A 72,089-nucleotide genomic window follows, 5' to 3' on the forward strand; every position below is an offset into this window, starting at 1 on the left:
TAATGAGCCACCACAAACATCAGGTTGTATACAGCATTTGACATGCACCATCCAAGCTGCAGCAAAGACTCATGGTGAGGATATCAGACTGATAATGTTGTGCACCTTATGTGTGCTAAGGAAACACACCTTTTGTGCAGAGCCAACAGTTTATGAGAGGGGGGTGAAATGGGGTCCTGGTCCCTGGGCAGGGTGGGGGGATTTCCAGGGGTCTGGGCAGGGACACTCAGGGATGGCAGAGTCCTCAGGACCCTGACATTTTTTCAGGGAAAAGGGTCCATGAGGATGGCAACAAGTGATCAGCATCCCTGATCCCAGATCCTTGGCAGGATGAGGATTGTTGAAGGGAGGTGTTAAATTCTCTTTATACTTTAGTCTGCTGGGTCTACTTTTTGTATGTTTTCTAACACTGTCGACTTACTTGCTCTTTATACATTAGATTAACAATATAGTGATTGAATCCGATATAACTAAGCTTTATGTTGTATGTTAAATTCTATCTAAGTTTGTCCTGGGTTTGAGTGAGTGGTGTTTTTTTTTTTCTCCTTGGTAGCAGGGGAGAGGGGTATAGGGGCAGCCCTCTGTGAGAAGCTTCTCAAAGCTCCCCCAGCTCCAAGTCCACTCCACCTCTGCACCAAAGCCGAGACAATCACCTGTGCCTCTGTGAAAATTTAAGAAAGAACATGGTGAGGAGGAGTCGGACTTGTGAAGAGGAGTTGTGGCAGCTGCGTGAACACCAAGGTCAGTGGAGGAATGGAGGAAGAAAGGAGGGGGGAGGTGTGCCAGAACAGAGACCCCCCTGTATTCTGTGGTGAGACGGCAGGGCCGCCCCCCCCCTCACCCATGAAGATCTACGGTGGAGCAGACACTGATTTATGGCCTGTGAGGTGTTTCACCTGGATGACCAAGGTGACTGTGCCTGAAGAAGGCTGGGATCTTGTGGGGAAGGTAGCTCCCGCTGTTGTAGTTCAGTGCTGGGAGGATTTCAGCACGTGGGGGTGTCCCACGCTGGAGCAGTGCGGGAAGGGCTGCAGCCCATGGAAGGGGGCAGTTCTCCAATTGGAGAAAGTTGGTGACCCACAATGGAGAAGTGTGGGGAAACGCTGCAGCCCATGGGAAGGACTCATGTTGGAGAGGGTTTGTGTCACCTGTGAGAGGGTGACCATGCTGGAGAAAGGGGAATAAGTTCCAGAAGCATCTCCCACTGAAGATAGAAGTGGCAGCACTGACTGCACCACTCATTCCCTGCCCCCTGTGCCATTCGGAGGAGGAGGGAGAGATATCAGGAGCAGAGCTGAGCCCAGGAAGAAGGGAGGGGTGGGGGGAAGGTTTTCTTAAGATGTGGCAATACTTCTCACTGTCCTATTCTGTTTTGTGTTGTTATTGTCTGTAATAAATCTATGTTTGTTTGGTTGGTTTTTTTCCTTCCCCTAACTAGTCTGCCTTTTGCTTGTGACCATAAAGGGTGATTTTTCCCTATCCCAGTCCTATCTCTAACCCCAAGCCTGGCTCTGTGTCCCTTCTTATTGCTGGAAGAGAAGGGGGAGAGAGAGACTGCATGGTGGTTGTGTGCTGACCAGGCTCAAACCACAGCAGTTTTACAGAATTTTTTTTTAGAAATTATCTGCTATAGAAGAAGTGGTCTTATTTTTACTATATCCCTCCGTGCCAGGATTTCTCTTATGTAGGACTATAATACTTCCCAGAATGACAAGAACAAAGTATTTTAGGAAAAACAATAGTTATATTCAATAGGGATCTTCTGCAAAACCCACTGATGTCACTAAAAAGACTGTTATGCCACCAGGCATTGGATCAGTCACAGGAGACGTCTATGTGTATATACTGTAAAGATTTAAAGAAATAAAACAAACTACAATTAACAGATAATTAATATGTCAAGAATAAGTACAGGTGGCATGTAGACAACCAGGGTTCTAGCTGATATTCTAGTTTAGTCTGTTTGGCTCAATAAACATTTTATTCAAATTGAAACAACTCCATTAGAAGAGAGTGAGCCAGTAAAAAAATTACCCTACAATGCAGTGATTAGTACACACAGATTACTGAAAGATGTGAAAGTTTGTCAGCCTGAATATATTTCCTTGCAGCAAGGTGATGAAAACTATCCTTGTAGTTGCAGAATGAATGGGATTTTACAGCACGTAAGGAAGAATATTATGTGAAGTAACATTATTTTTTAAAAAGTCTCTCTGCTAAAATTATCAACAAAAATGAATGCTAAATCGTGCTGGAATCCCTATGAAATTCCATGCATATCACATAAAAATCAAATAAATCATCATGAATAATGTCAGTGTTGAACAAGAAGAAACAAAATAATTTTAAATAATAATTAGCCTGATGCTGTAGCAAGCTCCTTTAGTGTTTTGTTAAATTGAGTAGTAAGTTTATACTCCATTTGGCAAATGCACATTGCAAACTAAGAATAATACTGTGTTTCAGAATCCTGATATTAATGTAGCCTGACTTAGCCTGCACAGTGCATATAGTACTAGGCTGTGCCTCTCCTGTTATTACCTTATTTTTTTTGCAACTTTTATGTAAAGGGTACAGTAAGTTACTTTGCCTGCTGCCATCGTCTGTGCAGGTAATGAGAAAGTGGTACATTAAACTAATATAATATAGCCTGAAAACTGAAAGTGGACATTTCAATGACAGCGGGGCAGCAAACTTCAAAGCTCCTAGTTTGAATCAGTTCATTCTTTCATTGACATATGGACTATTCCAATGTGCCTGCTTCCACTAGGTAAAGCTTGTTTTGTTGTAGAAGGCATCTACTTTGTGTTGATCACAGCAAAGTAGATAAAAATGTCCTTTAAACTAGCCTGTTCTCTTTTCTTCTGCCCCTGCCCCTGGAATTTCTTTTTTTTTTTCTTGTGTTACTGTTCTCTGTTTCTAAGCATTCTTTTTTTTATGACCCAGAACTACTGTAAGTGGATAATACTTTTTTTCTTTATAAAATGCCTCTTTTTGGGGCTGCACATCTCTGAGGGACATCATGGTTGTTGTAAAATTTACACGTAATAGCTTTGAGGTTTGGAGGCAATAAGAAAGCTAGAGAGCTTCAGGTCAGAGCTCAGAGTAAATTAATTAATTCCATTTTTAACAGAAAGCACATAAAAAATTAATGAATTGGGCCTGCTGAGCTTAGTTTGCTATATAGTGCAGTAAACAATTTTTTTTTTTTTTTTTTGGCAGGGATTACTTGCAGCTTTACATTTTTAATCTGCAGACAAAGATGGGGAGAGAGGGAGAAGGAAGAATAACATCAAGGGAGTAAACTTATCCCACATCTATTTTGCTATATGCTGCAGTTACTGCTGTCCTAGAAAGAGATTATCTTAATATCCAAAAACTTCAGTCAGTACAAATGGACATATTAAATGACATACACACAGATTTATATATAGCTAAGAGGATGTAGGGGATGTTCACACTGAAGTCTACTTAAGTGCAATGGTTTGGCATAAATTAATGTTGGAATACAGATACACAGAAAGTAATCCCACATTGACGTGTTGGTGGGTAGGTTGGTACAATGTATTCAGTTTATTACTCATCCTTTTATCTCCCCCAAGGCAATTGTGTACACATTTATTAGTACCAGCTGCTGTGGCAAGCACAGCAGTGTCTTGTAACGAGGTTAGCCAATATACCTGTATTTGGTCTACTGCTGTTTTCAGGATACAGTGCGAAGATACCCCAATGTTTTGACAAGAAATCTAGCCACATTCATGAGGAACTGCAACCAAGCCTTATTAACTTCAAGGTGGCATTTTGCCATGTTGATTAACTGACTTAAGTTAGTGCCAGGTGCGTGATTTTTATGCCTCAGTCACCTGAAGAATGTAGACATACCCTAAGGACAGATGGAAAAATATGATAAAAACTATAATGAACACTAAATGTTTATTTAAACAATTAATTAGAGCTTATCAAATGCTAAGTTAGTGCATTTTAGACACAGTTTCTTTCGGTTCTTTAACAATTATAAATACTTGTAGAATGAATATAACCAGTACTGTGTAATGTGTTTAATGGTACTATGCAGTGGAAAATCAACTAAAATTAAAAGTTGGCTTCAGGATATTTAACTTACAATGGAAGGAAAAACCTTAGCACTGCAGGTAAATATCCTCAAATTGGAAAAGACTAATATTTCTTAAAAATACATGTATCATAAAAATAATCTGAAACATTCAGAAGACATCAAAGCACACATAAAAAAGGAATTAAACATGCTTTAAGGGTGATATACAAAATAATGTGGAAAATTAAAACATTTTTATAGTTAAGGGGAGGAATATTTTACTGATGTTATGATAGATTTCTAGGTTAGGTTTTTCTGTGTAATTTTTTTTACATGCACATACACTCAGATATAAGCACATCACACAGTACTAAGAAAATCTGTGAAATAAGATGATTTTGTTGTGAAAAAACAAACAAACAAAACTAACAAAAGTGAACTTTGCTACTTAAGTTTACATTCCAGGAAGAAAACAAAAAGCTAACACTTCCTATTGGAAAAAAAAAAAAAAATTGATAAAGTCATTAATACTTTAAAAGGCATGGCAAGTAAATTATGAGCATTATGATTAACTGTTTAATTAGTGCTTTTTAACATCCTAGTCTCTAGTCTTTTATACCACAGTGTCTCTAGTCTTTTAGTGCTAGTAATAAATGATGTTCCATATTAGAGATTATTACAGATGGCAAGAAGTCTTCCTTGAGAGACATAGCTATCTTATAGGAGAAAGCTCATGGTCACTTTAGCTATTTCTGAAGACTGAGTGTGAGCCCAAGTCCATAGTTGGTCCAAACGCATGTAATAGCTATAGTATCTGGAGACAAAACATCAGACATAGATTCCAGAGTGGGACAAGAGAGCTACAGCACAGTCCTGCCTGCTGAGTAGATGACTGAATCTGGTCTTCCTTAACAATAAATATTACACATTCAGGCAAAAACAAGCAGTAAGCACTATGGACAGTTGGCAAATGTAAGGACACTCATTTATAGCAACAATAACCATTGTCTTCTGTGAATGTCTGGATTTGGAGAATGAGGAGGCAGAAAAGTTGTTTCTGAAAGAAATATGTGCATGAGAGGGAAGGAATGTGGGAATTTAATCTTGTCCCTGAAAAAGTTAACAGATGACTGCATATTAATCCAGTTGTTTAGGATGATCTGGTTTTGTCATTCATTCCCTGAACCCATTTGAGGTATGTATATTTGAGACAAACTTAGTGCCATGTATAGTGTCTTTTGACTTTGAAACAACATCTTAATATTTGGGGGGATATGTTAATAACTTTAATGGAATTCAATTAGACTGCAGATGTTCAGAATGTCTGAAAATCAGCAAGCAATTTAATATGATTAAACATGGATTTCAGTGCTTTGTGTTACATATCAGTTACTGAATATAACCTTCAGTAAATTCATTTGGAGTGGTATAACTCGATCCTTTTCTGTAGTGTTGTGTATTTTTATGTTCCATTTACACATTACTGCTCCAAAAACATGCTTATAAACCAATGTGAATTTCTCTATATTAGAGCCAAAGAGAGCATTAAAACACAAACAGGGAATGTACAGACAGGATATTCAAGAACTGGTACACAAAAGTGAAGACATGAAAAAGATGGATTTCTCAAATTATTATTTTTTATTATATTCTATAATATTTGCAGTCTTTGTCAGCCAATAGTCAGAATCAGATCTGATAAATTATGTTGTTCAAAAAATAATTATTTTTCCTAACAGAGGAAAAAAAATGTTCTCTCATTCAAAATTGTTTTTATTTAAGATTAAAAGAAGGAATATACAGTAGCTAGAGATTCTAATAAGAAAGCAAAATGAGTTTTGATCACTTATTACACACATGTAAGGAGAAGACAGGAGAACAAGACGAAGTTTTAACAAAATTTTGTAATATGATGAATTGTCAAAACAGAAATTGTGCTGAAATCCTTGAAGAAAAATGAATACAGTGTCTATTGTTAAGGGATGTTAAGAACAGCAGCCACCTCCAGTGCTCCAGGCCAGGACCCTCTGTCCTGGCCACTGGAGTCCAGCCTGGTGCCTGGGGACCCATGGTCACTGCCCAGCCTGAGGGACATGGCTGCTGCCTTCCCGTTTGCAGGTTCAACCAGTAGCGAAGCTGCACATTTGTCCCAGAGTCACAGACACACACACAGAGGACACCGACATGGCTGGTCACACAGGCTGCCACAGACAAGGCGCTGCCTTCAGCAGCACCTACATACAGGACCCACATGAAACGCAAGCCCAGACAGCCAAGACCTTTCCTCCTCTTCAGCTGGTAGAAGCTGATGTGAAGGCACACACACATGACATTCTCTAGATTCAAAGCCACTAGCAATGTCCTGAATACTGGCATGACCCCTTTGTCAGTTCAACACCGCTAAACAGATCCTGGGCCTTCTTACTTGTTCCACAGATCTCCCACTTGCTGTCTGGTCCAGATTGGTGCTCACTAACAAACAAACATGCACTCACACACTCATTTCAAAGGCACCCTGCACTCTCAGGTCTCCCTGAACACCAGCCTGGCCTTCTCCCTGACTGACCCAGACCCAGGGTCTCATACTCGCTGGCTGGTTGTGCTTGAGGTTTACTAGCGAATACACATGAACACACCATGCACACCTGGTTTGGAGGAGATACACACCAGGAGCGGTGTCCCTCTAACAACCAGCACTGAGATCCTCACTCACCTCACTCACATCGGTCCCTCCCAGTAGATGGTTTTTCAGGATACACATCATTCCTACACCAGTGGCTGGCAGCCATTCGCTCTAGTAGCTGGAACTGGGATCCCCACTGCAGCAGATAACACCATAATCCAGGGGTGCTTGCACCCCTTGTCTGGCTCCTGTAGCTGGCCCCAAGCCCACTTACGCCCGTCCCCCCCAATAGCTGACACCTAGTCCTTGCAGCACTGACACACACAGAGGACAGGGAGTGAGATTACAGAGAGACATAGTTAAAAAAGGAATTTAATAAGAAGATAGAACAGACTGTAATGATCAGGCACAGGCTCTGTCAGACAAGTGTGCTGACTGGCCCCATTTTACACCTTGACTGATCCCTTTTATAACTCTTTCTCTTTGTTCTCCATTTGCTTTGCCCCTGCGCATTCCCTCATCAGTTTGCACAGTTCCACCTACCCCCTGCAACATTCTGGACCCTCACCTTTGCAGCCTTATCAGTTATAAAGTCCTGGTTTCTTTGTGTTTTTTTGATAGAACATCAATTACTGTGTCTGACAAGGTTTGTTTCTTGTCTTTGTCTCCTTTATGTTTCCCTGTCACATATATGTACAGTATACTTTGTATATACAAAATACACACAAGTTTCTGTATATTTTGTTTCTGGATTCTCCCTTTTCCTTAATAACCCATTTAACAAAGTCCATGATATGATAATCTTACACAAATAAACATTACCACTTTCCACATACATTTACCACTAAATTCGACTGACCACGTTTGTCTCTCCTTTCTGCCTCCCTTATGATCTGTTGGCCAGGTTTACGTCTCTCTATATTCTTTCTCATGGATTCCTTCTTTTCTCATTATCCTCTTTGGAGTTTAAAAGGTCATTGTCCAGATACCATGAAGAAGCTCCTTCCACATACCCTTATACCTATATTTAAGAAATAAGGAAAAAGTCTTGTTTGGGAGTTTGGTTAATAATGGCATGCTAAGATACAATATTCCTTAGGAAAAGATAATTAAAATATGAAGTTATAGGAAAAAGGATATACTGGATTGGTTTTAATTATAGATGGAGTGGAAAACTATGAAGAAAAAACAGGTTTTTGTAGTGCTGTTGATTTCTTCCACTTCCACCACTGGAGAGCTTTAACAAATGTGTCCGGCATGCTGGTCCTTCTTCTTTTGTGGCTTCACTGAGTAAGGGATCCTACCAAAATTTGGAGTTCTTATTCCTGACAAAAAGTAGCGGAAAGTGAAGAATCCCACATAGAGTGAAGTGGAAAAGCACTCTATGCTGGAGGATTTGTAGGAGAAGACTATTGTGGGCATACTTGAAATAGAATAGAAGTGGGACCTTGTTGTGCTTTAAGCCTGGTAGGCAGCTCAACACCACACAGCCACTTGCTCACTCCCTCACAGCAAAAAGGGGGAGAGAATCAGAAGGGTAAAAGTGAGAAAACTCGTGGGTTGAGACAAAGACATTTTAATATGGCAAAAGCTGCACACACAAGTAAAGCAAAATAATTAATTCAATACTACCCAGCAGCAGGCAGGTGCTTAGCTATCTCCACGAAGGCAGGGTTCCATCACACATTATGGCTACTTGGGAAGACAATGCCATATATTCAAATGCGCTCCCCTTCCTTCTTCTTCCTCTAGTTTTATATGCTGAGCACGATGTCATATGGTATGGGTCAATTAGGATCATCTGTCCCCTCCCAACTTCTTGTGCACCCACAGCTCACACACTGGTGGGGTGGTCAGAGAAGCAGAAGAAGCCTTGCCTGTGTGTAGTCACCACTCAGCAACAACTAAAACATCCCTGAATTACTAACACTATTTCCAGCACAAATCCAAAATATAGCCCTATAGTGAAGAAATTTAGCTCTATGTCCTGGGTTCAACTAGGATAGGGTTAGTTTTCACAAGAAGATGGAAGGGCGCGCAGCCAGGACAGATGACCCACCAGCCACAGGGGTATTTAACACCATGATGACGTGCTTGGTATGTAACTGGAGCCAGGGGTATATGTGGGGGTGATCTTGGCTCAGAAAGAGGCTAAGCATGGGGTACCAGCTGGTGAGAAATTGTGTTGTGCATCACTTGTTTCAAGATTAGTTTTATTAGTATTGTTGTTGTTATAGTTTTATTCTGTTCTTGTGTTGTTCTGTTAAACTGTCCTTATCTCAACCTATGGAGTTTTATATTTTTTTTCCCTTCCAATTCTCCTCCCCACCCCACTGTGAGGGGAGGAGTGAGCAAGAGGCCATGCGGTGCTTTCGTTGCCAGCTGGGCTCAAATCATGACATTCTATCCCAGCCAAAACCAGTACAGACTGAAATGATAAAGTGTGGGTCCTGTACTCTGGAAGGGTGGATGGAGGAGGAAGGTGGAATTACAGGTCAGAAGCAGAGTTTGACTGGTGTCATGGTTTGAGCTCAGAGGGCAACTGAGCACCATGTAGCCACTCACTCCCCTCTTCCCCCCTAGCAATGAGAAGGGACAAATAAGCCAGGTTTGGGATTTGAGATAGGCTCATGAGGAGCAAATCACCCATTATGGTCATGGGCAAAAGGCAAACTCATTAGGGGAAGAAAAAAAGAGCATAGATTTATTACAGAAGCTAACAACACTTAACAGAGTAGGATAATGAGAAACATTGCCACATCTTGAGAACAGCTTCCCCCCCACCCCTCCCTTCTTCTCAGGCTCATCTTTGCTCCTGATATCTCTACCTCTTCTGCCCAGAAGCACAGGGGACAGGGAATGGGGGGTGCAGTCAGTGCTGCTGCTTCTTCTATCTTCAGTGGGGGGAGCTTCTGGAACTTCTTCCTCCTGATCCAGCATGGTCCCCATCTGAAACAAAAAGGGGCCCAAACAATAGGCCTCAAACCAAAGTTGACTTCTGAGTGAATTCCCCGACCAGCAATCAGCATCTTATCAGCAGACTGAAGCAACCAGTATCTTATCAGCATGAAAATGTAACCCTGGGAACAATCCTTGGGAACTATAAGTAAACAATAGGAAGTAACTATAAATCCCAAATGTAAAGAAAAACAGAAACTCCTCAGACATGCCCGGATCCTGGCCAGATCCGGACATGCCTGAGTGAGGCATATCAATCTACCAGATATCTCCTGTGCGTTTTGTTTAGACTTGTTTGTTAAACTGTATAAAAGCTGGACCCTCTCACAGCAAAGATGGAGACCTCACCTACGAGTGGACGCACTGCGCAGGACTTCCCAATTGCCGGGAAAGGCTCTCCGACCCTTCGCTGTGACGGGGCTCCCCAGCTGATGCACAGGTCTGGATGATGGTAAAGTATGAGGGCAATTGGTGATCTATCTTTCTTAATCACTATAGCTAGCTTTAAATAGTAATGTCTAGGTGCATTACCTTGCTTATTCTTTCTGCTATTTCTACTACAGTAAAATTTCTATTTCTACTAAAGTAAAATAAGCCTATTTCTTCAGCTTGGTGTCTGTGTCCTTTGTGTTAACCCCGTCAATTGACAAAACACCATCTCACAGGAGACAGTCCTCCACAAATCTTCTCCAACATGAGTCACTCCCATAGGTTGCAGCCCTTCCCTACACTGCTCCAGCCTGGGACACCCCTACATGCTGCAATCCTCCCAGCGAGAAACTACAGCAGCAGGGACTACTTCTTCCCACAGGATCTTGGCCTCTTTCAGGTGTATACACTTTATTCAGCCATACAAGGCCCATCAAAGGTCATAAATCAGTGTCTGCTCCACTGTAGATCTTCATGGGTGGCAGGGGAGGGCCACCCTGCCATCTCACCAAAGGATACAGGGAGGTCTCTGCTTCGGGACACCTCCCCCCTCCTTTCTTCCTGCATTTCCACTGACCTTGGTGTTCAAGCAACTGCTGCAACTCCTCCTCACAAGTCCAACTCCTTCTCACCACATCCCTTCTTAAATACATTATTGCAGAGGTGCCGCTGATTGGCTCAGCCTTGGTGCAGAGGTGGGGCTGTCATGGAGCCAGGGTAGCTTCAAGAAGCTTCTCACAGGGGTCCACTGCTGTAGCCCCCTCACCTGCTACCATAAAAGCCCACCACTCAGACAAACCCAGGACACATGGAAGGTTACGAAATATCAGCATGTGCTAGGGGAATGGCTTTGAGATCTAGGAGAACCGCTAATTCCTGTATTTCTGTATTCCTAAATTTCAACCACCATACTTAATGGATTCAATGAGTTTCCCATTAGGAGAGGAATAATTTAAAAGCTGTGGTACATAGAGATTACTGTCTTAAATACCTGATGATGCCGTGTCATATAACTGGTACGTAGTATTGCACTATCATATTATTTCCTTAGTTCATTTAATGGTGGTTATTCTGAATTTTAAATCTAGTAACAGTTAGAGACTCCCACTCATGGCTGATAATTAGCAATGATAGAAACTGTCTAAATACAAATTGGTGGTCAGAACCTGAAACAATTAGTCTCCTTACCGGGGAAATGAGAAGGAAAATAATGATTTTAAAAACCTTGATAATTTTCAACTTCTTTCTTTGTCAGTTTGCTTTAAAATATGTTATCATTTGTTCTTACATTTCAATTGGACTTTGTCAGATTGAAGCAAGTCTGTTCTTCAGCTTAGGAAATGAAGCATAAAGAAAATAAAAATCAATGTCTTACCATTTCCATTATTGCTAAGATGGACTCTTGAAAATGTCATGCTTATTTCAAAATTCAGCTATTCTATTCCTGATCATTCTTGATTCTCACTGTGGTTAGCTAATGACTTCCTCCTGTTTCCACTGCCAGAAAAGGAAAACTCACTGACTTCAGCAAAATTAGACCCAAGATCCAATAGAAATATGTAGTGGATGGTAGAAAACAAGTCTCTTTAATTTATATTAATTTGTTTTGTGTCTTTGAAATGTACCAAATAACTCTACTGTGGATTTTCTTTATATTGTTCTTTTTCATCTGGAAAGTCAAGATGACAGTAACAGAAATTTTTGCAATAAAAAATTTCAGAGACCATAGAACAACAGAATGGAATTTTCAGAAGGATTCTGTAGTGTTAACTGCAGTCTTACTGAAGTCAAAGGAACTTCAATATTGATCTCAATAGGAAAGAACTAAAGAATTTAGAAGCTCTTATAATACCTGTGCAAGATAATATAGACAAAAGAGTATTGCCTAGGAAATATTATTCATACAGCTTATTTTATTTTAAGCCTTTAGTCTATTATTCTTTAAAACATACTGAGGTTTTCTAAACATAATTATTTTATTTTTCTCTATACAACACAGAGAATGAATAATTCTTCATTAGTTGTTGCTATTGAAAAAGTAAACACAGTCTTTTAATAATTAGGAACCTCATCCTGTCAGATTTTGCATAATTTAAACATCTAAAAACACCTATGACAACTGAGATTTTAAGTGTTTTGTAAAACTGAGTCCCAAAACATCAATCAATTTAATAATGAAAAAGTTTCTCAAATATTTCAAGATGCTCCAAAAAGCCCCCAAACAAATTAAGAAATACTCTCTAGACATGTTTCCTTGCATTATTTTGCATGTATACCTCTAATTTACCCAATTTTCAGTAGACAGAATTGAGCAATAACAATTGCTTAGTGGTTTATACAGACTCTAAATCTTATTATTAATGATTAAGCAACATTGTGAATAGTTTTTGTTGTGTTTTATTTGCTTAATCTACCTAGAGCACATCACTTAGTATTCAAATACACACAGCAGCAACAGCTTTTGATAGAAATTCAATTCAATTCATTTGGAAGCCACTACAATATAAAACATTCCTGAAAAGCCAAAGTTTGCCAACTGTTCTTGAAGCTGTCATGAAGTAGTAGTTGGCTGTTAATGGCAGATCTCTATTAATATAGAACAATTAACTTTCAGTTAAATAACATTCTCATTATAAATTTATGTTTTTAGCAACTAATAAAGACAGATGTGAGAGATGGGAAACATCCAATATGAAAATGCTCACAACAACTGTCTTTTAGTCTTAAATTTTGCCCTGACTAGCTGCTTCATCGATGAATTCTGATATTTTTCATGTTTATCAAGTTCTATGCTTTGAAAATAGTTCATTGAATGAATATGTGTTATTATCAGTATTTTATAATACTAATGTTTAAATGTTCCAGCTGAGACTAAGTCCCTGTTGTATGATAGGGACTATTGTGAAGATACTGAAAAGACCTGCTGCACAGCTTGTGCAATGTAAACTGAGAACAAAGGAAAAACAGAAGTTATTTTGTTGCTATCGTAAATTAACAAAAATAAATTACTTGCTATAAGTCATATATGAGAGGTTTTTGCAGAAATGTAAGTATATCATAACCTCCTGAGGAGAGCTGATCAAAATACAAGCTTTCCAAATTTCAGCTGTGAAGTATACATATATGTAGTACTAGATATGTACATACATTTCAAGATATGACAATACTTCTATATATACCATTTTTCTTAGTCATCCTATATTATAAAAGATTATATACATATACATAAGATTATATATACAAATATTTTCTGGGACAGCTGTCTAACCATCACATAACTGACAAAAATATCAATTTCACTGAATATGAATTCCTTATCTGTAATTACAAAATCTTTCCAGGGACATTGATCTTTTAAAGCCGTCTCAAGACTACCAGTTTTTGTCAGTGTACAGTTTTACAACAAGGAGGAGCCCTGTTTAGTTAGGAATGCTGAATTTTTGTTTCTTAAGATCATGCAGGTTTCCCCAAGGGTTCTTCAGAAGATCTGACTGTCCCAGAATTATGGACCCTGGAGTTCTAGTAAGTCCCAACTCACATAAAAGTGAGATTGCTCGGGTTTTTTTTGTTTGTTTGATTTTTTTTTTTTTTTTTTTTTTATCTAACTGCAAGAAAACATTTTCTTTTTATATAAACTTACTCACTACATTTGACAATGCAACAGACTAATTGGGAATTAAAATAAAAGATTATGAAAATGTTTAACCTTCTTATTGAATATGTTACTAGCATACATTTTAGATTAGAATATAATTACTTTTTGTGTTAAATTGCTGAAAATGTTACAGTCCAGGCTTGTTCAAATTATTAATCAATCAGTTTGTCAAGAGTGGAATGTATCAATTCAAGCAAGGATAGTAAAATAAATTATGTGCTCTAATTTTCTTCTTTTACCATGTCTCTACAGAGATATGAGATCCTTTGAGAATCCACACTAGCTGAAGTCTGAGAGATATATATCCAGGTTAGCATAGTGCTGTGCTCAGTTTATATACATTTAGAAGCAGGATATAAATAATGTACACAGTATTAAGAGAAATGGCATATTATCTTGACCATACTAGAGCAGCTATATAGCTTCTCACCAAAAATTTGTTTATATCAGACATACTCAGAATATGGGCAGAAAACTATGAATCTGTTTAAATCCTATCCTGTAATTATGCATTTGTATGTTCTGTTACCCTGCAGGACATTTTATATCTTCACAGACATGATTTATTTTCTTCTTTAGTGAAAACATTCTTTGTTTTTCTCGTTACATATATTAAAGGTTTGTCCACTTTCAAGGTGAAGGACAATGGAAAGTAGTCTCATACATTTCTTTCTTATTTTCTTTCTTGAATAGCCCATTAAGGGGGAAAAGAATTTAGATATACAGTTCTTCATGCTCAGAAGAGTAAAGCTGCAGAAATGAACTAGGAAGGACAGTAGACAGACAAGAAATGCATTTAAATGGAATTTTGGAAAACTGTGTCTCAATCCAAAACATAGAATTTTAAAACTTCCCTCCCCCAAGGACACTTGGATATTCTGCATGGCCTTAGATGTTGTAGGAAGCTGAAATTTCATAGCACCTTAAGCTTCTGTTTTGAATTTGCCCAGAAGTGCTTCAGTCTTGCCCTAGCATGCTCAGCTTGTCATGTAGTAAATGCCCAAACCTGAGCAGATTCCAGATATTCTGGTAGAGTCTGAATAAGGGAAGACATTCTGTACCTCTAGGTATGGCCATTCCATGTGATGTTAGAGCATAAACTGTAGGAATAATTGCAAGTGCAATAATCTCCCTTGCATAGGAAACACACCTCTTCCTCTCCCCTCATTGAGTAGAACTTCTCATAAATAAAGCAGTAGTGCCCTGGGCTTCCTTTAAAAAAATAGACTGAGGTAAAGTTCCTGTTGCTTCTTATTTCCTCCCTACTCAAAAGCCTATTTGTTTGTTTATTTATGTGAAATGACCCATCTTGAAAATTTTGCCATTGTGAGTAAAGGACCTTAATTCTGGAGAGGATAGGATTACAGTGTCTAACTCAGTAAATTGAGAACTTATCCCCTGCTCATTATGTCTAGTTGGGTAATTTTGTTTTTATTTTTTTGTAATATTTAATTATTCTTGTACTTTGTATAGGTCTATTACCTAAGGCATGAGGGAAACAGAATGGACTGTTTTAAAACTGACCTCATACACATCTGGTAAATTTCAATCTCAGGAAGGCTTTTAAAAAGCTCTTAGATAATTAAAGATGCTAAAAATGTTTAAAGCACTTAAGCAGTAAAATGTGTGAAATGAAGATTAAAAATATTTTCTGCTCTCAAGAATGTATATTTTAATGATAGGGATGATTAGATAATAATGCAGTGAGTTCATAAAACATTTCAGAAAAGCCCATATTTTAATATAAGAAAGTTTTGAACTCAATAATGTAATACACATATGAGTGTGTCTATGCTTATACTTGTTTTAAGCCCCTGAGGACATTAAATACAAATTCAATGTTTCTAGGATACTGTTAAGGAAAGAGAAATTGAGCAGTGCTTAGGCAGTTCACAGAAGTGCTGACCCTTCTTTCTTGGCTCCTGAGTGCTCGCTAAGTGCTATGATTGAAGATGTACATTCTTACTTAATATACACGTCTTTTAGATTTTAATTATGTGTTGTATTTTATGTTGTTCATAATGAAAATCACAGAAGCATTTTTCTGCAGTTAAGCAATTTTTGTCTGTCCTCTGGAGCTTAGCTAGTGGCAGGTATCTATATACAGGAAAGTAGATGTTAAATTTAACAACTTGAATAGGACACTCAGTAAAAAAAAAATGGTACCTCCTTTTCAGTTTTACAGCTCCTCCCCTACTGTTAGCAGAGGCCTCTGAAATAATACCTCTAAAGAATAATGGGAGCTACTATAAAAAAATAAAGCTATTAAAAAAGCAACAATCCTAAAATATATTCCTGAGTGCACAAATGCAGCTGCTGTATTGATGCTTGCAATCAATTACTATACTATAAGGCATTTGCTCCTCTTGAAGAACCTATTATTTTGAAACATAATACAAAGTCACAGCAGGTGTCATAGTACTGGGCCATGCATACTGCAACTCAGCCAGATACAGAGAGACTTAAACAGGCTATATTCTGTGTGTATTCTATATAAAAAAAATCAACAATCCCTGTATCACGTCTCTAAACTGTTTTACCACATCTGGTTTTGGGATCATGGCGTTCATTACTGAGACTAAATCCTTCATTTAGTTTTGTTAGCAGTTTGTTGAAGTGTTTAAACCAATACACCAGACTAAACTGATAAAAAAGAAATTAACTTTCAATGGCTAGCTTCTCAGTTTCAAGGAATTTATATATTTACATGCCTAAAAGCATGTGCTATGTAGGAAATATTCAGTAATCAGAATTTTAAAAGTCTGTACTTTTTTTAATATACAAAAAAGAAGATTTCTCAATTTCTCTGAGATTTACTATCAGATGCAAATAAAGGGCTTAATTTATTTTTAATTTTAATTGAAAAAATAATTTGCTAAGTAATTTGGTCATATATTTGCTGTTCTGTTGCAAAATAATAGCTTAAGTAAAATGAAACTAATTGACAAAATAGAGTGTAAATAAATTTTGAAACATCTAAATAATACTATATACATATTTTTATCCTCACTAAACAAGATTCTATGAGATATTCAATATTTGCATAGATTTCAATTTTTTAAATTATAATAATTTCTATTTAATCTCATAGTTCCAATTAGTTATTTATGTATCTTTGTGTATATATACCACAGATATATATCTCTCCATAGAAATATTATGTGTATGTATATATATACCTTATATATACACACATATCATATATATATATATACAGAAATATTATTACGTATTCATTAAAATATATTATGGTAATCTAATTGCATAAGTATTGCAAAGGGCATGCAATGATCCCTTTTAGGATTAATATCTATGCAAGAAATAAACTCCACAGCTTTTCCCCATGGTATGAAATATAGGTATTAGAACCTAATATGGATGTTAGTCCTAAAACTGCAACAATATTCGGCACAGAAATGTTACTATAGATGATTATAAAGACTCCAAAACATATCAGTATGATTTACATTTTCCACTGTTTCTTGTAGGGTTAAGCTGTGCTAGACAGATCTAGGAGGTAGGGAAGTGAAAGGTGAAATTTTTTAAATTCTTAAAATCACATCTGAAAGCATTGTTTGGTTCTTTTTTTTTTTTTTTTTTTTTTTTTTTCCCATATCTTATATATCAGTTTTCTGGAATACTTGGTAACACTGGTTTGCATTCTGGGTGAACTATAACTTTTTTTCTATCAATTTGTTACTTGCAAATACTGTGTTGTTTTCTTTTTTTTTTTTTTTTTTTTTTTTTTCCCCTAAAACCTGATAAAGGATTTGAATACATGCACTACTGGTCTACTACAGATCCCTTAGCAATTTTGATCCCAGGCAGCCCATGAGAGGCTTTTCCTTGTGTAGGAGTCCTTTCACAAGAAATGCATGAAGGAGGCAGAAGCACATTTGCATATTAAAACAAACATGCTAAACATGGCATCAGAGACACATATCATTTTGCTTCTCTTTATCATCAATAAGGGCTGCTTATTTCAGCATTGATTCTTGTCATTACTTCTATACCTTGGTATAATTGGAGAGTATTGAAAAAAGGGTAAATTTTTTTTTGTTGGCTGTACAGGAAAGTAGGCATAAATTGCTACTAAAGCATATCCAAGTAGGAATATACCCATATTATGCTGAAATGAAGTCATTTGGAGAGAAACAAAAGAATTTAAACTTGTCAACAAAAGGAGGACACATGGTCTCTGAAGCATAAATTTCCAATATAGAAAACAAGGAGATCAGTTAAATGAGAGTCAGGAGCCTACAGGGTGCAGTTTCAAATAAGTGACCTCTTTTTTTAACTGTTATCTGATATGTCAAGTAGAGGTTCTTACTGTAAATAGTGTCTAAAGTAGGTAGTTTGCTTGTTTTAAATGTTAAATTGAAACAATCTTTTAGTTTATATGAATGCAATAGAGAATATAAACGTCTTTCAAATGAATGTCTGTAAACACAATATCCTTAAAAATGTGAACTATGGTGCGCCTTTACAGCCATTTATTTAATAGATACCTACTCAGTTTCTAATAGCATCTGAACATTTGGCGTCTCTGCAAAAAATTCCTCTCACTTGTGTCCATAGACATTATGCCTGTTTAAGCAAGTTAACTGTAAGTGTAAGAAATTATTTAATCATAAGTTAAAGAAAAATGTTGATTTATAAATTTAATCTGTCTTCCCATATCAGTAATGTCTATCCAGAGACAAATGCTTGAAGATTACTTTGTTTCTTCAATTTATTGTAAGTCATTCTATTATAAGCTGACTTTCAGAGTCTAAGAAGGTCAACCTTATCAAAGACAGGTAGAAGACCATCACCTAAATGCTTAGGAAATCAAATAGGACAGCCTTGTGTACCTTAAAGAAAAGTTGTTCTGTGAAAGTAGTGTTCCTTGTGAGATCTTTTTGGTGGTCTTTAAAGCAATTGTTTTGAAAATTCTTTAGCATTTCATCAGCTCCTTTTCTGCAGAGATGTTCTCAGCTGTTTTAAAAGGTCTTTCATGTGCCCTCTCTTTTCTTACACTTTTGAATTTGGTGAATACATCTAGCTTGAAGTTAATATTTTATGTATCTGTCTCTTAGCAGTTATAACATTGGAGAGGCTTATTTTAAAGACACAAAGGAATGGTGTAATTGTATTTAATTTGACACCATTTGGTTGTCAATATTTTAGTTTCAGTCACAGCATGGTCTGGAAAGCCATATAATATTTATTTATTCATGTCAGCGATTTACATATTTTTTCTTGATAAGAAGTTAAGGCAGAGTTTCAGTTAACCTAGTTAATTTGGTTACCAAAGATTTATAACTACAACATACACTTTCCCCTCTTGCCAGTCTTAGCCAAGATCTCATGACTCTGAGTTATGGTAATATGAAAGGACAAAGCCCTCCCCAAACTCTTATTTTTTCTTCTCAGGAAACTATTCAGGATAAAGCCCAGTCACTCCTCATTGCTACCCTCAGCAGTGTCTTTATAAAGACAGAAATAGGATTTGAGGATTCTGACATTTTAATGCTGAATTTCCATATCATTGCTGCAATAGCAAGTTATCCTTTTCCTTTTTTGTTTTTAATTTTGCAGATTTTATTTAAAGAAAAAATATTCACACACATTATATACTTCACAGTAAAAATTTACTTACACTGCTCCACAAAATCAATACAGGTGTAAAAACTTATTGGATAAAACTTACTTTTGTTTAACGAGATATTCACAACAAAGAACAAGAGAAACCACCTCATTTTGATTGGAAGAGATTACTCTTGGAAAAAAAGCATTACTCCACCAAGAGTCTTCACAACATTGATCCTAATTTGTTTGCCTTGTGCATACCTACTATAGCTATTTCTGTACTGTTTTCATTGACTTCATGCTTCTAACTGCACTTTCTGTAAGATTATAAAGTCTGTAATGTTTTCTTGCATGCACTATTCCTCCTAGAAATAGGCATATGTTATTACATTTTAAGTAATTTAAGATATTAAAGCATTGTAGTAAAAGCAGAAGCCTGTAATGTCTATACATTAAAGTGTGTTAATCACTTTGTAATTAATATTAACTTTCCTTAAACTCAAATATAAGCATACTGAAATAATGCAACTAATGACAGTATGAAAGAATTTTGTAATACTGTGATGACATGCCAGACACAGTGTATAAATTTTTCTTTAAGTATTTGATTAATGTGACCAAAAAGAGAGAAGTTGTGTGTAGCACATAGGAGGAATGCAAATATAAAAAAAGTTGCTAGACAGGGGCAAGATAAGCACAAAGAACTGCAAAAAGGCTGGAAATCCTGCAAAATAGACAAGAAGGATGAATGGAAATAATAATAAAAAAAAAAAATACTGGAAACAGATGAGCTGCAAAAGGATGTGAAGAGAGCAAATAACATATTTATTTCAAGCACAAATAGCCAAGATGCTGTAAAAAGAAGACAAGTTTGCTTCTGCTCCAGCTTCTGACAGGGAGATTTCAAACCTGATCACTTCAACCCATTTGAGTAAGAACATAAAGAACCATAGCTGTCTGCATTAAGTGTACAATAGTCATGGTATTGTACTCAGAGCAGAATTAGGGTATAAATAGTAAAAACTAACAGCTTTATTAATATTGTGTAAGGACTAACTTTTAACATTAAATATGCTGTTAAGGAATGAAGTTAGTTGGGATTTTCTTCTGTGTTTTTGGCTTTTATCCTTAAAAAGAATTTATAACTGTCTCCATTTGTTCATCTTCTAAGTATTCCCATCGCATCAATTTCTGTTTCTTTGATATATGAATGTATACACTAAGTTGCACCGTTAAACTCTAAAGTACTGTGAACTCGAGTGTGATTCCATTTGACACAAAAAAGTTTGAAAGATTATGCAAAACTTTTGGAATTAGAATTAAGTCTATGTCAATGCCCACAAATTCCAGTCCTGTTTTTTATTTCTTTATTCACATTGAATCATATTTTATTAACAGATAAATATGTATAATTAAATTACACAGATTGACAAAATTATGGTCCTATGATGGCATATAATATAATAGTTATAATTAGTATTATTAACATAATATAACATTGTTTATTATAATTCTGTTGTCTAATAAAGTGAGCTGTGAATTTTAAAAATAGTGATACAGAGATTAACAGCTTCTCTACAATAAAAGTAAAATACAGTCAAATATAAGATGTAAATACTCCTTGCTGTTCTGAAGATCAGATCAGGTGCTATGCTGTGGGAGCCCTAGGCTATCCCACCTAAGCTAATATCTTGGTTTTAATGATGGCAGATAACACATGTTTAGGAAATGACTGAAAGAAGGATTATATATATAGACACATATGAATATACAAAGAAAATACGTGAGAGTGGTGCTTCTGACATTCAGGGTCCTGAGGACATCACCAGGCTTGACTGTCCCTGCCTAGCCTCAGCCTGCGTCTGTGGGCCCAGGACCCCATTATGGCTGATCCCAGTGATACCACATGGGTGCTTGTGTTTAATCCTGCTTCTAGTCCTGCTCCCTGTATGCACCTCAGATCTCCCTTGTTTCCATTCCTGTGTCCTGCTGCTCCTCACTGTCCAGGTCCCCTGGATGAACCCCAGGCCTGGTTTCTCACTTTGTCTTGCCTGGATATGTTGAGGGACCCTGTTACCAGCACATGGCTCTGTCCACCTTTTGCAGACCCTATAGGTCATCCATAAGGGTTACATAAGACTCCTGTGCTGGAGTCACCCTTTCTTCCAGCTAAACGTCCCTTAGGGAGCAAACTTGTCTCTGCAGCACGCTGAAAAGGACGGTATGATTGTGTGAAGACACATCAGAGTACATGTGTAATGTCAACTCCATAAAGAAAACTAGAGATAAAAATCACAACTTGATCTATGGTAAAAATACATGTAGAGTGAAAGGCAGAGAGGATCTCAAGAGACCTGCTAATTCATCTTTTTACTGAGGCATAGTCACGATATTTCGGAGTCATATTCCTGAAAACTTGTAATCAGAGATTTGATAACTTGGACAGAAACTTCATTTCAGCATCCCACTATCACAACTAAAGTTTTCCGAATATTGACTCCAAATTTTGTTTCATGTAATTTTACATGCTAAAATCAAACACCTAAAACTTCTATTAAGATTATTGTAAGAATGGAAGAAATGATGCAGAAAATAGAGCAAATTTAGGTCTGCTATGTCAATACCATTGAATTTAAATTATATTATCTCAGTCATTGTTACACAGAAAATCAGTACATGAATGCTGTAATACTCAGTCTTCTTGGCTGGAAATGATTATTACTATCTTCGCTGTCACTGATTCTGTGCAGTAAATTTGGGAAGCTGATCTAGATTGTTAAAAAAGATAAACAACAAAATATAACTGGGATAATATACCCTCTTTTAAGTGAGTTTGGTAACACTGTAAGATGTTAATGTTATTTGTTGGGACATATCTTTAAGTGTTGTGGAGCTGATTAATTAAAAAGTCCCCAGTAATTTATCTAATAAACAGTTAATAGATTAATTCTTCACCCTGCTATGTATAAGTACTCAGTTATCAGATAATGGTGCCCTAATAATGAATCAATTAAAAAGGATAAAGAAAACAATGACCAAAAAATTATCACTAACTGCCAGAGAATAAGTCAGGTCAGGGATCTGAGTGTTGCTGACTGAAAGTATAATACTATCTAGGTCATAAAGTCACTTTCAAAATTCACTACAGCTGTACAATTTTTCTTTAGTTTTGAGAAGTTTGGAGCTACCTCATACATAGGCTAATATTTCTCACAATTATGTCTTTCAGACTGTATGACTGTGATTATGGAAGAAATAGGTGAGTGTTTTCATGTGTGTGCAAGAGATAGACAAGTATGGGACTTGATTCAGCTGAAAATAATGCTCAAGGTTGCTGAAAGTAATAAGAATCCTATTTTTCAACATTAAGTACATGTATGCAAATATTTCAATTCGTAAAATATTCAAGACAAATTAGAGCCCTGCATAGATACGAGCTAAAAAGCAAGATGCTAACAGAACTTTCTTATTTCCAGTTGAACTTAAACATAATGGAAAATATGTGTCATTATGTGTTGTATACATAAGTTGATCTGGTTTAGCAAGAAAAACTTTTTTAAAATGAGTGAGTTTTGACTTCTATCTGATGTGGTTTCATATATGTTTATGTCAAATTTTGAGAGAGACAATTTTTATTTCTTATTCATTAAGAAAAAACCCTGTTTTCCACAGGGAACAGTGCAACTGACATATTTCTTCTAAGGAGCTCATCATTAGAAACTGGGAATAAAGCATTCAACAGAATCACAACCCGAAGAGCTTATGTATGATACTTCTTTCTCTTCTGAGGTCAGAATCAAAAGGATTTGGATAGTATATTTTAGTAAAATTTTCTCTTTGCAATTGATTTATTAACATTTTGATGATGTGAATAAAACATAAATTGGTCTTTACAACATTAGTTCTGTATTTTCCCCAAGTCAGTTAGAAAAGATATCCATTCAATTTTGGAGCCAATACCTGCTATCTCTTCAGAATTTAATGATTTAAAAAATATTTTAAATTTTATTTTTATCTTTATTTAAAGATACCCACTCAGATTTGTAGCCTAGGGTTATAGTGTTTCAAGTATACACATAGTCTGATGGCCCCTTCCTGGCAACTTTTTCTTCTCGACTTCAGGCACTTTCTAGTCTGAGTGTTTTCTTTTAACTGTTCCATCTGGAAATCTGTGGTTTCTCTGTCCTTGCACTTACAACCAAAATGTAAATTTGCTCCCTAATTGAAATAATTATCCCTAATTTTCAAGAGATTGAATATTATGTCTTAAACCCTCTTAGGCAAGTAATTTAAAATAAATAAAAATTTATCATTTTGCTATGCTGAATAGAATCTTTTGAGCTTATCTTTTGATACAATTAGCAAAACCCATTAAAAAACAGTAGATAAGTTTGGGTGCATTTTTTTAGTAAATGAAGAATGCAGACACTCAGTATCTACACATAAGAGGCTGAGCTGTCAGTACAGTCTAACCCAATTCAAAACCTTACTGGTAACATCATCATGATATCATTTACCTTACAAATAAAAATACACTTCATTGAGCTGCAGTCAGTGAAGTTACTATACTCTCTTGGAGCACAGACTGAAGAGAAAAATTAGTTGTGGTAGATGTTCTGAAGCTTTTCAATCTGGGAAAGGTTATTTATCCTAAGTTTTTTGATTTATTTCAGTTTAAATCTTATTTCTGTTAAGCAATTTAAAACTATACTCAGCATCATAAAACCCATTATTTATTAAGACTAGAGAAATATCATTTGTTGAAAAGCAAGTCTTGCAGAACTCCTCTAGCGTCAAATTTTTGACTGAAACGTCTGACTACATAAAACTAGGCATACAAAAATGATTTTTTTTATATTTCAAATTTGACAATATAACATCAGCTAGAAAAAGATCCAGAAAAAAAGCATGATAAAATGACATTTCTCTCTCAGTTTTTAATAACAAAGAAATATCTATACCTTTTTGTGAGTTTCTTTTAATGTAGCACAAAGTAGAAATAAGTTGGACCACTTTAAAATGTTGGAAACATCTGTCTGAAAGTCAATGCATTGTTCTGAATCTTGTAGGCATCTGTTACACTTCTTATAGTCCTAGTGCACTATTGCACTAAAGTCGGCACACATCAGCCTTCAAGCAAGTACCTGGTGGAATCATGGCCAGAGAACCTGCAAAATTTACTTGCTGTTACTAGGTAGTTTTATGAATGGATTGAACAGAGATATCGGGTCAACATCTACATATATTTATTTTAATGCCTATTAGCTTCTAATGTACAATATTTCAAGTAACCAACAGGCTCATTTTATAATATTGACTGAGTGTTCTCTGGAGCTAGATTAGGACTCCCTCATTTTGTGAAGTAATCTAGGAGGTTGCCTAGAACTACATACCATTGCTATCTGAAACTGTAGTAAATGGATATAGCCAATATTAGAACAACTTAACCATGAACTTATTTCAATTTAAAGGTAAGTGAAATGTACTACTTTTATCTAGTTTCATGTGTGGCACAGGGACAGGTAGTACAGACAGTCAAGTACTTCACCTTTTACTAAGTTGCAAATTTCCACAAACTTGACAAAAAATGACACTTGAGAGTACTCAGTTATTACATAAAAATAAATCCTCTGTGGAAGTTTGTCTTTTCCTTCTATGAAAGTTCTTATTTCTTTTAATAATTGCTAGCTAAGCAACAAATATAGAGCACATCATTTACAACACACCGATTTATGCTGAACTAAAATAACCAGGAAATAAAAAAAAAAATAAAAAAAAAAAAAATTGAAACCATCAAAAGTACGTGAGAGAAAAAATAATAGAAAAGGTCAAAAGATCACAAGGTCAATGAGTTGTACATTATCAATATATTAATAAATCTGTAACCATGAATAGTCCTTAATGAAATTAGACAGACTGTGATTTAATAATTTCTCAGTGCAGAGGTTTACACAAATAATACTACAAATTTATTTATAATTTCATATGCAAAGTTCTTAAAAAAAGATGTTTGCTTACACAATCAAACACTAATTTTTTGTTTGTTTGTTTGTTTGTATTTTAAATGCTTTCACTTTTCTTTATCTTGTATTTAAAAAATTGTAAAAAGGAACAATTTTTTTTTTTTAATAAATAATTTAATAAATTACATTGCCAACAAATATTCTCTACTTCATAAGGATGAGATATGCAGAGATAAATTGTCATCATCACTCTATTTTAGTCCTATATTATTATAGTAGAATATTTCTTTTTACTCATTCTTGTAGTTAAGGATGCAAAATAAAGATTGAAAACTTGTTAAAAAAACAAGTACTGTGTACAAACTGATGTAATGATACAAAAATTAATCTATGTAAATCCTCCTGAAACAAATCCTGCAATGTATTTTTGTTATTAAAAAAAAAAAATGACTCATCACCTCTTTCAAATACAGGGTATATTTTGGGGCTTCTTTTCAGATGCTGAGAAGGCTTACCAATTTCCACCTTATTCTCATTTTCACTAGCCTTTTTTTCCCTGTTGACATCTAAGGATTTTTCTTGCTTTTTTCCTTTACATGGCTTCCAGAATGTAGTGAGACAGAACAAACAAAAATCTCAAATTACCAGCCCTGCTTTCTGTTCTAACCGGGTAGCTCTTACCCATATAAAGTATGGAAAGAAAGTATACATCACTGGTTCAGAAAAACTCAGAAAGATAATTCTATCAGTTCTAGGACACCAAAACAGAACATACATACATTAACAAAGGGATAGAATCAAGCCAAAATTAAACTTCCAATAGACATTTCCATTTTTTTTTACTTGAGTAAAAAGGATAATTTCCATTTCCAATCATGAAAATCAATTATATGCCCATAGTTTAGATGCTGCAACACCTCAAAGACAAGTGAGAGCTACTGAGACTTTCCAAGCTATATTTATTATCCAATTTAGCAAAACAAGATTTTGCTTTGTCATGCTAAAAAAAAAAAAAAAAAAAGACTTTTGCTAAAGATAAATCATTGATAGAAATATCAGTATTTCTTTACTCTTTGAATCTGGAAGGGACTACAAGTTATTCCATGTTCTTCAGAAGTCAGCTTTCCAAACAGTTGTCTTGCTTTAGTATTATCATCCATACATTTAAATCATTGTGTTATGATTGTGATTAGAACTGCCATCAAAAAGACTTTAATGTCCTTGGAAAAAAAGTCAAGTTAAGAAAAGGATAACAAAAAGGATATATCTTGAGATTTTTAAAGTATAAGACAAAACCAAACACAAATTTAGATCCAGTCTAAATGATTTTTTTTTTTTTTAATTTCAAAGTAAGCCATTTTGACCATAAGAGGTGAAGTTAATGAAATATTTCAAGCTGAAAAGTGTGTTTATTTAGTTGTATAATTTCAAAGTGAATGCTTTCAAAAACTTTGCAACTTCTCTGATCTTTTTGAAAGAAGAAATAGAAAAAAAATATTCCTGGAAATTATTTTTTTTTTATTGAATTAACTTTTTCTTATGGAAAAAAGTTACATCAAAACTTTCAAACACAATTCAATTCTGAACTCTTCTAAATTATATTTTAATTTGGCTTGTAATTTTGCAAAAATATACTTATTCACTCTGATACGAATAAAGAACCAGACCTGTAGTCTAGGATTCTAACATAGAGATATTTGTCCAAGAAGAAAGTATGCTATGAAAGGACTGTTCCTGACGTGCATTTCTGCTGCATGAAATTCATTGTCACAATTTTTGTTATCTCAAGAGACAGTTCAATTATTGCTGTCCATTTCCTAATTTATCCTAAAATATAATATACAATACATTTCTGAATGATTATATAATGTCTCAGGTAAATTTCTATGGCAGAAGACTGAAGAAAAAGTGACTATAACTTCTCAAGAACTTGATTAATGATATTAAAAAGTGCTGCCTGGAAAGTCTTATTAAAATGATTATAAAAATAATGAAAAGAGCCTTACACATTTACTTAGGATTATTGGTTTTGCTGTGACATGTCTGACAATCAGTTATAAAGTTTCTATGGTGTTCGCTGTGGAGGTTTAGAACAATTTAATATTTAGTAACATTTTTTCTTGTTTATTCTTTAGTGCAGGTGTGACAAGCTGCTTGTCCGAAGCAGACTCTCTATTATTAGGGACATTTCTCCAGTTCTTCCTAATAAATTCACATATGTTTAACAATAGATGTCCTTGCTTGTGTTATATTAACCATAAAATATAATTACTCTGGAAATCTTAATATCTAATAGTACTTGATACTACTGGATTTCCAATAAAATTTGTAAGTTATCTTTTTTTGGAGCTAATTGCTTTTCAGCTTTGGGGTACAATCTATTAAAGAAGACTTCTCCAGGCCTATATCTAGAAGGAAGGAAATGAATCTTTACTAAAATAACCCTGTCCTTTAACAGACATCTACTTATCTCTTCATATTCTATTATTACAACATCCATCTCTTGTGGCAAAAGTGTTCTATTTTTAATTTCTGATACAGTAAACAATATTTGTCCATGGACTTAATCTTGAGGTTATAGAATTACTGTTCCCAAGATATTTAATTTGAAAATATAATTTTTGGTTGGTTGGTTGGTTGGGTTTTTTTTTTCATTTTTTATTTTTTTTATCTGTAAATTCTCCCACAGTTTCATTTATTAAATGGTTGGACTGGATTATTCATTTTAATGTAGTTGTTGAATACGTAATTTTCACAGGATAAGAATAAATGATCCTTTTGAGAAGTGAAAGAAAATTATAATAGCTGTCACAGCACAGGTAAAATATGTATAAAAATATTTCTTGAAATGAGTAACATACCAAATCTTTGGGTTTTGGAAGATAGTTTGCTAACTAAAATAATATTTTTAGTAAATTATTTTAAACATAATCCACTGGTTTACGTTTGTAATGAAAACTGCATCTGACCAGAGGCAACTTTTCCAACTGCTATGTAAGTCTTCTGAGCTTATATAAAGAGTATATAAAGGTAATATATATATATATTAAAAAAAAAAAATAAAAAAAAATTTGTAATAATAATTTAAAAAATCAAGCACTTGGAAAGCCGGGAAAATTATTCAGAGAGTGAACATATATGAGTACTTTCATATATATACACAACCTCCTATAAATCACAAATATGACAAATCACAAATGACTGCTTTAACAGAATAATAATAAGAACTTTACATTTCAGAGTGTATCTTTTTTTCTGCACTGCTTCAGGGACATTTTATTTCTGGAGAAGTTGCAGCACCACTGGCATGTAGCTGGCTATCTAAAACTCAGCTATATATTTTTATGGTTTATAACAATGAAAATATAACTGATATTATGTTTCAAAATGGGTAGAATTTTGTGAATAAAAGTAGCCTTCTGTTGAGTTGCTGTCATTTTAAGAGATAGATGGTGCATTTCTACATTACCATCTAAAATAAGTGCTGGTTCTGTCTCATGACTTTGGCTGTTGCATATCAATATTACTGTAAGCATCCTTAGCGTCATAAGAAATCAAGAGGTTAAGCAGATGAACTCCATGGAAATACGAAGTTACTACTTCTCACCGTGAGTCATCTATTTGCATCCTTGGAATATCTGGGAATAGACTGCATGATCAAAAACTTTGTTTCAGATATTGCGATCTTATTCTTTCCCTATGAACACGTTCCCTTTTTTCAAGTTGTCCAGGAGATATGTGATTCTTTCTCTTCTTCTTAGCATACATGAACTCTTACTGGTCTTCATTAACAAAATGATCCTGATGAAGACTCAGGTCCCAGACATTTGTTGTCTCCAGGATTCAGGAAAGATTTCAAAGATTTTTTTCTTCTTCTCTCTTTCTTTGTAATTTCACAGTAGTGGCCATAGAAATGCTGAACAGAGCAGATAGGTAACTTTCTTCTACTTCCATCTACTTTTTTGGTATCTAATGTAATCAGTGCTATCATTTCTTCTATATTACAGAGTATCTATGGGATTTCCAAGGTAGTGCTCTCTTGTATTACTATTTATATTACTATTCCCTAAAATTTCCCTCAGAACTTTACAGATAAAACCTGCTGTGTCAATTCTCACATATCTTTGTATAAAATTATTTTTTGGGGATTCAATCCATTTAGCCAAGATATTAAGATGATAGTAGCAGTGTCCTGCCTTCTTATGTATTCACTTTCCCTCCAGTCTCTGTTATCAGCAAATTTTATTATCAAAGATACTTAGATCATCAATCTAGATCATTAATAAAGGAGCATTAGTGTCATACCTATTACCAGTTCTTGAGCTGCCCCTTTATATTGTGCTATGCACATTGATATCTCATCATTAGCAATGACAATTTAAGACAACATATACATGATATCAGACACGAAATTGGAATTCTATTCAGTGGGAGATAAAGCAGCTGTAAAATGTTTTGGTTTTTTTTTTAGAAAGAAGAGGCTACTAATTATTTTAGACTGCATAGTAGGTTACTCTTTATTAATAATTTGTACGTGGATATAGATAGAAATCAAGTTCCTTGACTGATGATTTATGTTTGTAGATTTTATTTACCACTTTCTGTGTCTGAAAACAAAATAATCCACTTTTATTTGAAGATTAGAAACTATACTGTATTCTGATTATGAACAGACAGTTCTAGGATCTAAATCACCAAACAAAGGGGATTTTGTAACCTTAAAATAAGAACATGTACAACCCAATAAAATCCCACCCTGATGACAAGAAGTTGAGTCAGAATATTAAGATAAATATCTGTCTTGCAAACATTCAGAGGGGAAGGAGAAGGAAGACAGCTGCAGCTAATGTATCTGGAGTTTCCTCTGCAGTTCTTTTATTGCTTTAATTTAAAATGAGTTTAGTGCTAATAAAATTTCTAAGCAAAACAAAGTTTCAGATTACAGGCAAGAGTTTGATTGTCTAGGGAAAAAGGCTAATGACTGCATAGGATCCATCTCTCTGTTCAAGCACAGAAATAGTTTAGTTATAGAACGTTAACTTTTTTTTCTGCAGAGATTGGTAAACAAACATCTTTCTTGGCTTCACCTACTCACCTTTGTTACATGCATAGGGAGCTCAGTAATTATATCTGCTGTGTATGAGAAATAGCAGTATCCTCCATTCTGCGGCATTATTTTCTCAATATGTGTCTGGCTAGAAAATAAATAAGTATGATCAATATATTCACAGAAGAGCCTGATGTTGACATTAGTGTGTTCAAGAGATTGCGATTTTGATCAAATTTAAACATGTAATTGTGTTAACTTGTAAGGAGACAAGAAGATTCCCAAACTTGATCTTTTTAAAATCAAATTATTATTGTTAATAATTGTAATAATTTTGTCTTGCTTCTAATATGTTTTTGCATAAGGGCATCCCATTTGACCTTTTCCAAATGTCAGCAATAATATTTGATATGAATACGTTTCACAGACACTTTAAACACTAATATAATGTTTAATATTAAAAGATAATAATCTTGGTATTTGTACTCAAAATGTCACTGAATATTGCATGAACAGTGATCACGCTGGCTTAATGGCAAGGTGTGTATCCAAACCCTGGTATTAGCAGATAGCTTAGGAAATTACTACGGAAGAGAATTGTTTTCATGCTTTTTTGTTTTTTTGATTACCGAGAGTTTATGTAACACTCTTCCTTTGTAAGACATTTGGTCATAGCGATCTGTCTTGAATTATTACCTGGAAATATGTGAAAAGGAAAAGAAAATATTAGTTACTGCTATTAATGAAGATGTATCTAAATGCTCTTGAATTCTAAAAATTCATAGGAATGAGTACATTGGACACCATATCCAGTGAAAGGACTAATTTCAAGAACCTAGTTCCCAAATGAGCTATGTGTTAAGGCAACCAAGTAGAAAATTCAGATGGGTGATCTGAAAAGCACAGCACTTTAATTGACAAGATACTGAGAATGAACCTGTAGGAAATGCCATTTACATGCCATATACTTGAAAAAGAAAAAAAGTTAATGTCAGATCCCCTGAAAAGCTTCTCCATCCAAAATTGACTTATATCCCAGAATTGTCTTCCAAAGGAATGATCCTACAATTGCTGTTTTCACTATAGTTCAGTAAGACCTACTGAGTTTGTCTAAAACTCGAATTCTGAACAAAAAGCTTTCTTTTTAAATTTTAAAACCTGTCAGCAAGAAAGGGGAGATTTATCTTTAAAGTTTTCCTCTGGTTTAGGACTGTTAAATCCACATATACAGAATAATTCTGCATCTGCTGGCTTAAAGGGAAAGATAAATCAAGAATTTACTTGACCGTGAGGAAAAAACATAGGAAGACAGATGAGCCTAGAGCCTACTAATAACTTACTTTCTAAGGAGAGTGGATATAAAACCTGAATTTGCAAGGCTTTAAACTTTAATATTGAGATTAGAGGAGGGAAAATAAAATGTGGATTAAACAAAATAACTAAGAACAATTTAAAAATGCTGCTTATAACAGGATTGAGGATTCACATCTCTCTTCATGAGTGCTATTATTGCTACATAATAGTATTATACAATTGTCTGCACGGAATTCAATTATTCTTCAAAGAATACTTTAATTCCTGTTGAACAGAACAACTGCCTGCCATGTCCTGGAAGTATCTGTGTATAGTGCATGTGTCATAGGGTGCTCTGGGCAAGTATAAGTCTGAAGGAATTATGATACCTCAGGTGTTATGCATGAAAAATCTGGCAAAATATATGCATAAAATTTTAATTATGCATATACAAGCACAGGATTTGGTGTCCCTGAATATCTGTTGCCCCAAGACACAAGTAGGGAGTTAAATAAAACTAATGGTAACATTATATCAATCTTGATACAAATTAACGGAAGGTAATAAACATGATCATTCTGTTAGATGTTATTTCTGGAGGTATATAGTGACTGATCTATACCTGAATTCCAGATTGATGGCTATGAGGCCTATATCTTTATAACCAAACCCTTTTTCATTTATATTTCACTAGTTTATGTGTCTGGAAGTTCCCTTGGAGTTCCTCTGTTGTCTTACAAATTTCTTAAATAAAGCCTACAGACCACTTATCTGCTATTAAGGAAATAATTCTTTACCAGAAAGCAAAGCACATACCTCATTATCGTTTAATTAAGACATTGCATATGAAATACAAACCAAAAACCAAAAAAATCTCTTGCCTCAGGCAATAATTACACCACCTTGAAATCAGGATCAGATAACTCCTCAGAATTGATAGAAAGTTCTTCAAACCTCCCATCAAGGGATGGTCTGTTTTTGTGATACATGTTTTCCTGCACAACTTCATGTTTTTCATTATTATTTATTCTACTCTAAAATCATAGAGACTGTATTATAGTATGACTGGGTAGATATTTGTTAATAAAATAGAAGTGATTTATGACATGCTATAGCCTTTGTATAAAATAAATAGGATTTTAAATCATGACTATGTATGTTTATATATGACCAAAGGAGGCAAAACTGAACATTTGCTGTAATGAGCTTACACACCATATTTTGTAGCTAGAAGAAACATCATAGATGCTTTGATATCAATAAACAAAACAGATGTTATTATGCTAAGATCTCCAGTTAGTTTCTTACACTTTCTTGAGCTGCTTTCCTGACAACTTCTGCTATCAAGGTTAACAGATTGTTTTATTCTCACAGGAAACTCAATGATACTTGTGTTAGCAATCCACTAAAACCAGGAATTAACAGCTGAATATGCTTTGCAACTTTGTGGGGGTTTGTTTGTTTTCCTAATGAGAGAACAAGGAGTCAGGAAAAATCTTAATTTCTCCTTGAAAAGCATTTTACTTTGCTGTCCAGAAAAATGCTGGTGAGTTAGATGTACAGAAAAGTATCTGGAACACTTTTGGACATGAACAATCACATAGGGAAAGGGAATAAAGAGTAGGAAAAAATAAATACTTGTTTATATAATAAACTTCCTTGTTTGTATTATAAAATTCTCTCTTATTTAGCCTTTTCAAGATACAGAAGAAAAAATATCTTTTCATTGTCTCTTTTGGAATCATAGATGGAAACTACAAAGGATACATATATAGCGTGTGTGTGTGTGTGCCTGTGTTTGTGTGTGAATGGGTGAGTGTGGGTGAGTGCATACATGTGACATTCAGACTTCTACTACATGGCTGTTGTTTGGAGTATTCTATAGAATAATAGCTACTTTTTTTTAGGATTTTCCTTATAAAATTAAACCACCCAATTCTTATTTTGTAAATTTAAATCTAAGAACAAGATAGATTGGGTCAGTTATCTACAGTAACAAAGACTTGGTTCAGTAAGTATAAAACAGGTCATTAACAAAGAAACAGGGAAGACTGGATATTCAGCTGCCTTTGCAGTTCTTGAATTTAGAAGCGGAAAGGTTAGAAAAGTCTTATAAATAATGTTAAAATTAAGCTAAAATGTAAGAAAAGAGAAACAAAACATATCAGAATATATTCTGGCAAGCACTTTCATTTAAATTAGTTTAAAGTTAATTTCTTTATACAATAAACTACAAAATGAATAAAGGAGGCTGGTATACTGCATACACAAAAAAAAAAGGAATGTCATACAGATAATAACATTTTTGTTAGTTTTCTGCAAAATAGTCTTGAAATTTGCCTATATTAACTGAAAAATCAAATTTACAGGAGAGAAATTATAATAAATTAAAAGAGGAAAAAATAGAAACTTGAACTTCTTAAGTATAAGAAGCTCTAAACATTGTTCAAGACTCCAGAAGCAGTCATCTCCCAAGAGATGTGAATGGGAATAGGAACAGAAATGGGAGAAGCCAACAGAATACTCTTATTTAAGAAAAAGCCTAGGGACACAGCAGGAAATTAAATACCAAATAGTTTAACTTAGATTTTCAGGAAAGTATTGGGAACTATTTTAAACCACCAGATCGGAAAATGATTAGAAAAGCACAACTTAATTAAACGAAGGTTGGAATAGAAAGGGTATGCCTTACTAATTTGTTAGTTCTGTGAGACTATCATTGCCAAAGTAGATAAAGGAATTGCAGTGTAGACATCATACTTAAAGGCTGCTCAGGAAACTTTTTAATGTCAGAGGTTGTGTAAGGTGCAGAATCATTGAACAGGAGAGAGTTTGGCTTATTAATTTAAAAGAAAATGGCTAAAGGACTAAAGGACAGGGAACAAGATGCTATAAACCTGGAGCAATATCGTTTGGAGAAGAAAGAAAAAAAAAAAAAAAAAGAAATAAGAAATCTGATCCCATAGAAATAACTTCTGGTCTAGTGCCTAGAAATGTAATACACTGGGCTCGGGATGACATAATAGAAAAGCCTTGCACTGTATATAAAATTCTATAAATAAAGGAAAGGTCAAAATTTAATAAACGACATTAAAATATTTTATAAAACTTTTTTGTATAACAAGTTCTTCTGTCCAACATCTAACAGTAAAGCAAAACTGTGATGGAAGTACAGTCCATCTTTCTTTGTGGTACTCTTAAAAACCTTATCTACAGTATGATATAGAAATTGCAATAGATGTGCATTAGGTTTTGGTAAGGATTCTAAATGTCAGTGTAGATCAATAAAAAATAAAATTCACTGTTCAAAAATCAAGTTGTATTCTTCTGCCTGTTTCTATCCAGAATATATTTAAGATTGAAGTGGGAAAAAAAAAGACTGTCTTATATTCAAAGAAAAGTTAAAACAAAACAAAACAAGAAAAAAAAAATACACTCATGTTAAATGGAAGTGAAAATACCACTTTCATCTTGTTCTTCATCTGTTTGGAAGACTGATGTGGTTTTTACTTGCCAGAAGTTTCTAGTGAAGATGACAATAATATCTCAAATAGCCTGAAAATTGCTGAAATCCCTTTTTTATCTTTTTCATTTTGTCTTTAGCCTGATGATAGTTACTTTCCATTACAAAAGAGAAACTGAAAGAAAAAAATCCTCTGGGTTTGTGGCCACTGGAATGTCAGAAATTTGGGAAACTGAATTAAATCATAACAATTTTAGTCCTACAATAATAGTTTATATATCTAAAAAAAAATCTAAGGTAAATTTCTGCATAGTTTAAAATTTTTATTATTATTTTTTTTTTTAATACAGATATAACATTTTGAGACAGGGAAAATAAGATTATTGTACCAGAAAGATATATGTTTTTAAAAGAAAGAAACCAGATTGTTACCTGTCTTTAACAAATACTGTATAACATTTTATATTATCCTATAGATAATATAATTGTTATAAACTTCTAGAATGTAATGGGTGGTTTATTTCTGTTACTTTTTCTTTTCAGCTTTGACTTGCTAAATAATGCTTAATATTTGTGGAGGTTTGACCTCGGTCAGCTGCTGGATGCCCATCCAGACACTATTTCATTTCCCCTCCTCAACAGGACAAGAGGAGAAAATAAGATGAAAAAGCTTGTGGGTTGAGATAAAGACAGGGAGATGACTCACAGATTACTGTCATAGACAAAACAGACTCAACTTGAGAAAGAACAATTAAATTTATTGGCAATTAAAATGGAGCTGGATGGTGAGAAACAAAGATCAAAACTAAAACACCTTCCCCCCAGCCCACCCTTCTCAGGCTCAACCTCACTCCTGACTCTTCTAATTCCCCCTCTTATACCAGCAGCTCATGAGAGGTGGGGAATGGGGATAGTGGTCAGTCCATCTCTGCCACTCCTTCTTTACACTTTTCCATTGCTCCAGTGTGGGTTCTTCCCATGGGCTGCAGTCCTTAAGGATAAACGTGATTCAGCATGTGTCCTTCATGGCCCCCAGTCCTTACCAGAAAACCTGTTCCTGTGTGGACTCATCTCCTTAGGCTACAGCTTCCTTTAGGGCACATCCACTTGCTCTGGTGTGGGGTCCTCCACATGCTTCAGTGTGAATATCTGCTCCAACTTGGTCTACTCCATGGTCTGGAGGAGTGTCCTTCTGTAGTCCTTAAAAAGAAAGCCCATTACAGCCCAGTTCTTTTTTTCTATTATGGTAAAAGACCACTGATTTTCTATTTACTTGACAGTGAAGGGATCTCAGAACTAGTCTGGGATTGCCTTGGACTGAGCTTATTTTTGCTTGTTTCAAAACACTGCAGTTGAAATTGTCTAATGGATAAATAACCACTGACTTTTGTTGATTAAGCTTTAGTTTATAGGAATGATGTATTAGTATAAGCAATACTGTGCAGACTGAGTTGTCTGCAGGTCTAGAATAAAAAGTGACATGGAAGACTGCAGACACAGGCTGATACATGAGGTCCCAGGAAGGCAGCCTTGTGAATCAGGTGAAACTAGTTTAGAGATAACAAAGAGAGCAGAAAATTCCATGTCTGTGAACTGATGAAAAGAAAGAGCACATAAGCAAACTTTGTTAGGAAACTGTATAAATATAACCTAGGTGGACTCCAAGAGTGAAGTGGAAGACATGCTTGCAGTTAATAATAAACCTAGGAAGGTTATTTTGACAACTCAGTTTGGAGGCCTCATTTCTCTTGATTTGGAAGCTTGGTTTCTCCTTGAAACACTTTGAAGCTTGATTACTCTCTTGGTTAGGGAAGAAATTATGCTGTGCAATTCCTTCCTCTATCCTGATGGAGAAGTGTAGAAAGTGGCAGCTTCTCCAGCCAATTATCCAGCCCCTCCAGAAAATTTATTATTCTTGCATTGCTTCTGTTCTCTCTACCACAGCTGCATAGAATCTGTAACATCTCTCCTTGTATCAAGAATTTCTGATGGTCAAGAGTTTATGATATTGACTCAGAAAGCTTCTGTGTGAATGAGTTTAACTAGGATAGTGAGTGTGAAGGCTTCACTGACTTAAGCTGTGATCGTCAGGAAAAGATGGACAATCCTAAGGCTCATCTAGACATTTTTGAACTCAAAATTCTGGTGAGTTCTATAAGGACACTAGTGTATCTATATCAAAGGATAGTTACTTGGAACATTTATCAGTTGTCATAATCCAAAGACACACTTTTCATGTGTCCAGCAAAATATTACTAGGGAATTTCTATGAATACAGACCTATATGTCACCAGTTGAATTTAACTGTATGGGAGGTCTTGACCTCTTTTTATTACAGATGTTTAAGCAGAATGGCATGGAATCTTGAGTTATGTTGCCTCTGCATGATACAGGTTTAGTATCTACTAAGGGCTAAACAAGTCATTCTGTCTGTTCTTCAACACAGTTAAATTAGTATCGCTTTGTGGTTTACGTACTCCAGTTTAAACACTCCCATGTTTCAGATATGTTTCAAACTTGATTTTCTCTGTTTTCTACCTCTCTGGATTAGGCAAGCACTTTTGGAATAAAATATAGTTAGCATCCAGTTACTCAGTATTCCTGGGACAGGATGAAAAAAAATCTCTTTTCAGGGGAAAGCTAGTTGTCTTGGAGATTTTTGCAAGACTAAAACATTAAGGGTTTTCTGAAATAATACAGTACCATTACCATTACCAATGTAATGGTAACTGAAAATGTAAGTTCCTGTATAATTGCAAAATATACTCAGAAGACCTCTTAGTTGACCTGGAAAATGACTTTTCATCTAACATTCCTTTATAGGAAGGGTACACATGTCACAAAAAGGAATGGAAGTTATCTTTTCGTTAGCATAAGTCCTTTGCCAGTAAGTTATCTGCAGCCAAAGCAGTGGCCTGTGACACATGTAAACCATAAATGTTCTAATCAGGATACCGTTAATATTAGCTTGCCTTGATCCTGAATGTAAGTGTACTGTAATGATGTAATTAACAACATACAAAAACTTTGTAACACAGTGATGATATAGGCAGACATAGTTTTACTATGTGAATATTGAGCAATGTGACTACAAAAATGTCAGAGACATGTAATTGCATACAAGAGGCAGCAAAGTAAACAAAAATTGCCAGACAAAGAACAAGATAAGCACAATAAACTGCAAATAAACAGTATATCTGAGTGAATATGCAAGAAGAATGACTACCAAGAGAAAACAAAAACAAGATAAAAAATATTGGGAGCAAATGAGACACCACCTCCCACTCCCACTTTGTGGATAGATGCCAATAGCATAAAAGCATCATGTATAAGCAAGGCAAATTAGAGGAGAAAGAAGACAAGCCCACTTTGGCTTTATTGTCTCTCATCAAACAGCTTTCAAGCCTCATCACCCAGACCTCAATGACTAAGAATCACCAAGGACTGCAATCATCATTTTTCGTGGTGCCACAAGTCAAAAATGGCAGTGTCAAGTCTTTGATCTCTTTGAAAAGATTTTGACCCTTTCCCCACTCCCAGCAACCAAAAAGATGCAAGACAGTGATTAGAAAAATTTGAAAGCAAGGAGAAAGAGAGAAGGCCTCATTAAATAAAGGTGAAAACATGCAGACAGGAAAGAAGGCAATCACTGATAGTATGTCCCATACACTGAGTAAAAAGGAGAGGGGACTGCAAGCCAAGACACGTGAGTACCAGAGCCTTTGGATGAGCACGCTGAGAAAGAAGTACCTGTCATCATTCTTAATGCCCTGAAACCTAACAGCTTGCCTCTTACAGTCTGGACAGCTTATCTCCTGGAACCAAGAGAGTTGTAACCATGCAATAAATGTTTTTTTTTTCCTTATATATATATTTACATATGAATATAAGTGTGTGTGCTACTTATATATATTGGATCTCTCGAATTTTGAGAAAGATGGTTAACGTTTTTTGGTTTTAATATGATAATGACAAATCTGGGTTAGCCTTATCGTAGTGAGTTGAATCATTAAAAATGGGCCTATGTAAACAGAAGACTGCTCAAATATCAAGTGGATATGGCTACAACATATGTAATGCTTAGTGTAGTAGGCACACCTGGGAATTCCTACTAGAACAATGAAAAGTGGTGCAATGCCCAGTTTAACCATTCCCCTGTGTCTCAGCAGCATCAAGCAGTTCATTGTGATCAAAACTGTAGCTGTTATGCTCTTGTTGGCCATTAGAAAATTACAGATGTAATGAATTCTACCCTAGAAAACAAAAGCAATATCTCTCTAATTTTGTTGGTAACTGATCTTTTTTGATAATCTTTTCCACCACACTTGAGACTTGAATTAATGCATTTTTGTGGACCCAATCACCTTTCAACATCCCACTACATCTTAATTGGCTTGTCTATGGTCACATTTCAGATTTGGCAGGACTATAAATATGGCTAGGCTTTCCTAACTTGTTAACTTTTTCTTTGCCACATTCTTATTGCCTCACTTTTGACTAGTTCCAGCAAAGTACAGCTACATATATCTCCAATACTAATCAGAGCCAGTATGTCACATTGTTAAATTACAAACATAAGAGAATAGTTGCAGCTTTTCTGAACACTTCATGAGTTACTTCCATCTATTTGATCTACTCTGCCTTCTATAAAATTATTGTGTTTCATTCTTTATTAGATGGTCTGAAAGTTATTTTCAGATCTGGGCAACTCTTGTTCACTGATTGCTTGGGCTGCCATAGCTATAAGTGTCTGGAAAAAAAAAATAAAAGCCTGCGGCAGCTGACATTCCAAAAAAGGATGTATTGAAAAGACAAATATTCATTGTAGGGAAGAGGAATACATATCTGGCTAAAAGGCAGCTGTTACATGGTAAGCCTTTGTGATTCATTAAATGCCAGGAACATGCAAGAAGAAAAATATTCCCAAATGATTCAAAGGCCTATATAGAATCCTGAGGGGTCCCTGGAGATGCTTAGCTTTGGTAACCTGTCTTGTTTGGTATAGATGTTTACGTGATAGGAAACATAATAGATGTAACTTGGGTTAAGGAATGTTTTATATTTTTTTAATTCTGAATTTATGCATATTACATCCCTCACCCTGTAAGAACATATAGATTGTGTGATTTCCTAAATATCAAAGCTTCCTGGGTTTTGTATTATAGATACGTTTTCTAATCATTTTAGTGAAGAAAATATAGTAGTTCAAAAGTGAAAACTGCATGCAATTCTTTGGGTTAAAAGATCCCTTTTAATACTTACATGCTGAGTACTTTCTGGTCCCTGACATTGTCTGACTTGATAATTCTGTCTTCTATGGCCTGACATTATTTGAGTATTTTGCACAGACTTTTCAGTGTCAGACCATGTATGACTCATACCCTTTCCAGACCTTCATAGGGATTTTTTCCTGAGAACAATATTTAAAATTTATAAAACAAATGCAAAATATGAACTTATATACTATCTACATATCAGTTTATGTTTTCCTCTGTCTCCTCAAACACCTATCTCATTCTTGTGTTGTGTTTTTCAGTGGACTTTTTAGATGCTTCTCCATCTTAATTTTTATAAAAACAATATACAACCTGAGAAGTTTCCCATGCTCTTTGTGAAATTTACTTACATGATCCCTCCTTCCTATTCTCTCATCACAGTTTTGGCATCATAAAAGTTTGCAAAATACTAGGTTGTTCCACAGGCCATAAAATGCGAGGTCCCCTGACTAGTGATTGTGTATGCAGTCGCAGGAGCAGCAGAGGCACTTTGAAGTCATCTTCCTCAATAGAGCACTGGATAATGATTCATTCTGAACTGGACTGTTTGCAACCTTGTGTAGTTGGATCACTCAAGTTGGAGTATATCCTAAAGGCAGCCCAATAAATTGCTCATATAAGAGACATGAAAAACGGTTTACTCCATTACAGGGGATATCTCATAACCTAGTGCATACATAAATTTACATAAAATTCATATATGACTTCCATAAGACTGAGAAACTCACCTAAGTTGCAGTAACCAAAAAACATTTCCCATAAGTGTAACGTATGCTTCATTGAGAGGGGAAGAATGTAACTTCCACAGTTTTAAAATATGTTCTATGTCTTAATTTATGATTTAAACATAGAATCTTGGATTATGCTAGTTTACTGAATCAAATCGGCAATGGTTCGTCTTACATTTAAGCCTCCAACTGTATTAGAATCGATTGAGCACAGTAAAAAGATTACAAATCTAAGGGATCATCAAGATAAAATGATCTTTTCTTTTTTTGCAGTCACAGTTGCAGGAAAGCTGTCTCCTACATAAATTAATTAAAATAAAAAAAGTACAATCTTTGGGGAAAGGGAAAACTAGGTGGCAGAAGGCACAAAAGGGGCCAATCAGCAAAATAATAAACAATCTAACAAAAAGAGGGTTTAAAATATCAGGAGATAACACATATTGTTCGTTGATCCTTAGTCTGCCTCTTTTTTTTTTTCTTTTTTTTTTTTTTTTTCACTAGTAAATATGTATTTACTTTTTGAAAAATACTAAAATTTTGGTAAAAAAAAAAAAAAAAAAAAAGGAAGTATATAAAGAAAGAAACACCTAAGTTAGCTTGAGGAAAGAACACCAAAGTCAGCATATCTATAGTGTTTCATGATTTATTTTTCACCACTACTATAATGGGAAGAAAAACCAGGAATGATAAAAGGCTAGTTTACACTTCATAAATTGTGATATACCAGCATATTTATCACTAATATTCAGAGATGGTATGAGATGCTATCTTGCTCAAAGGTTTAGTGACTCAAGAAAATATCAACATGATTACAACAGAGATAGATCTCCTATTAATTCTGATGTATTATAGCACATGAATTCACTGAAGAAGTAAGTCAGATTGACTAATTAAAACTTTATTCTGTGTGAAACTTGAAAAATTAAATTGCTGTTCAGCTTTTCATGTTATTTTCTGACAGTCAGCAGACAACTTCAGAGACTAGCTTGAACTGTCAAAATAATTTATATATATTAAATGTCAATGCAACTCAGGAAGAAGATAAAAATTTGCTTTCAGTATGACATTTATATGCCAGTGCTTGATTTAGATATGCAGAGGTAGCAAGACATGTTAGCTAAAAGTAGTTATGCACCATATTTCTAAACATGATGTCCCATTTATGTTCAAAATGATGTGGACTGAATCAATTAGAAGAAACAAGTGAGTTCCAAGTAGTACTTTAAAAAATCTGTGGAGTTGCTTAGTAACCTAATGTTATACTTCATTTCCCAACAGAACTATAAAGCTATCAGACTGGTAATGGGGAGCTCCCCAAGATAAATGACGCTTCATGTGTTTTGCCAAAAACATGACTCTATTAAATATGTTATACCTAACTGTCAGAAGTCATGCATATGCATATAATAATACATGCAACAGGACAGTTATCAAAGAAATTACTTCTAGTTGCACTTTGTCATAAAAATCCCATACTTTCCCTCCTTAAATGCATTATCTTGTCAAACAGAAGGCACTGAATCCAGAATGTCTAAGGAGAAAATTTTAATCTGTCTCTTTCTTAACGCTACATTTACCTGACATCGACTTTGTTTTTCATTGACAGTAATCTAGCATAATCTACTATATGCATCCTAGACTTGGAAATTTAGCTTTTTTTTTTGTCCTGAAACCTCTTTGAGAACCCTAAAGAAGTCATCATATAGTCTTCTATCATAGGAGTTTGCTTTCAAAGGATAGCAAAATAGATGTGTCTTAGATTCCAGTGAAAATTCAAACTATTTTCAGGTACATTTAGTGAAAAATGCAAGCATACTAAGGGGAAGGATATCAATCTTGCTTCCTCAAAAAAAAAACAAATTATCAGTTCCTAAGCCTACTTTCTTTTTAGGAATGGAAACAGTTTCTCAAATTGAGAGAACTAAATCCGAAAAGTCTATTCTAAAAATCAGCCACATGAGTTTTGCCAGAGTCTGAGGTCAGTGTCATTTTGTTATTCCAAAATACTTTATAAATAGGAAACAACAAAAAATATCTAACATAATAGGGTCAGCTCATCAGTTGAGGTAAAATAGACTGTTGAAGTCAGTCCAGTTATGTTAATTGTATTTACTCCAGAGTTCAGCCTATCTGATTATTTTTTTTTCCAAAAATATAATAATGACATATTTGTAAAGAAAAATGACTAAATGGAACAGAAGGTTCTTGTCCTTTTAAAAATATACTTTACTGAATTAAATAAATAAAAAAAACCTTTTACACTGTCTTATTTTCTTAAGCAACTTAAGTGCTCCTGAAAATCTCCTTTAAGACCACAGTTTGTTGTTCACTTCTCTAAATGGCAGAACTAGGACAAGATAGTTCACAGTGCTGAAAATGAAAACAGTCCTAAAGCATACAGTGAAAGATTTAATGAAAATTTTTCAAAAAAAGTGTGCATAGTTACAAATGCCAGATAAAATGGCTGCAGTCAGATCAAGGTGCCAGGTATTTGTGGGTTGTTTAAAATGTGTATTTGAATTATAATTGAATTAAACAAATATGAGATGGTAAAACACTAGAAGTTAATATGGGATACAGTAAAATAGACTATATTGTCACAAAATATTTTTCTTACCAGTTTACTCAAAATGTAGATTTAAAAATATATTATGTCTTTTAGTGAGTCAAACATGGCTACATGTTATCAATACAGCTAGTTTATTTCTATTGGCAAATTCCTTTGCATGGTGTAATAAAATTTCCTCACTTCTTTTATAAATACTTTGGCAAATCTTTCCAAGTCTCATTTGGATACGTTTTCTGAGCAAAAATGTTTATGCTTTATTCATCAGGCATGGTCATTTTTCAAGAAACCAAACAGCAATTTTAAAAGACTTTTGTAGGTGATTTACTACATGATATGGTTTTAATTGATAATAACTTTATTCTTTAATATATGTTTTAAGAAATGCATGAAGGAAATTTCAGAGTTTAAAATTAAAATGCTTAATAACTACCTGTAAAATAAACTTTAACTTGTTCCATCTTTTTTGAATGAACATACAGATTCAGGAGACCTACTCAACTCACAGAGCAAATTAAGTCTGTTTCTTTAAATAGGACTATGGATCAGCTTACAAAATAATAAAAGCAATTTGCAAAATATGAAAAGAAGAAAAGATTTGTAAAGATTACATTATGATCTTTGTTCCATGCAATGAGTGCCACTAGTACTTATGAATATGGAGATACTCATCATAAAGGAAGCTCAGATGTGATGCAAGGTTCATTCCTATGTATGCATTGAGGTTATAACCCGTGTGAAAAGATTGAAGATGCTCTGATCTAAATGTAAAATTTTTCATGGCGAAAAGGAGCACTTGACACTGTAGATGACTTTTGAAGGGTGTCTCCAAAAGACAAAGCATCCCACTGGCATTAGATGACAGGGCAAAATCACTTTAATAAAGTGAATCCTAACATGACCAGTGACTGAGAAAATAATATTTCCTTATTGAAAAGATCTGCTATTATGTGTAGATGTTTGGAGTATTTTTTTTTTCACTTTGAATTGAAAAACTTGTTCAACTTTCATCACATAAAATACTGCAAAGGTATTACACCAATCGGCTTCTTTCTGCATTATGCATTTAGACTAAAAGGGTAAAATCTTAGGACCTTATATTCTGTCATTGTCTACACAGATGTATTTTGTATCAGCACAGCTGCTTGTGGTTGGAAACTTAGGACTTAGGCTTCTGTCTTTTACCTTAACAGACAAAATTTAAAATTTCTTTCTTCCTCCTTCTTGCCACTGACTTTTCATTTTTGGAGTAAAGGTAACAGCAGGTACATGGAATAAAAGTAACCAGAGATGTTCATATTGAAAAAAGTACATCAAAGTGACCCTAGAATTCATATTATTAACATATGGGACACCATTTAGACACTGTCAAAGAATAACTAAGATCTTTGTAATATGACAAATGGGATTCTGTGTTGTTAATTTGGAAGTTTTTTTGCAAAAATATTGTAAGTGACTTCCCTTATTCTATATGATGACTTATTTATCAGATTTTTTTACAAACCAAGAAGAAATATTTATATTTTACAACTAAGATGCAGTCAAAAAGTCATAATAAGTTATTTTTCCACATTTTCTCCCTCTGCTATAAATTTATGTTGTATGTCATTCCAATATTGTTAACACACACATATGCACACACATGTATATGTATTATGTATATATATGCTAATTAAATCTGTATATGGGGAGAATTTTTTGTCTGTGGTCAGAATCACTGTAAATCCTCTACTGATTTATTGCTGTGCACTTCTAAAAATACTACATTCAAAATATTAAATAAAGATTATTAATATTTAATAAGAAATCAAGTACATTAATTAAAATAATTAATGTTAGAATACAGATACAGGCACCACTGAATACTGAATTTGGTGTAGTTTTTTTTTGTTTGTTTGTTTTAATCCTCTGAAACAAAAATGTGGACAGACTTAAAAAATAAATAAATGTTTTACAGAAAGAAGTCCTAGTTCTGAATGTCCTTCTTTCTGAGGAGTTGGTAAAATCTGTAGGAATTCTGTTTGGATTATTACCCTACTTCTAGAGAATAAATTTTCAGGCATTTTCAGTTTGATATATTTTTAACTTTGATTCCCGTGAATACAACATATTTTGAATTCCTTCCTACATGAATGTATGGAAAAAAAAAAAAGATTCACATTTTTCCAAAACTTTTTTTCTTTGATATGTCTAATACTTTTTAGGCATATGGTCCACTGAAATTGTCCTAGAAGAACAATGACAGAAAATATTAACAGAAAGAAATCAAATAAAGCTAAAGTAGTTCCTCTCCCTCAAACAGGAAATTCTCCAAAAAGAAATAGATGAGAAGTCTCAGTTTGAAATCATTATGTATAGGTAGATATTTGTGAAATAAACTGGATATTCAAATGTTACAGCATGGAAATAAACAGGGGGCATGTAAGTACCAGATATAGCAATGGAAAGAATCAATTATTATAAAATACTTTATTTACATTCTTAGCTATGGAGCCCCTTCAGTGGCTCTAAGTTGAAATTCACATTCCCTTGCATCAGCTCTTGTACCAAAAAGATATGTTATTTTTGTGGTTTTGCTGTAAAATGACCAGATACAGTGAAAAAGAAATGAACAGGTGATGTCACAGACATCAGCAAGATGTTTAATGTTGACTTCAAAGAACAAAGAGAATAAGGGTCTGTTCATGCAAATGCCTTTGAATTCAGAATGCGGTGATATTATTGAATTTAGTGATTATCCATATAACAATTACTCAGCTGCATAGGCTTTTTCCTTAATCCACAGCAAGAATATTACCAGCATTAAGTCCTGATTGTGTCTATAGTGTCCTTATTGTCAGCTGGTGAATTATATCCTGGGTAAGTGGACAACAAGATGAGTGGATGATTGACTGAACTGTGTTCTGCACCAAGGGCAGAGGGGAATGAGGTGAAAGAGAAAGAGAGGTGGTTCTTTCTGGATCTCAGCAGCAAAGGTCCAACAACAAAGGTACTAATCAGATTAACTGCTTTGATAAGACAGAATAAGAAGAGGAATATAGATGGCAAGTAAATCTTACATCCATTCACATGCTGGGCACTCTCATTTGTGTAGGATCTCATGGTGCCCTGATGGATTTTCCTACTGTGCACTGTGCAGACCAGACCCTCTTAATGGACAGAAGCTCTCCTTTTCAATTGTTCCATCTAATATATAAATTCCTTACAAGAAAACAACTCTACTCCTATAAGATGCTCTCATAAGAGCTTCTTTCTGAACTTTTAGATAAATTCAGTGCCATGCCAGCGACGTAGTCACTGGTACCAAGTGGGAGCTGCCTCCAGGCTCTTCTGTTACCATGAGATGACTGAGTTTATCCTCTAGCCTAGGAATATGTGCAGCACAACACAGGTCTGAAAACCGTGATGGACAAACAGCACATCACAGCACATGCCTGGGACTTAGGTTAACTGATATGTGGTTCACTAACTCCTAAATGTGCAATGGTTTCCTAGTCAGCATGAATGGACTTCATCCCTTGCCCCACATACAATTTATCTTTCCTAAAGACACATTAGAAATTATAGATTATATTAATAACATGAAAGCTTCCCAAGCCCTAAGTATGAGCCCCAGCATAGCAGTCATGGTCTGGCCAAGTTCACTGACTCCTCAAACACAGTGTTTTCAGCAGGACTCTCATACAGACTGCCAGGCTCAAAGTGGTGTGAACAGCAATACAAAGCCCAATTGGCAGATGGTTACTGGCAATGTCCCTTTTGGAATAGTAGTGGGACCAACGCTGTTCAATACCTTTATTAATGACCTGACCAGTGGGATGGAGTACTCTCTCAGCAAGTTCATATATAATACCAAACTGAAAGGAGTGATCAATGGTTAGGGGTTTGAAACACAGAACATTTGAGAGGCTGAAAGAACTGGATTTGTTTAGCCCTAAGATGAGAAGGCTAAGCAGAGGTCCTTTTGCTCTCCACAGATACCTAATGGGAGGCCGTAGAAAAGACAGATTCAGACTCTTCTTGGAAGTGCAAAGTCATAGAATAAGAGGCAATAAGCACAGAAACTGGGAATTTATATTAGAGAAAAGTAAAAATTACTTTATTGTGAGAGTGGTCAAATATTGGAACAGATACTCAGAAAGCTTGTGGAGTTTCTGTCCTTGGAGATATTCAGACCTTGATAGGGGAAGGCATTGACAATCCTTGTTTAATTGTCCCTGCTCTGAGCAGGGGTTTAGACTAAATGATCTTCAAAAGTCCTTTTCAACCCAACTTGATCTCTGATTCTATGATCAGGTATCACTGCTGAGTTTTTGGATGAATGCAATTAGAAAGCTTAAGCACAATAATTGTTTATAAACTACTTATTTGCTTCATTTTCAGAAATTGCCATGTATTTTTAATTAAATACTATGTCTTCTGTAAACACAAAGAGTTAGGTTTTGATGAGAGAAAGCACAATGTTCTTACTTATGCATATTTTTCAATGGGACCCAAGTTAAATTACACACTTATGTAAATGCTTTGCAAAGCTAACTCAATGTAGGAACTCAATTTGTCTACTAAAGCTGATGGCAGATTTATATTTGTGAAATATTTGAATTAAGTGAAGGAAATGGTGCTTAAAGTGTGGCAACTGTTTAATCAGTGAGTAATTTACTCTTAATGTGTGAAGTAGTTTTTGTGGGCTCATTTATGATAATAGGCATTCAAAGCTCAATCAATGTAAGCAATAGATTTATGGTATATTTAGTCATAATGTAATCCAACGTAAGTACTCTTATTTATTACTATTCACAGTTTAATTCTCTTTTTTTTTCCCTCCATATAATTTACAGCATGTAACTAAACTCATATAAAGTACTTATCAGAATTTTTCAAACAGCATTTATTCACATCTGTCTTAGCATATTTTTACATTCAGAGGTTGGACTTAAAAACAAAAGGCTATTATCTAATTTGCATAATTATATGAATAGAAGCGTGTCCGTCTTTTTCCTATTTCAAAGAAACAATTAGAGAAATCATTAACATGGAAATCAATCCATTCCTCTGAAATGTCTTCATTTTTTTTTGTCAAAATATTGAGAACTGGTTTTTAGTTTATGTATTTCTGATTTTCCCTCATAAACTGTTAATTTCCCTTCTGTTTCTTCAAATACCATGTCAAAGATTTAACATTGGAAAATATGATCCTCTGGCTGATAACAGAGGCAAATAAACTGTGCATGCTTGGATACATCATAAATATTATTCCAATTTTACATACTCCACAAGTCCTCTATAATTATAATGTGTAGTCCACAAGAGTGTGTTTTGTAGGCACAGAAGATAAGCTAAGAGAGAAGCAGTTGTCACTTAAAGGGGTATATACCTTATGGTTAATTATCCTAAATTGTTAGTATGCTACTTTTTACTGGGATTCTTCCCAGTTAGACAAAAAACTGATATGATTTTCATACATTATTCATACATTACTTGAATTTTCTGAATTAGCAAGGAAAAGATTTTGCTACAAGAATAAGTGCAATTCCTACTGTAAGACATTTTATATGATGTCCAAGATATCTGTACCATAATATATAAAGGCTAAAGACTTCTGCTTTCTAATTGAGACTGTGTAAGAACTATTTTCTTTCAGATCTATATGAACGGTCAAAAATATGAATGGTGAAAGATCAAAACCAATTTTTCCTTCCCCCCAAAATTGCAAACAAGCTTTCTAAGTGTTTTTATCCTTAATTAAGTTTTGGCTTTTAAATAAGAGAAAATTAAATATAGTCAACAGTCTAGCAGATGCCAAGGTCCAATATTTTGCTTTATTTAAGTTCAATAGACATATGTTTCATAAAAAATTACCTGTAACTTTTTGGAACATCTTCCTGTTTCTTTTGCCCTATTTCATGTTACTGTGGTTAATTTCCACAAGAATTCCCACAGCTAGACCTGCAGAAATATTTCTTTGTCTTTTCTGACAATTTTAACTTCTACCTATAGGTCTCTATTACATTGAATTTCTTTCTGCTTAAGTTAAGAAAAAGACTCCTGTTTATCTTCCTCAAAACCCATAATTTGGGATGGCATTAGATTAAGCTTAATTTGGGCTGTATCCAATTCTAAACTATGTGGTAATCAATCACATCAGTTTAGTTGTGAATGTACCAGTTTTTTTCATAGTTTAAACTACACAAATAAGATTAGTTTGCTACTGACTGTTCCAAAATACACTGTGAAAATGCCACTCTAGCTATGTAACTAAATTCATATTCTTGAAGGTCAGTATGACCAGAACTTTCCTTTTGTTGCAAAATACTTTATTCCTTCTTTCTTTAACTCTCGACTCAAGTCTGGTGTTACTTAAATGCATATTGGTTTCAGTGGGTTTAAGTAAAAATGGGAGACTCCTAGTTTTCATTAATTTTTATTCTGGAAATGTCTTGAAGAGAATTATGAAACCATGAATAGGATCCTGAATAAGAGCATTAGTTTTGTAGGCAATAAGACAGTTGAGAAGTGACTTGCCTTCAGACGGAAAGATTTATATAAGTGCCTGCCTAAAACTGGAATATTTTGTTATACAGATTAGTGGCAAAAAAATTTAGAATCACAGAAAGCTGAGTATATTTCAGTTTTCGAATAATTAAAGGTATCATGTGAAACTATATCCTCTTAGGTTAGTGCCAGCAGACATCCTCTAATGAGTACTTGCTACTTCCTCTGGAATTGTCATTAATCATTTGATACATAGATTTTATACAGGTTATTACTACCCAGTAACCAATTTCGGTGGAGGGGCTGGGGTGTCTAAATGAGTTGGCTTATGATTCTAATGAAGGAGACAATCATCTTTCAGGACACTTAGATGAATTCAAGTAGTGTTAGCCTGTATGTATTAAACAGACATCAGAATGCATAAAATATGCATTTGTATCACCTAAATATCCTTTACATCCAAAAGATAATTTAGGTTAATGAACATATTTAGAAGAATTAAAAAAAAAAAAAAAAAAAAAAAAAGTCAAATTTTCACAGCATCTTTATATTTAGATTCTTGGGTAAAATATTTACATCAAATAAAATTTTATACTTGCCTACACCAGTGAAAAATTACATTGTGAGCCTCTTAAAAAAATAATTTAAATAAAACCTGTGTTTAGAAATATCTTTACTGCTTACAAGTCATCCAAGATTCTGGGTTCAAACAAAACTTATCTGGTTAGCAAATGTATCCAACCTAACATAAGCAATTGCTGTGGATTAAGAAAAAAAGATTGGGACTATCAGCCAGCAAAAAAAAATAACAGAAACAAAACCAAGGAAACAAAAAAAACACCACTAACAACAACAACAACAAAATAAAATTCCTTTGGATAATGATAAATGAGATAAAATTTGTAGCCACTTTTAGAGATAAGAATCCCCTTTCTTCATGTTTTAATATGATTAAGTGCACAGTTTTCCCTATTTCCCTTTGCTTATGTTGTATGACAGATTATTTACAGTGTATTCAGAATACTGCTTTTAGGTTACAAAGTTATTTAATTTGATACATATAAATGTTAAAAATACTAAAATATTAATTTAGGCTTTTGAGAGATAATGAATTTGAATATATTATACTTCATATATATATATATATATATATATATATATCTCAGATTTTCTTACTAAGTATTACTCTTACCAAAGTACCAAAGAAGTTGCATTAAATTTTGTTGCAAATATTATGTGTGATAACAGGTAATTTAGTTATTGTTTTCCACAACGTGATGAGAAAGAAAAATAAAATTAAGCCATTTAACAGTCTAACTGATAAAAGTCTAACAAAAATATATGATCTTTGTCAACGTAATGTCTATATTCTCTCTACTTTTATGTCCTGGAAACATTGTGTCCAAATAGATTGAAATAGGTGAAAATCTTTGTATGGATTTCAGTTGATTTAGTCAAACATGCACATTTCAAGTGGGGAGAAATTAAAAGTATGGGACACACAAAACTCTTGATGGTACAATTAAAATAAATCTCTCTTTTCCAATATTATTTGAATCAACTGAATAAAATAAACTTTTTATTGTGCAATTGTCACATAAAGGGAGGACATATCTTGAAAATTAATAACAGGTTATGATATGTATTGAGGAACTGACAGTGTGGAAGTTCAGTTGAGAAATTAATTATCCTACAAGTTAATAAAATTCCTGGTAAAATTTTATTTTCTCTGGTTATGAACAGGAAGGAAAAAAGGTTAACATCTTTTTTACACTAACAGTTGACACAATATGGAAGTTTTCTGAAAAATAAAGTATCTCTTCACCCCGAAATTGAGAAAAACTGTTTTTAATGGAATTAAGAATGTCATTGCTAAGTTTCATTCATGAAAATAATTAAATTTTGAAATATTTAAAATAATTTAAATAATTTTAAATATAAATTATTACAAAACATATTTTAATATCCTACACACAAGTGTATGAAGGAAGAAATTTCTTCACTTTTGACACCAAGAAAGCCCACCTAAAAAATTCTTTTTGGAGCAAATTTAGGTTTGTTTTCTTCAGCTAGAGAGGTAAACCTAACATATTGAGAGGAGGTTTTTTTCATCTACCTTGTAAAAACCAACCAAACAAAAGTGATAGACTATTTTTTCACCACCTAATGACAATCCATTCAGAGGAAGATAGGTAGGGATTGTAAAATTCAGGATTGTTGATTGCTTTTATTTGATGATATTGGGTTTTTTGGAGAAGGGAGACACACTGTAGAATGCAAAATTTATTTTTACTTAGGGTTGCAGCTGAAGTTGTATCAACAGAGGAACCTTTTTTGGTTTACATATTTGGACTTTATTTGTAACTTGTATCAAAGTTCTGATTTTTAATTTTTTAAAATCTGGATCATGTTGACTAGAGTGTGTAGTTGGCACTCTGAAAATATTAAATAATATAAACCATAATTGATTACTGCTAATTACAGGGAGATTATTTAACAGAAAAATTAAAATAGTAAATTTGAATTGTATATGCTTAGGGGGTTGTGTGAACTGGGTCATAGAGAGGGAAAAATAATGAGCATTCACTGTCAATATTGTAAGACATTATTGAAATTATTATAACTGAAGATATTTATTCAGTCCATGCCAGACCAAGCAAAAAGATTTCCAGAAGCTAGGCGAGATGGTTAAGTGGGTTTTACAGCATCTCTATGCTGATCCATCCCCAGTGCTCCAAAAGTCATCATAATATCTTCAAGACACTGTGAAGTCAGTATCGATGTCAGATGAAGTGTGCTGAAGGATTGTCAGACTTTGAGAACACAAATTTTTTGAACCTAATTCTCAGGATTTTTTACACACTGTGAGGAATTTCCTCAGCACTCTGAGGAATTTAGTGAACTGAGGACAATTACAAACTGACCATTTCATAAAGGTTTTTTATAGCACACTTCTTCATCTTTTAGTGTGAAGTACTCTGTATTTAGCAGATTTTCTGAGCAACCAGGGTCAAGTGTTTTGATTCTATTTTTGAAGGGGCAACTTTTATTTTGATAGACTTCAGCTATATTACTAACCAAATGTCTTGCCTTTTTAAAAATATTTATAAACTTTCAAGAATAATTTAAATTTAAAGCTAAGCAATAACAAATTTTCCAGACTTAAAGGAACACTGCAACATGATAGTAGTGTAGTAGTGTAATGACAGGCTAACCCAATACCCACTATAACTCCTATCTCTTTCTTAAAATCTTTTCCCAAATGTTACTTTCCCCAGAACAGAACTGTCCTCTTATAACAAGTTATTGCCAGAATGTCTTTCTGATACTGTCCTTAAATATTTTCTTGAGGATATCTGTAGCATCACTCTAAACACTTTAGAATTGAACACTTTTTCGGTATGTCTTTTATTGATGTTATTTTATCATGATTCTTTTTATTTATTTATTTATTCTTGTTTACAAGGCATTGACCTCTATTCTCAAAGGTGTTAAGTAGAAAAAGACTGAGGTAACAAAAAAGTGAACTAGTCACTTTACTAATGCAGTCAGTTCCCCATATAAAGGTTTATTTAGAAGGAGACTAACTAGGATTACTCAATTTCCTGCTTCATTGAGGATCATACCATCTTAGTCAGTTCCCCTGGCTCTGTGATAAGGAGCTTAATGAAGAGGGAAATTAATTCTCAGTTGCAATCACCTGTATCTACTAACTTGTTCACTCACCCTGTCAGTCTGCCCTGGCCCCCATCTGACTGTGAGAGCATTTGTTACTCATCTAAATACCATTTTCTGAGCATTCTAAGATTATATTTGGGTTTCTGCTACATAAACGGTGTCTAGTATGAAGAGGCTACAAATATTTATGTAATCTTTAGCATCAAGAATAAACGATAGTTATTTCACTGCAGTCCCTCTGACCAACAACTCTAGGCACTTACCAGGCTGTCTTCTTTTGGATGGGACTACTGGACTCCCAGCTACTGCTGGTACCTGGATGCTAGCAGAATTTGGACAGCTAAGATACTGCAGTCCAAAGAGAAGTTCTCAGTTAGGAGATGCTTAAACTTAATAGGAACTTGACTGTCTGATTTTAAGTCTGTGCAGTTGTGTCCAGTACTGTCATGGGGGTTGTGCAGTCCAGCATCTTGATCATTCCTCGGCACAATCACAATCCAGAAAGGAGTCATTCCATCAGTAAAACCCAGAAGTCCTGTCCTGATTTTTTAGAAATATCACTTACCACATGTTGACATGATCACATTACCTAAGATTAAGATAGAATAGTTAGTCTGTATTGGGTTTGCATGAAAAGGTTTTGGTAGTGGCGGGGCTATGGGGTGACTTCTGTGAGAAGCTGTTGGAAGTTTTCCTTATGTCCAATAGAGCCAGTGCCAGCTGGCTCCACGATGGACCCACCGTGGACAAGTCTGAGCCCGTCAATGATTGTGGTAACACCTCTGGGATAATGTATTTAAGGAGGGGGAAAAATCTTCTGCACAACAGCAGCTGGAAGAGAGGAGTGAGAATATGTGAGAGAAACAACTCTGCAGATACCAAGGTCAGTGAAGAGGGAGAGGGAGGATGTGCTCCAAGTTCAAGAACAGAGATTCCCCTGCAGCCTGTGGTGAAGACCATGGTAAGGCAGGCTGTTCCCTGTGGCCCATGGAGGTCCATGGTGGAGCAGATATCCATCTGCAGCCTGTGGAGGACCACACATCGGAGAAGGGGCATGCCCAAAGCAGCTGTGATCCCCTGGGAAGCCTGTGATGGAGCAAGGTCCTGGCAGGACCTGTGGACTCATGGAGAGAAACCCACACTGGAGCGGGTTTTCTGTCAGGACTTGTGACCTTGGGGGAGAACAACTCTGGAGCATTGTGCTCCTGAAGGACTGCACCCCATGGAAGGGACCTACACTGGAGAAGTTCATGAAGAGCTGAAGCCTGTGGAAAGAACCCATGTTGGAGAAGTTCATGGATGACTGACTCCCATGGGAGGGCTCTACACTGGATCATGGGAAGATTGTGAGGAGTCCTCCCCCTGAGGAGGAAGGAGAGTGTAATGAACTGACTGCAAGCCACATTCCCCATCCCCCTGTGCCACTGCAGGGGAGGAGGTAGAGTGGGAGTGAAATGAGCCTAAGAAGAAGGGAGGGGTGAGGAGAAAGTGTTTTAATATTTGGTTTTATTTCTCATTACCCTACTCTGATTTGATTGGTAATAAATTAAACTAATTTCCCCAAGTCAAGTCTCTTTTGCCCATGACGATAATTGGTGACTGATCTCTCCCTGTCGTTATGTTGATGCACAAGCCTTTAGTTATATTTTCTCTCCACTGTACAGCTGAGGAGGTGGAGTTATAATGTGGCTTTGGTGGCACCTGATTTTCAGTCAAGGTCAACCCATGTGCTGGTTTTGGCTGAGATAAGTTTGGTTTGTTTTGTTGTTTTTTTTTTTTGTTTGTTTGTTTTGTTTTGTTTTGTTTTTTTTTTTTTTTTTTTTTTTGTTTGTTTGGTTTTGGTTGTTTTTGTTTTTTATAGTAGCTAGTATGGGACTATGTTTTGGATTTGTGTTGAAAACAGCACTGATAGTACAGATATATTTGAGTTATTGCTGAGCAGTCCTCACACAGAATCAAAGCCTTTTCTGCCTCTCACACCATCTCACCAGTAAGTATGCTGGGGGTACGCAAGAATTTGGGAGGGGACACAGCTGGGACAGTTGACCCCAGCTGATCAAAAGGATATTCCATACCATATGACGTCATGATCAGCATGTAAAGTGGGGTGAAATAAAAAGGGGAAGACATTCCAAATGATGGCATTTATCTCCCCAAGTAACTGTTACATGTGATGGAGCCCTGCTGTCCTGGAGATTGCTGAGCACCTGTCTGCCAATGAGAAGTGGTGAATGAATTCATTATTTTGCTTTGCTTGTGTGCGTGTCTTTTACTTTACTTATTAAACTGTCTTTATCTCAACCCACGAGTTTTCTCACTTTTACTCTTCTGATTCTCTCCCCCATCCTACCAGGAAGGAGTGAATAAGCAGCTGTGTGGTGCTTAGATGCCAGCTGGGGTTAAACCACGGCAACCCACCACGGAGTCACACACCCCTAAAGGCTAGATATTAAACATTAGCTGTATCAACAGAATTAAGTCTCTAGGCGTTTTGAAGCAGAACCTAAAATGTACATATGGCTAGTTAATAAGGTGGCTGAGAACATGTTGCACTAAATAAGAATTTGCATGCCTTTCTCACATTAACAGAATCACTAGTATATAGTCTGAAGACAGATGCCTGCAATCATTGCTGGCCATCATATCTCCAAATTATAGACAATTTAGGGTCCTTTACATGACATTAAGAGATGAAAATTCACTTCCCTGTTTTGCTTTAGGTAATTTATCTTATTCCATACATACATTTCCAAACTACAAGAGGGGTCTCGTGGATGAAAACTTGTCCCACCTCTATGCTCAAAATGCTGCCTGGACTATTTCTGTATTTTATAACTAATTCCGATAATAATGACTAAATGCAGGACTTTTCTCCCTTAAAAAGCACCCTAACCCACTCATTTATGTAATCCCCTTCAGGTGTGACTAGTCAAACAGATCACTAATTTATGGAAGGTAGTCTGTAGACTAGATAACTAGATAGCTAGGCCAGTGTTTCAGGACATAAATTATGAGTTGGATATTTTCAGACACAGAAAAAATAAACTTGTGATTTCTAATTAATGAAGTTTTGGATAAAACAAAGAGCAACAGTTTTTCTGTCATGTCATTTTTTTTTTTTCTTTTTTTTGTTAATGGAGAAGGGCTTCCATGTTGACCAAGTAGGGTTTTCATGGCTGTGGAATTTGGAATGAATGATGACATGTGTTGATAGTACTTTATTGAGTAAGCACATAAAGAAGGGATTTAGAAAAAACCCACACCCTCTATATTTACCAAAAAGAGAACATAATTAATATCTTCCTTCAAAAAGCAGATGATTTTAGCTTAAGTAGAGACAAGTTAATGCAGCTATCTCTTTTCTGGAACAAGGTGTTTTAAGAATTGGTTAAGATTTCAGATTAAGATTCTCCTGGTTATCTACTGCAGAGCATCAGGCAAAAGGTGTTTCCTGCATTCATTGTTGAACGCACTAAATTAATCATTAGATGTTCCTTTACAGACAGAAAAGGAACAAGAAGATAAGGACTTTTATTCAGTGGCTAAAACATTCATCTGGGCTCAAATTTGTTTCTTCTTGAGGATTTGATTTTTGAGGAAGTGAGCTGATTAGCCTAAAAAATCTAATTTTGCAGGAAAAATATAATCATGTTAAAGAACATACATACTTCTTGTGGAAAAGGTGCTCTCTATAGCATCCATAATCGGCCTCAAAAGTGTTAGGTAACATCTCTTGCCAAAACATCTTTTAAGAAGACTGAAACCTTATTTTTTGTAAATGTACACAAATGTAAACACATGCTTATGTATATATTTCAGGCTTTCAAGGTCAATTCAGGTCTTGCCTATTGTTTGTTACTATTTTGATGAGAAAGTATTCCATCATCTAAGATTTGCAAAGTATTCTTCTAAAGATAATTATATAAAGGAGAAGGTCCTATGGCTGTCAGACTGCTTATCTAGGGAATGTTAAAAATCTCAAAAGCCTACATTAATATTGTGTTACATTTTGGTTTAGTTTATCCCAATGTTTACTAACAAGCACTGTGATAATTCAGTTCTTCCTAGCTGTTATGACAAAGTTAAAAGAAACAGTGATCCATCTTACTATTTCCAGAAGCTTCACTGCAAATATCAAGACAAGTTTTTTGTATAATCCATTTAAAAAAAAATAGAAGACTGAACAGTTCTACCACCAGTATCAATGTCACTACACATTTCAGAATCAACACCCACATATTTATATATAGCATTAGGTAAGAACAGGCATGATATATCTATATTTTCATATCAAGAAAAAACAGAAAACCCACAAATATATGCAGAAACTACCACAGCTTGGAAGAGAGTAAAACAGATTTTAATTATCTTTAACATTTTCCTTTTATTTAATTTATTCTTTTACAAAGCTTGCAGAAGATTTTTGAGGACAGTACACTTAAATAAATTCTTCTGTCATCCATTTTCCCTCTAGCTTGTGGAACTCTAAATACCTGTAAATAGCTGATAGAACAGGAGAAAATCCCTATATGTGTATGTAAGACTAACAGTTCCGCCAATTAGATTGTTTCAGTTATAGTTAGGCTATCCTAATAGGCTCATAAGCAATTGCTAAGACAGTTAACTATTTTTAGTTTGAGAGCTGCTCGGCAGAAGCTGGATGTGCACTAACAAATAAAAGGCTGCATGGTATTAAACTACTTGTAGTGCATGAAATGATAATTATGAACATATATTTATGACTTAAATTTTTCTGTTTAGTTAAAACCCTGTATTTTATCTGTACAGGCATATCTCTAACAAGCTTTTACCCAGCATTAAGAAACTGATTTTATTTTCTTTTTATTTAATAGAATATCCTCTTTAATTGTGTTGAACATTGGCAGAGTTTCTTAACAGAGACTGAGTACTAGAAGAATTTTAACGTGATATATATAAATCCATGTTAAAACTTTCCAAAAAGACTCTTCCTAATTAAGATTAGAATCAGGGAATTAACTCAATGAAATGAAGAGAGAGAGAAAATCCTAAGAGAGAAAGGTTTGTTCCTGCACAGTAGAGAAGGTCACAGAACAGACCAAGTCCAAAATGGATGTGCAGGCACTTCATTGTACCAAACGGAAGAGATTTCTAGGCATAAATTCTGTAACTGATCTACAGTGGGCAGATTAGGTCTGACAGATCTCACATACAGAGAAAGAAAAGACACAGGTGCACAAAGTGCAACTAGAATGAAACATACAAACCAACCCTTTGCCTGGGTTCTGTTTCAGGTACTGACCATTTCAGGTCAGTTTATTCACAATTTTAGCAGGCTGCTGGGAACCCAGAAAAACTGTTTTAGCAGCTGAATTCTCTGCTTCACTATTTGAAAAACAATTGTAGCTAGAAAAGAACGTATCTACAAACATATAGTAGTACTCAGATAAGGGTTAAACACAACATCTTTGACAATATTAAACTGTGAACATACAGAACCTGACAGATTAGGAGGAAAAAGTGAAATTCTTTCTTTACAACTACCATGACAATCTCCCAATGTGCTAATATTTGTAACAGATAACATTTTGTCCCAATAAAAGGCCTGTATTTTCAATAAAGTACAAACAATAAACCAAATCTGCTGTTTTCAACTACTAATTCTGATTCTGAAGGCATGTGAATGGACAGGGTTTTTTAAATTTTCTATCTGCATTTGAGGTCCTGTAATTAACTTTTTAACAGGAAGAAGTTTTTTTGCACACAGTTTTTAACAGTGGCTGGATGATGCCAAAGAAAGTTCTGAGGAGTAAAATAGAGAATGTGAAGCAATTGAGAAAAACAGATTGTAAAGTATATTCTTCCACACTGTGAAATCCTAATGATGACAGATTGCTGTCATCATTAGAGACTGATCTCTCTTATTTGCCAAAATGATTGCACAGTTCTGACAAATAATCTGGAAATATTTCAGCACAAAATATTTGAGACAGCAATATTTTTCACAACAAAAATATTTGTGTGAATATTAGAATATGTAAAGCATCTCAGGCTGCATAGCTTCATGTACGTTTTCAGCTGTGCTGATCTGCCAATTTTCTTCAGCTCCATGAGAAGCTGTTAAAACCTACCTCCAGCAAACTTCACTCTTTCCCATTGATATCCCTTTTACCAAGAATGATGCATCCTGGTCTTTCTCGGCACCAGATCTTCCTTTTCTATTTTCTCACCACCCACTTCCTTTCTTACTTTCAGACACCCCTCTGCTAACTTTCATACTTCATATGTATGGCTAAATCATGTGGAGAAGTGAGGTTATTTTAACCCATTGTCTACACATTTTCACCCTGCTTGCTTGTGGATTTGTGATAGTTTAAAAAAGGCAGTCACCTTTATAAAATGGAAAAAACCCCCACATGATGACCACTGCGTGTGTTTCTTATGCTTTTTCAACCTTGGTGATTTAATAATCTTTCTTCCTTCTGATTTCCTCCTCCCTTTGCACCATCTGTTTCAAATTTTTAAGTAATTTTTCACATATTTTAATTATCTATGATTTTATTTATATTATTCAAGTGTTTCTACCGAGCATTGCTTCCATTACCTCAGTAATACTGGTTCTGATATGACAGAAATATTTTTTTTTATTCTTCATTATGAAGAACTGCTGTGACTATTTCACTGATATGACTGTTTCCTGTCCACAGTTTTCTACATAAGATTTCACACAGATTACAACAGATCATGAAATATATTTTACTATTTCCATTTTGTTTCAAATGTCGTATATTAATTACAATTTTATTTGATGTATTGAATTTCATAATGTTACTTATCTTTCCTTTGTTTTCTCAGCAGCAAAAAGAGGCATTTAATCTGTGTTTTCTTTGGCACTTGTAATAAAAATTAAACTTTCATGGAGTAGTGCAATCTTTATAGGACTTTTTTTTTTAATTTTTTTCAACTCTCTACACATGAATGTGCAAAAATAATATCAGAAATAATGTTATCAAATATCAAATCAAAACTGATTTACAGATGATTGTGATCACTACACTGAATATCCATTTGAAATCTATACTGTATATATATATAGAAATCCACTGGATCTTTTATGAAATTTAGAAGCAAAATTTATAATCAAAATATCAATATTGATGAAATAAATTAAATCCTCAAGAGAATAATATTAAGCTAATCAGTGAATATGAGCCTTACATTCCTTTTATATTGGTGAAAATTATCTTATTGTGGGAGATTTCTATTCTGAGTTTATTTGATGTTGCACTTAAAAAAAATATTTTTCAGACTGATTTTTCCCTTAGTCTCATTAATGTATGAACCAATCTTCTCCAGTCAGCCCTGGCCCAACCACTCCTTGGGAAAAAAAATAAAAGTGAATCTGGTATTAAGCAGAATAACTCATCAGTGCATTCATTCTCTGGTGAATCATCCTGTGTTATGTTTAGTTTTTGTTAGAATTTATGGTAGAAATAATTTTGATATCATATAAGTCCATCTGTTACTTAATGAAGCAATCAGTTAATGGCCTGGGACACCATATTTGCCTTATGTTAATACTTCAGTCATCATTTATCTATACTCCTTCCTTTGCTAATATAGGAGTAGTAACCTGTCTTATGGTCACACACTGAAAACTGTTAAAAACACACCAAAAATGTCATATGCAGAGGTTAGCTGATAAGTAAGGATGGTTCTTGCAATGCAACAGTCACAGAGAGACAAATAGGCATATGTACAAAGTATGGTTTATTAATTAAAAAAAAAAAAAAATAAAAATCTTTAGTTTGTTACTAAAAGTAGAAGACAGAGAAATAGCAGATATTGAGGGATCATCCTGTCATTTGCTAAAGATAGTTTACAATTTAACAGAGAAAAGAAAATGTTTGTTGCTGAAATAGAAAATTAATCTTTCATATATAATTTTCAATGGAAATGGTCTTTCCTTCAAAAGAGGAATTCTTCAATTTATCATCAGCTGAAGGGATATGGCTTCTATTTCTCATTCTAGTCATTGAGGTTTATACTTATCTATGTGTCTTGATTTAGCTTCCACACTTTTTTTAACCTCATCTATCTTCCTTGATTATTAATTGTTTGTTAGAGCTTATCTTTACCTTGAGTCCTTTACAGTACCCATTAAAATAAGTACAGGGATCTCTACACTTGCCTGTAATAATATTGAAAGTCAATACAGAAAGAGGTCCCCTTATGTCCTTGACTCCTGTCCCATGTTATAATAGCTACCAAATCCTTCTATATAGTACAAAATAATACAGCAGTATGGAGCTAGGAAGATTAGGAAACTAATACAAAAATTTTAGATTTAAAAATGACTGAAAAACAGTATAAGAGTGTAGATCAAATGTAAATATATTTTAAAATCATATATTAAAGGAATATTTGGTATACGTGTAGAAAGAATATGCAACCATTATTTAGAATGAAATTGAAATTGAAATAATTTGGTGAACATTCCTCACAAAAAGGAAGTTGGATCAGACTATTTCACTTTTATTCTGACAGTGAATACTCAGAAGTCAAAGAGGCTATAAAAACTGTCCAGAAGATTATAATTAGGAACTGTTACATTATCAGTGAGGCAGTTGTAAATATTGATGTCAAAAGAAATCTTTGGCTATGAATATATAATGATCAACAAAATGATCAACTGGAATTTGAAATTTGTAGGAGCTACATTGTTTATAAACTACATTTTTTGGGGAAAAGGGAAAAAATTACCTGTTACTTATTTTGAGCAAAGAAGATACACAGAACTAAAACAAAACAAAACTTTTGTCACACTCTGACAAGCATTGTAATTAAAGGGGTGTCCCTGAGCATTTTAATTGCATTGAAATTCTAGCCCCCAGGTAAATAAGAAATGTGACACCTATTCTCATATATGAGGAAAAAAGACGCTGAGTTCTTATAAACTCACTGTACAACCATGATAATGCTTAGGTTTCAACAGTAATTTTGCAAAGGCCACTGCACAATTTTGATGCAAATAAAAGGAACACCTCTAAATGTTAAAAAAACAATGAGGTCCAGGCTACGATGTATTATAATTCTAAAGAGTGATAAAATCTGTACGACACATGAAATCTGGTAGTATATTCAAGCTTTTTATTTAAAGTTGATAATGTATAAAATGGATTTTCAAAGGAGTTTATTGTTTTGATCTGTATTTTCCAGTGAGAACCATTCAGTGTCATTTGTTAGAAGAAATGGTATAGAAAAGACATTTGAATAAATGAAATATGAATGTTATCATCAGTGGACAAATTAATTGTGTTACATAGAATAAAAGAACTAGAATAACTATGTAGTCACTGTCATTATATAAGCATTAACCAGCTGGAAGCAACATAGTCTGAGATTTGGTCCCCTAGCAGTAAATTTCTTATTGTTTATGTTGTTATAATCTACTTTAAAAAACAGTAAAAAACTGAGGCAAGAGGATGAACAAGGAGGAAAGCCAACTTTGGATAAGAAAAATAATTAAAAAGTTAAAAATAAGGTAAAATATTTTTAATTATTATTTATTAATTAGTAATTAACTATTACTTATTAATGGATTTTTTTCTCTTTGATGAGGAAAGATGTTTTGCAGATGCAGATGCAGTATTTTTCACATTGATATCATTGAAGACTTCTACAAGGAATTATCTATTTCTTAATTCTAGTTTGTGGAGTCATTTATCATCTATAATTATTCACTGTAAGATCAGCTGCCAAGATGATATGATATTTTTCAACATTTCCCATTTTTGAACATTTTCTAAAATTTATTATGTTCCAAACATAATTATTAGATCTAAAAACAAATAAGATTCCTGGAAAATAAATCAATTTGTAAGGAAATCTCTACTTTTGGGGATATTTTAGAGGTATATAAGGTCTTTATTTCCAGTAAGGGAATGCTGACATAAGAAAAATGTAAGATAGAAATCAGTGCACCTTGAAAAAAAATAATTACTTACTCATTTTAAATACAATAAAAAAGGGGGAAACAAGAAAACAAACTAAAAAACAAACACAACAACACAAGAGCCAATATTTTGGTCATTTGAATGACAAAAAATTCAAGGCTAAATCATTGCAGAAATAAAGGTTAAGAAAGGGACAGATCCAACAGTGCTAGTAAGAATTGTTACTCATGCTATCACAATCATGAGAAAATAATGAGGGCTCACAATTTTAAACACTCACATGTTTAATAGTAATTAAACAAGAACTCAATGATAAATACTAATTTTATGATAGTGAGTGATGTCCTCTGAAGTTAATGTAACACCTCAAGGAGAAAACCACTACTTCACATAATTAAATTAGTCAGAATATGATAGATGAATAGTAGGGCTGACTTGTCTGTAAATAATATTATGTTTTGGCAAAAAAAATGTTCACTGATGGAATTTTAAGGAATGGGAGTGTTTTGATAACAGATAAAGCAATTAGGACTTTATTTCTATTATTTTGGGTACACTTCAGTCATAGCTTTTATAAAAAAAAATCTTCAAGATCCCATGTATTTACACAAAATATAGAACAGTTTATTCATTTATATGTATTTATTAAAATAATAATATTATTAATAATATTTATTATTAATAAATGCAAAAAAAGGATTTTGCAATTATTAATGAACTACAACAGTAACATTCTTTTCTGAGAAAGTAAAAATGGAGATGATAAACTAGTAAAAATCTATTATCCAACTTTTTTAATATAAGTGTTGCCACGGTGATTTTAATCTTGCTGTAAACCTACAAAAAGTTATATAAAATTTTGTCTTCACTCTTCAGTTCTGAATCATAAAACTATTCCATTGACTTAATGATAATTTTATTTGATTTTTAACTTGAACAAGGTTCTAGAAGACTCTGCTCTGAGTCATTTTATATTAATTAAAATATCCTTATTGCTTATAATTTGTCAATAACTGTTGTTAGTCCTAATTCACAGCTTGTGTTGATTAATAATCATTTAATTTTTCTTACTTTTCTCATTCAACACATTTTTTTTTTGCTTAACTCATTTATTGAGATGATTTTTAAATTCATAATTTGGTGTATGTTACTGAAAATATGAAATGGTTTCATCTCTTCTAAATTTAGATGAAGAAAATGTAAATTGTTTAACTTCAGAGGCTCTCTGCATCACTCATGGGGAGAAATAAACATTTCTCAAAGACAAGTTAGCCTACTTATTTTTTTTTTCCTTAGGTTGGATAGAAAGGTTACCTTTTGATGTAATGAACTAGTCCTTAGATAAATGTCATAGATTAAAAGAATCCAAACTTAAATGATTTGGGAAAAATATGTAACTGTGAAATTGTTTTGATTTTAATTAAAATTTTCACACACATTTTGATTATATAATGAATATTAAAAACAATGAAAACAGCATTTGACTTCAATTTTCTGTAATGTGTAATGTAAAAATGAGCTAAGATAAACTGCTGTAGAGCAGAACAACAAACAGTATCTAGGTTTATTTGTACATGTATTTCTGCATGTTTGGGGTTTTTTTTGTGGATTTTTGCTCAGTAGATTTTTTTTTTTCCATTATGTGATGTCATATTTTAAAGGAAAAGGAAAATATTACTGTCTAACAAAACTGTCAGTATAAAAATACTCAAAGGACAAAAGATATTGAATGAAAAGCTTTATTTTTGTCAATATTTGTATTAAATGTTAAATTGTTTTTCTTTCTGGTGTGCACCTATAAATGCCTGAGATGAAGTTATGGAACACTTTTGAAGGATCTTCACTTTTGCCTTCCTGTCCCTTCTTCTGTAAATAAACATTGTGCTTTACACTGATTTTCTTAATTGATGTAACTTATGTTTAATGACACAGAAAAATACTGATGATAGTTTGCTTTTATTACATAGCTCTCACAGGTGTGTTAGTAGCAATGTGTGCAGGTTGAGAGTTGCACAGTCAGGAGAATGGAATATCAGAAAATGTGATGGATCTACAAAAATTATTTTTTTTCAGTTTTAAAATTCATCCCCTTATTAGTACATATGCAAGTTCTAACTCTTTGCAGAAAGTTATTAGAAGATTCCCAGACTATTAGGAACTTAATTCAACATTTGCAAGGGTTTCAATGCCCCGTGGAGCCATGGTATAGTTTTATGGTGTGCAACTAGATATGAAACTGGGATTACTGTACTAAATTCTTACAGGCCTGAGGTCTGGAAAGAACTTCTATTGTGCACCCAATTATTTAAGGCAAATAGATTCCAACAGATGAAAATTTTGAAAGAAATAAAATATACTTGTATTTTTCATAGAAACAGTTTTTGAAAAACGCAAGAGATTAAAACTTTTAGGTAGTCATATGCTTTTATTTCCTGCAAAGATTACTTTTTTTTTTTTTTTTTTTTTAATGGAAATGTATATAATCAGCTGATCAATAAAGGAACAATTACTTTTTTAATGTTCAGAGATAACACTAGTTTCTGAAATTCAGTATATCAGTTAGGGAAAATGAAGTTCAAATGATACCATACATCCAAGTTTAATTTTTATTATTGTTATTTTTATTAATCTCTGGAAAACAAGATTATTTTTATTAGTCTATAAGATATAAGTTTTGAACCTTATTATTCTTATATTTTAAATATTAACCTTTTTTTTTTTGATATTAAGTAGTTTTTTCACCATTTAAACTGCAGAATCTGAAAAATTTAGGCTTATACATAAATATATGCTTTAAGACAATCATTCTGGTTTTGACTTCTAAAATCTGCATTGCCAATATGCATTCTCTCACTTATTTCAGTACCAATTATTTTAAGATTAGTTCCGAAGTCAGAAAAACAAAGTCTTTATTGCCTTGTTTATGTTTTTATAAAACTAAATCTAGGTTGATACAGGTCTTGGTCAATATCCTTTGAAGTGCTATTTATTTTTGGCGTGTTTTAGCTTCATTTAAAGTTTAAATTTATTGCTTGATTCATCGTTAGTTAGTGAAATTTATTAGGGTGCTCAATGTGCAAATGGATAGTTGTAATAGGCAGAATATAGTCTTATTTTCATTGCTATAAAATCTCATGTCGGGTTGGAAAATCCAGATGTTGATGGATGCTCATTCATATAAGAACACTCACAAATATGATGTCCCAATCACAAGAAAAGGTTTCAATGTTTACTGTTCACTGAGTTTCATGTCAATATAAATAGGGCCTATGTATTGCTCAGACACAGTATATAGAATTATATAGATACTCTAATAAAGGTTATAAAAAAAATATAGATTATAGCCACAGTAATGACCTAAAAAACTAGTAAAATAAAAGCAGCTGTTAAAACACAGTTAAAATTTCACCTGGCATTAAGTTTTATTTTTCCACATCATTCCTGTTAACAAACATATACATAACGTATATTTATATCTTATTGACAGTAAACACTTAAGAATTTGTGTAGTGTTGATCATTTATTTAAAGGTGCAATAGAAATGTTAAAGGTCATTTTAGGTAAGCTTTCAATACTTTTATACATGAACCACTGTGTGTTGCAGTAGACAAGTGTTATTAATATATAATAAAATAGTCCTCTTCCTAGTAAAAAGAACATCTTTAGAATATAGTTATATCTTGTTGATTAATATAATATGATTCCAGTAAATTTGTATTTACTTATATTCAACAGAATGTTCCAAAAAGTGGTTTTTGTAAGACAACAGGTCTCTCATGTAAGAAAATAAATTATGAGGTTAAGGATTAATTTACAATTAAAATAAATGTGAACAAATCGTGAAACAAAATGTTAGAAAAATAAATGTTAACAGATATTCCTAAGGGCATTATTACATCTGTTTAAGCTTATACAATAAAAGGTTGGAATACAAATTTGTGTAGTTTTTTTGAATGAGGATTTCCTTAGGCCACTGATCATTATTTTTATTATTCTGTAAGGACTTGGACAGCCAGACACAAGATAATATAAACGGAAGAAAAAGATATATACATTTGACACAGGAGAGTGCAAATATTTAAGTACAGTTCTGAGACAACCTTTCTTCGAAATAATAATATAATTGAGGAAATTATCTATATTTTAAAGATATACTTCCTTGTGTGAAACTTGGATTTCTTGGACAGTTTAAAAAAACCCCACAATTAAAGCATGTGCATCTGTCTATTCATACATGTATCCAAACATTACTAAGGAATTGGTTTTTTTAGTTTTGCAATTATACAATTAAAAATATCAATGAATGAATGTAAACCAGATTAAACATATTCAAAGAAAGAGGAGTGTCAGTGACCATTTCACTAGATATAAACATTACAAATTCTTTTGTTATTATTGAAACATCAGACAAAATATATTTGTTGCTAAATGAAATTTCAGGTCTGTTTGTCAGGTCAGAGAGTGTAATAAAAAGTTTGTGATTAACATAAAGCTACTGTTTTTTCTCTCTTTTCTCTGCACTGGATGACTATATTCCATCTGGGAATAAAAAAAAAGACACCATGAATCAGTTTCTGGGAGTCAAATACAAAAAGCAGTTGAGTGACTGTGATTGTTACAGTATTATTCAAATCTCTCCAACTCAGAACTATATTCTACTCATTTACATCTATTGTGCTTGTAATATTAAACAATCATAAACCACAGTCAGGCATCACAAAGTTTAAAACAATTAACAACTTAAAACTAACATTTTCTTTTTGCCCCTGAAATGGTTGTGACTTTGCTTACGCTTCCTTTGCAACTATGAGGTTTAGACACTCAGCAGCACAATCAACAACAACGAAAGCAGAAATATAAGAAAGAGGAAATATAAGACAATAAGGTATGGGATGTAATATAGATATCAAGCACTGTGAGATTTGGTTGATCAGCATTAGACTTTAGAATGACCAAAAGCTGATGCACCAGTAACTGCAGTTATCATCTGTAGTCTGCAGAGACCTGACAAGTTGCCTCGTGCTGGCTTCTACTTCTTTGTCTCCCTATGTCGTAGTTTGAGCCTAGAGGGCAACTGAGCACCACTCAGCCATTCACTCACCACTTTCCCTCTCAGGGCCGGGAAGGAAAAGATGAAGCAAAAAGGCTCAGGAATCCAGATAAGGTCAGGGAGAGGTGGATCACACATTAAGGTCACAGGCAAAATCCAGACTCCTTAGAGGGAAGAAAAAACCATCACTTTAGTTCAAACGCTAACAAAGACAACACTTAAGAGATAAGGTAGGACAGTAAGAAGTGCCACCACATCCAAACAACATCTCTCCCCACCCATCCCTTCTTCCCAGGCTCAGCTCTGCTCCTGATCCCTCTACCTCCTCCTCCAGCAGCGCAGTGGGCAGGGGGTGGGGGTTACAGTCAGCTCGCTGCTCCTTCCTTCTCGGGAGGTGGATTGTACACCACACATTCCTCCCCTGCTCCACATGTATCCCCTCTCACTGGAGACAGTCCTTCATGAACCTTCTCTTGAATGAGTCCTTCCCATGGGATGCAGCTCTTTCCATGTTGATCTGATGTGGGTCACCCCCACGTCTTGCAGTCCTCCCAGTGCCAAACTACAAGACTACGGGCCATTCCTCCTCTCGCTGTCCAGGTTTCCTTTAAGCACAGCAGCCTGTCCTGGTGTGGGCTTCTCCACAGGCTTCAGGTCAGCCTCTGCTCCACCTGGATCTCCATGGGTAGCAGAGTGGGCAGCCATAGTTTCACCATGGGATACAGGGGTCTCTGCTCCAGCGCACCTGCCCCCTTCCTTCTCTTTCTTTCCACTGACCTGGATGTTTGTTCTCATAACTCCTCCTCACAAGCCCCCAACCCCCTTCAGGTTCTCCTTCTTAAATACGTTCTCACAGAGGCACATCCACCATTGCTGGTTGGCTTAGACCTGGTGCAGAGGTGGGTATGACTTGGAGCCAGGAGAGTTTCGAGAAGCTTCTCACAGGGGGTCACTGCTGTAGTCCCCTCCCCCACTACCAAAACCCTGCCACAAAAACCCAGCACACCCTAAAAAGAGAAAACCTTCACAAACAACTGAAGAATAAGAAGAGGGCCAAAGATCTCAAATCTGAGAAGTAGGAAAAACTAAGGCTTCAGGAGCACAGTTTGCATCTTAAAGCCAGTGTTAAATGTGATAATATATGTATCTCAATGTTTCTATAATATAATGACTCCCACCAGATTCTTGCTTGGTAAGTAATTAGATACAACAGAAAGGACAGTTTAATTTATTTGTCATTCCAAGTACTAATGAAAATGTCTCTATGTCATGCATAGCAGTACATAATGTAATATAACTAAGAGCCCCAGTTATGCTGGTGGTTTGAACACATTCTTAATCTGAAAAAAAATGCCAATTGGTCTTCTGTCAGAATAAATCATTCACAAAGGGTATCGTGAATGGTAAGATGATGAGAAAATATCTCTGAGGAACAATCGTGTTTGTTTAGATGGGAAAAGACTGGGAGGAACACAATGATAGCTTTGCAATATACCAAATGTCTTCATAAAGACAGCAGTGAAAACTAGTTCTTCCTGTTTGCTGTATTTGCTTCATGGAAGTAGTTTCAATTTGACAGACTTTACTTCTCTGCTTTCAGAAGTATGAATCTAGTGAATTCTACAGCATTACTGGGCAACTAAAATAGTTTATTAATTCAAGGCCTAACATGATTTTAAATCACTATACTTATGTTTACTACTTAGTACAAAAAATGGTGTAAAATGATTGTAAGAGAAAATAACACCAGTAAAAGTCTAGTGAACATGGTTGACAGTTTAGATATGTCACCAAAATATACCCCCCTCAGCTTTAATTCTTCTCAGAATAGCTAGGATGACCATCAAACATAAGAATTGCAAACAATTTAGAAATAAATAAATAGGTCAGGTTCGTCTGAGATGGAAATAACAGAAAACTACTATGTTTGGAGAATGGCCAATATATTCATTAGCTTATGTATAAGTCTGTACTTGTAGGAGATAATTTTGTGTGTATATATATATATATATATATACAAATGCCTCACACATATCAAGATAACCATATTAATAATATCAGTCATTTTGCATCTGTGATGAAATAATGTAAAAAAAATAATTAAATGGGTTGTAGTAGAGAACTTATGTTTCAGAGTTTCTATAATTTTTCCTTTAAAATCTGTCTCTCGGGTTAAGTTAGATATGTACAATTTTATTCCTAACAGACTGACTATTTAGTAGTATCCTTTGAAGTAAAATATTAATTTAGACACAGAAGTTGTTTCTTCATCCATTTTTTTTCCATAATCTTAAATTCCATATTAGGATAACACAACCATTTTCTTTTGTTCTTATTTTGATTCTCTGACTCTTTCTTATTTTATTGAGTGACTACAATTTTAAGTAAAATCTTTATATCTTAAAATTGTAACTGAAGTGTATTACTCTGAGTTTCTCTGGATTCTCTTATTTCCCAGCTGAGATCCAGGGAGGAGGGCTGAGGAGCTTGTAAAATGAAGGGGTTTATCACTGTGCTATTTTCTCATTACCATTGCTGTTGGCACTTCTAGATAACAATAAATTTTATGGTAACTATGCAATTACATCTAAATCTGGTTCTGCTTGATTCACAAGATTGCATTCCTGGACCTCAGGTATCATCCTGTGTCTACAGTTTTTTACAACAATTTTTATTTCAAAGTTATCAACAGTTCAGTAGACATATTTTTCTTGTCATTATTGTAAACTGAAGTTTAACTAAAACAATTTTAGGCAATAACTACTTGTCTGTTGGGTAATTGCTATCACACCTATCATAAATTAAAGTCAGCTCAGACCTATAAAAAGTCAGTGGCCTTTTGCTAGTACTGGCAAAAATCCTATTCCCTATGTTGTCACAATGCCAGAATAGGAAATTAAAAAGAACAAAGTCTTCATACTGTATTCCTTATTATTCACATTTTTTCCTATTATTCAGATATACTTACTATCTGCATAAATTGTGTGAAGACAGAGAAAAATATTTGATAAAATTTGGATTTGACAGTTTTGAATAACAAAAAGGAGATTGAAAAATGAAAAAAAGATGGTCAGGAAATTATTTATTTTTTAAGAAAATCACTGTACTAAAATATTCAAATCGAATCTGAAATTAATGGTTAAGCCTCCTCATCAAATTGATGCTGCATTGTTTCTAGGAAGAAGGAATGTTCATAGTTTGAATTCTCTGAAATCACTGTGTCTTTCCTTTAATGTTATGTATGCCTTCCAAGAGCCTTAATACCTCCCTTTGTTTATATCTCTTACATTTTCAATTATTAATAATGA

The sequence above is a fragment of the Tyto alba genome, unplaced genomic scaffold (assembly GCF_018691265.1).
Source record: "Tyto alba isolate M040663 unplaced genomic scaffold, T.alba_DEE_v4.0 Super-Scaffold_6, whole genome shotgun sequence".
NCBI classification, from domain to species: Eukaryota; Metazoa; Chordata; class Aves; order Strigiformes; family Tytonidae; genus Tyto; species Tyto alba.